The sequence below is a fragment of the Mercenaria mercenaria genome, chromosome 3 (assembly GCF_021730395.1).
Source record: "Mercenaria mercenaria strain notata chromosome 3, MADL_Memer_1, whole genome shotgun sequence".
Classification (NCBI taxonomy): domain Eukaryota; kingdom Metazoa; phylum Mollusca; class Bivalvia; order Venerida; family Veneridae; genus Mercenaria; species Mercenaria mercenaria.
The window spans coordinates 55,986,486-56,037,776 of NC_069363.1; the positions used below are offsets into that span (position 1 = coordinate 55,986,486).

At 35.6% G+C, this 51,291-nt stretch overlaps 1 long non-coding RNA gene across 1 annotated transcript; it reads left to right on the forward strand.

Annotated features, from left to right (window-relative positions):
- Window positions 1-371: 371 nt before the first annotated feature.
- On the forward strand, window positions 372-26,379 carry LOC128555642 (uncharacterized). Its single transcript, XR_008370235.1, has 6 exons — window positions 372-457; window positions 7,387-7,498; window positions 16,193-16,275; window positions 19,157-19,317; window positions 20,164-20,280; window positions 26,334-26,379. It is a non-coding gene; the product is annotated as an uncharacterized LOC128555642 (long non-coding RNA).
- Window positions 26,380-51,291: the final 24,912 nt, after the last annotated feature.

Sequence of the window (51,291 nt, forward strand, 5' to 3'; positions counted from 1 at the left end):
GGTGCATATGTACAGTGTAATATGTCATCTTAAAATGTTACTCAATTTCTGAAAGATCATCAAATTGAATATAAAAAAATCTGGATATTACCAGTTTAACCCTAAACTTACTAAATGATAAAATATAAAGTGGAGACATACGACCCCTTTGAAATAATATATGCTTTGTCAAATTAGATAAACAGGCATATTGAGATTTGATCCCTGATATGATACTCGTTTAATTCCATTTAAATTAATGCCAGTGTCATTCCAAAAGCGTCCACAGACATTACAAGCAGGATAAGTTATTTAGTTACAATGTACTCGGGTATTCCGATTTTACAGCGAAAAAACTTTCCGGATGAGATTTACACGATTACGTCCCTTAGATTACTTACCGCCATTTACATTAGAACGCTGAAAAGAAACGGGAAGGGTGTGTGCCATTTACTCGTTGTTGTAAAACGCTTAGCAGGTAATTCATCGCTAACAATGTATATATGTTATCAGTGAAAGTGTCTAAGTATATTTCACAAGTTAGTGATAACAAAATAATTTCAAAATCACCGATTTTTTGTCATATTTTCCCTCAGGTGCCTATCAGTGATTCTAGACTCTAGTTACCTCCCCTGACGGTCCGTCCACATAGTCACAAGCAACAGCTATTTAAAATTGGCTTAATTGAGGTAATTCAGTCTTTCAAGTATGATTGCTGGCAAAATGATGATTTAATAGCAAAAAGAAAAATAGCAAATTTATTCTTGTGCTTGTTTTACCTGTAGGATACCTGTAGGATGATTTTGGGCTCTGAAGTAAAGACTAGGTCCTTTTTAAGCCCCTCTTCTTTCGAACTTTATTTATTGTTACTGCAAGTTCTCAAAACAAATTTGGTAGTTGTGTTGGTAACAGATAAAGAGCACTTAGTTACAGAAGTTGTCCTATGACAACATCTATTCTGTTCTCAAAACTGGTACAGCATGTCTCCCTGCCAGTGATGGTCAAGTCTGATCTTGAAACTATGGACATCCTTGGCATCAACTACTTCTTGAGGCAACCAATTCCACATGTCAATCACTCTACGTGAAAACTGATTTTGACAAAAGGTTGTTCAACAACAGGGCTTTTCAAGTTTTAAGTTGTGTCCTCTTGTAGATGATGTGTAACAGAATTTTTTTCAAAGGAACAGTCATCTATACCTTTAACAATTTTGAAAGTCTGGATAGCATCACCACGAATTCTACGATGAGCAAGTGTTGGTAAATTCAATTTCCTAAGACGTTCTTCATATGTAAGGTTTGTAACAGAAGGCACTAACTTGGTAGCTCTTTTCTGAAGTCTTTCTAAACTATCTATGTCTTTTCTAAGATATGGATACCAAACAACATTAGCGAATTCCACATGTGGTCGAACCAAGGCTGTATACAGTTTCAAGAATGCATACTTGTCAAGATATTCAGAAGATTTACTTATAAGTGCCAAAATACTATTTGCTTTATTAATCTTAGTAGTAGAAATGTGTTTACTAAATTTCAAATCGCGTTCAAATAATACTCAAAGGTCTGTTTCTTCTATATCAGATTTTAGTTTGTTTGTGTTCATAAAAAAATCTTTCTCTGGGTTTCGATACCCATAATGAATTACTTTACATTTGTTCACATTAAAAGTTAGTACCCATTTTTCTGCCCAATTGCAAATTGAGTTCAAATCAGTCTGAAGATGGTCAGATTCTGTAGTTGGTGCATATAACTTTGTGTCGTCAGCAAAGATTTTAATGTTGGTGTTAATTCCATCTACGACATCATTTACATATAAAATAAAAAGTACCGGTCCCAGCACACTACCTTGTGGGACACCACTATCAACATTTCTCCAACCAGAGGTTTTACCTTTAATGGACACACATTGTCTGCGATCTGTCAAGAAGTCCTCAATCCAAGCCAAAATATTTCCCTTTATTCCATATGATGACACCTTTTTCAGCAACCTCCTGTGAGGGACCTTATCAAATGCCTTGGCTAGATCCAAGTACACACTATCCCAACTATTATGCTCTTCAAAATACTCAGTCCAGTCTTCCATAACATTCAAGAGTTGTAAAGCACATGATGGACATCAGTTGTTTGCAAGATGCTTGAAAAAATTATTAGAAAACATATTATGAATCATTTAGATGAAAACAAGTTATTATCAAATGAACAGTATGAGTTAAGAACCAGTCGATCATGTGCTTTACAACTCTTGAATGTTATGGAAGCCAGGACTGAGTATTTTGAAGAGCATAATAGTTTTTGTGGAATACGCTATACTGTATGTGTCATGATCATGTCATTAGCCTTACTCATTAGGCTTATCATGATGACTTATTTTATGAGCTGATATTTTAGAGTTGTCATTCCTCTAAGCCTTACTTATATCTTCATTTTACTGTTAGGAAGACGAAGACATTAAAAAATCCAAAAAAGTCATAATATACTGGTCAGACTTAGATCTACTTGCTTAAATAAATTAAACATTGATATTCATGTAGAAACTTCAAATGGGTTGATTTTAATTCATGTTTTTAAATAAGAGACTTAAATCTTCCAAAACATGATGTGACAGGTGCGAGGAGATATCTACCCTGACACTGGTTTCAATAACAGCAGACTGCCTATAACACTAAATTGCAGAAACAAAACACAATATATAGGCCTACATTCAAAAAATGTCAGTGTGGCAAGTTTATGCTTTAATGTCAACATAAAATCATTATCAGAGATGTAATCATTATAAATACTTCGTACATGTTCCAGAAAACATTCCCAACGGATTTCATTGGGGATTTCCTAACAGAAATATGCAGAATAAGTTTGGACGTAACGAAGACAACGACAGTCAAAAGTTATCACGCTGTCCCGAAACGTCCTTATTATTATTTGGACTATCATGTTGTGAGCTCAGAAGAAAGTCACCCACTGACCCACAGGGGTCTGGCACATGAGTGGTTTGAGTTTAATGACTTATTTTTGAGTCCTAGTGCCATAATTATGAAAAAACCCATACTGATATATCTGCTGAGTAGATATATTAGTATGGGTTTTTTCATGAGTAGATATAGTATGGGTTTTTAGCTCACCTGAGCCAAAGGCTCAAGGTGAGCTTTTGTGACCACTCAATTTCCGTTGTCCATTGTGCATCATGCATCGTGTGTCAACAATTTGTAAAAAAATCTTCTTCAGAACCACTGGTCAGATGTACACCAAACTTCACAGGAATGATCTTTGGGTGGCCCCCTTTCAAAATTGCCCAAAAAATTAGGGCCAGTGGAAACCCTGTATATGGAGGATAGCCCTTACAGAAGAAAAAGGCCTGCTGCATACTCTTGCTGTATACATACAGCATATATGATGCGTACATGATGTGTACTGAAATCAAGGGCTTTAAATAGTACGCAGGATATACACCGCACATACACCGATAGTACGTTTGTAGTACACTTTTGACATGCAAATGAGCTCTGCCGCGTACTACTTGCTGCGTACATGCTGTGGACTACATAGTACACAGGATGTACGCTGGAGGAGTTAAGTATGCGGGAAATAGTACGCAGCATGTACGCGGCACATACACTTTTCACATGCAAATGAGCCTGCGGTGTACTACCCCTGCGGCGTACATGCTGTGTACTCCTGCGGCGTACATGCTGTGTACTCCTGCGGCGTACATTCTGTGTACTCCTGGCCCGAGTCCTGCGGCATACATGCTGTGTACTCCTGCTGCATACATGCTGTGTACTTTTGTGGCGAAACTGCTGTGATAATGTAAATTCCTTACCCCACCAACTTTCTTATGCAAATGCTGATCATTTGGACAGAAAAAAACAGAAAAAAGATAAGTTACATGCATCAATAAGTATTTACCCTTACCAAAATAATGTAGATTGATGTTATCAAATAAATTAGTATGCTTTTCTTCATCCACTTTTCAATGAAATAAATCAGTTTTTGTAGCATGTAATTTGGTAAACATCTGAAGAAAATGGCGTAACTGCATCAAGGGGAAACAACTTTAATGCAACTAAATATAAGTGTTATAAATTTCGAAGTATCTGCGGTGTACATGCAGTGTACTATTTTCTTGTACAAGTCCCTCCTGCGTACATGCAGTGTACTCCTTAAATTTTCAGAGTCTGTGCTGCGTACTTGAAGTGTACTAGTGACCTCCTGCGTACATGCTGTGTACTCGTCGAAATAGTATGCGGCATGTACGCGGCATGCGGTGTATGTAAAATTTACTCCTCTGGCGTACTACTGTGTTCGCGGCATATACACAGCAAATACGCAGCATGTACGCCACAGAGGCTTGCTTCTGTAAGGGAGCATGTAAAATGGGACAAAAACACTGTTTTCTATTGATAATAATGCTGTTTATGTACAATATATGTCTATTTCGAATGTTTTTGTTTGCTCTTTAGTCTTTAGAAATATTTACCATACGTACGTCTAACACTGGTAATCAAAGAGCTATAAAAATAAATAGATCGGCAAGTTGAAATGCATATAGAGCGAATCTCGCCAACATCCCATGGGAACTGAATGAGATCTCGTTTTACCGGTGTATGAAGCAGAAAGCAGAAGGATAAAAATTTGTGTTGTGAAAAAAACTTCCTACCAGATTGTTTTTTTCATAATTTTGCTGGTGGTTTTTTGCTCGACTATATGAAGTATGTAGAGCTATCCTGCTCGACTCGGCGTCCTCCCGTGTCCGCACTTTTGTTAAAGTTTTGATGCACTTTCTCTTTATCTTTGTTATTACTTGATGGATTTGCTTCAAACTTAAAATAGTTGTTCCTCATCATTACCCACATCAGATGGCACAAGGGTCATAACTTTGGCACCAATATTTCATGAATTATCCCCCCTTTTTACTTAGAATTTCAGGTTAAAGTTTTGGTGCACTTTCACTTTATCTCAGTTATTACTGAATGGATTTGATTCAAACTTAAAATATTGTTCCACATCATCACCCACATCATATGACACAAGGTCCATAACTCTGGCAGCAATTTTTCATGAATTGTGCCCCCTTATTACTTAGAATTTTATGTTAATTTTGATGCATTTTCACTATATCTGTTATTTCAGAAGGGATTTGATTCAGACTTAAAATAATTGTTCATCATCACCACCTACATCATTTGACCCAAGGGCTATAACTGTGACACCTGTATTTTATGAGTTATCACCCTTTTGTACTTAAAATTTCAGGTTAAAGTTTTGATGCACTTTCACTTTATCTCTGTTACTACCAAATGGATTTGATTCAGACTTAGAATAGTTGTACTACATCATCATCCACATCATATGATACAAGGGCTGTAACTCTTCAACCAATATTTCATGAATTATGCCCCCTTTTTACTTAGAATTTCAGGTTAATTATGGTGCACTTTCACTATATCTTTGTCATTATTTAATGAATTTGATTAAAACTTAAATTAGTTTCTCCAGATCATCATCCTATCATACGGTTCAAGGTCAGTCACTCTGGCACAAATGTTTTATGAGTTATATCCCCTTTTTACTTACTAGTTTAATTTTGATGCTTTTATATCTCTGCTGTTACTATATGGATTTAATCAAACTTAAAATAGTTGTTCCACATCATCACTCACATCATACAATTCAAGTTGCGATGCACTTCTGCTGTATCTCCAGTATTACTAAATAGATTTGATTAAAACTTAAAATGGTTGTTCCGAATTATTAGCCGCATGATATGACACATGGTGCATTACTTTTGCAGAAGTTTTCCATGAATTATGTTCCTTTTATACCGATTTAATTTTTTGAGACTTAAGCTATTGTCAGATATCTTCATCTACATCTGAGTCATTAAACACTCCAGTGACAGCTCCAGCTTCCTCAGATGTACCTAATTTCACTATCCAGCATCAAAATAGTCGAGCGCGCTGTCTCCTGTGACAGCTCTTGTTAATGTTGTTAGTATTTCCTCGCAGTTCTTTAAAATGATATGTAATATCAATGGTATAAAGAAATCAAGGCAAAACTTTGTAACAGTAGTTTTTATTCTCTGAAAGCGGGGCGTATTATATGAACACCTGTGGTGGCAGGTGGTTGGTGTCCAAAGCATGTCCGCTCTCTAAATTGAATAGTTTTCATCCGATCTTCACCAAACTTGCTGACAATGTTTGTGGTCATAATATCTTGGCCAAGTTTGTTAACCAGCCAAACTGTCCAAGGCAGTCTTGGATTATGGCCCTTGAATTACTCGAAAAACTGCAAATTTAGCCTTGTCCGCTCTCTAAGTCGAACAGTTTTCATCCGATCTTCACCAAACTTGCTGACAATGTTTGTGGGCATAATATCTCAGCCAAGTTTGATAACCAGCCAAATCGCCCCAGGCACTCCTGGATTATGGCCCTTCAGTTACTCGAAAAACTGCAAATTTAGCCTTGTCCGCTCTCTAAGTCGAAAAGTTTTCATTCAATCTTCACCAAACTTGCTGACAATGTTTGTGGGCATAATATTTCGGCCAAGTATGATAACCAGCCAAATCGCCCCAGGCACTCTTGGATTATGGCCCTTGAATTAGGCCAAGTTCAATGACGGGCATATTTTGTGACAGTCTGGCATAGGTGATTAAGCAAACATTTCATATTGCTGGTACTTTCAGAGAAGTATCACTGAAGGATAGTAACTTTAAAAAGAAACAAATACAGGGAATCTCCCACAGAACGGGTTTACGGTGCATTTTTATTGTACAAAATTATTTCACTATTGTCCTTTTACTGAAATTATGAAGCTGAAACTGTTTACGTATTCTGGTTAAAAGCACCTCAATTTTAAAAGAAATTATTGAGAGAAAAAATGTATTTCTACTTTAATCACAGTCACAAAGAATTTGATTCATGCTCTCCAAAATCAACGTCTTTATGCAAGCTGCTTAAATATCAAGGTTGGTCGCAGTATATAGTTTCTCTCTGCAGTTAACAGGCAGAGACCATTTTCCTGTTCTAAGTAACAGCAACATCAACCCAAGAGGCCAAAACGCACAGCACGATCTTAGAAAAAGCGTCAAGTGTACCAAATTTGATCACAATATCTCATTCCTAACTGATGTGTGCAATTTCTAGTGATTTACAAAGCAATACCATATATAGCAAACACCACATAAATTCTAAGGCCATATGTTTTGCTTTTCAGTGTGAAAAAAGGCTGTCCGCAGATGTAAAATCTCATTATAAAAGGGAAAATCCCATTCATTTTGTCAAAATCTCATTGATTCAAGGCAAATGGGATTTAATCTCATAAAGGTATTTGCCAAAAGTGATCCCCAAGAGTATTTTAAGAGTCAAAAGTTATCCACTGTAATAAGTGTGTTTTTTTTGTGGTTTTTTTTCAGATTGTGCCATAAAATGCCCTGCCCATAGAACGCACCTGTAACAATCTAGAATTTGAAATTTTCAGAAGGGGCACGAGAGATCCCACAAGAATAACAGAGCATCTTGCATGAGGTAAAACATGCTAACACATTTTAGCTCACCTGAGCGCGAAGTGCTCAAGGTGAGCTTTTGTGACTGCCCTGTGTCTGTCGTACGTCGTCGTCCGCCGTCAGTCGTCCGTCCGTCGTCGTCGGCATCGTCAACATTTTAACTGTTAACACTCTTAGAGGTCACAATTTTGGCCCAATCTTAATGAAACTTTGTCAGAATGTTACTCTCAATAAAATCTTGGATGAGTTCGATATCGGGTCATCTGAGTTCAAAAACTAGGTCACCAGGTCAAATCAAAGGAAAAGCTTGTTAACACTCTAGAGGTCACAGTTTTGGCCCAGTCTTAGTGAAACTTGGTCAGAATGTTACCCTCAATAAAATCTTGGACGAATTCGATATTAGGTCATCTGGGGTCAAAATCTAGGTCACCAGGTCAAATCAAAGGAAAAGCTAGTTAACACTCTAGAGGTCACATTTATGACCATATCTTAATGAAACTTGGTCAGAGTGTTAATCTTGATGATCTTTAGGTCAAGTTCAAATTTGGGTCAGGTGGGGTCTAAAACTAGGTCGCCAGGTCAAATCAAGGGGAAAAGCTTGTTAACATTCTAGAGGCCAAATTTGTGACTTTATTTTCATGAAACTTGGTCAGAATGTTAATTTTGATGATCTTCAGGTCAAGTTCGAATCTGGGTCATGTGGGGTCAAAAACTAGTTCACCGGGTCAAATCAAAGGAAAAGTTAGTTTACACTCTAGAGGCCACATTTATGACCGTTATCTTAATGAAACTTCTTCAGAATGTTAATCTTGATGATCTTTAGGTCAGTAGGTCAGGTGAGTGATATAGGGCCTTCATGGCCCTCTTGTCTATATTTAAGAATGGTGTGTATTTATATCATAATATTGGGTTTTCTGCAATATGGCAGCCAAAAGAATGCCATGTTTATCTGTGGACAAAAAAGCAGTTATATATATATATAATCCCATTCAGTCAGTATCTTTTTGGTAAGCACCCCTTTAAACAGTTAATGGAACTGTCCAGATTGGAAGATGGACAAGTTTATTATAGAAATTTAGCAAGGTAAGGGTTAATGTAACATTACTGTTACAACTCTTGCAGTGGAGGAACTGTTCAAGTACACTAAAACAATTAAAATGCTATTAGATCTACTTTTCTGGATATTATTGACAATTAATATCAAAATGAGAGAACCGCCTCGGTAGCCTAGTGGTAGAACGTCCGCTTCGAGTGCAGGAGGTCGTGGGTTCGATCCCCAGCCGCGTCATACCAAAGACGTAAAAAATGGTACTAGTAGCTTCCTCGCTTTGGGCTCAGCATTAAGAGGGTAGTGCTAGGACTGGTCAGCCCGGTGTCAGTATAATGTGACTGGGTGTGGTATCATGTCACATGTCTATGGCGTGATATTCCAGTGGGGCAGCACTATAAAGCTGGGCATTGTGCTCACTGCTACAAGTAGACACCATCGTTTATATGACTGAAAAATTGTTGAAAAAGACCTTAAATGGAACACACACACACACACTCAAAATGAGAGGTATACACTTGTATTGGAAAAAGTAAGATAACTTAGGAGGTAATTGTGTTGTATTTTTTAATTGTGTTACCTCCCTTGGACCATTGTATTGGCTTCCTTCATTCATTATTTAATTTTTAGTGAAATTTTATGGTTTTTGGCTGAAATGGCTATTTTATGGGTATTTATATTATATTAGAGTAAATTGATCGATTTTAAATTATTTTTGAACAAAAAATGAATGGGAATTTTATTTATTTCATTAAGAGCTTAGGTTCCATCCACAAAACCCATGAAAATTATTCCATTTCAAAAACTAATGATTTTATAGTATATGAAATACATATAGAAAATATACATTGTATTACACAGCATAATAGTGATAATATATTTTTGAAAGCAGAAAGAATATTTCTATGAAATTGTTAAAAGCAACACAATTGGTCACAAAAACATAAAACAAAAATTTGCAAATAATATTTAAACTTCAGAGATGTAGAGGTTGGTGTTCTGCTTTTGTACCAGCCAGTATGTGAATAGTGTTATCAAAACTTACTTTCTATTTTTTTTCCCACATATTGTGTGGCATCACTTATATTTCCATAGATAAAGTTCTAACTTTTGTAGTCTGCAAAAATGTTTCATGTTATCTTTGGTTTGGGTCCAAGCGCGTTCTCTGCAATCCCTTACATTGGAGCAGGTACTGGCTGGAAGTCCAGGAAGCAAGCTTTGAGCATAGCTAACATATTTCAGAAGTTATAAGAGCTTTTTTATATGATACGCTATATAGACTTTTTTCAATATATAATAATAGAGTCATGCTGTGAAATTAGTTAGTTCACATGGTAAAATTTTATAATACATTTATTAATATATGTATAGTAATTAGCGATATATGGCCAGCTTTAGAGACAGTAAATACAGTTTACACTTATTAACGGCAGGCCTGAAGTACGACTAATCCTATATTTGCAGAGGGTTGATTACCAAAAAGATACTGACTGAATGGCAAGCAGTGCAGATCATGATCAGACTGCACAGATGTGCAGGCTGATCATGATCTACACTGGTCGTAAAGGTATGATAAGGTATGACTGGTCCAGCATGATAAGGGTTATTATATATCTAAACACAATAACAATAACTGGATTTGTTTGAATCAGTCAGTCATATAGAATATTTGATGTTAACTCTTAGCCTTACATTTTGTGAAAAACTATAAAAGTAGGAAAAGTGGAACAAACAATCAACACAGGATGGTTTTAACGTTGTTTACTGAAAATAACCGATGTTTCGACTCTCACGAGTCTTCTTCAGGGTACATTTTTGTGGAAAAATAAATCAAACAACTCCAAATTATAGAAAGGGTTGTTTCACATGAAAATTGAAAGCATTATGTGACATATTACTTTACAAAACAGTTGTCAGTATACTGATAGATACATTGAATTCCGGAAAAGGACTACATAGACTGGCTGCACTTTGAAACAGTTCAACGCCTTTAAAAACTCACTATTCAAAGAACTGTTACATATCTTAGTTTTGATGCATTTGCAATAAATTTGTCACAGTGCTGAAATTTCACATAAATAGATTTAACTTTGTTTTCAGCAATTGTTTATTTTTTATCCCCCCGCCAAAGGCAAAGGGGATATTAGAAATGCTCTCTGTGCGTGCGTGCGTGCGTCCGTCCGCAACAATCTTTGTCCGGAGCATAACTCCAAAAGTACTGGAGGGATTTTCTTCAAACTTCATACACTGATAGAACACATTGGGAGGAAGTGCAGTGTGCAAGAACAATAACTCTACCTTGCCTATTTTTTGAGTTATTCCCCTTTATCTTATTTTCTTAAAAAAGTTTGTCCGGAGCATAACTCCAAAAGTACTAGAGGGATTTTCTTCAGACTTCATACACTGATAGAACACATTGGGAGGAAGTGCAGTGTGCAAGAACAATAACTCTACCTTGCCTATTTTTTGAGTTATTCCCCTTTATCTTCTTTTCTTAAAAAAGTTTGTCCGGAGCATAACTCCAAAAGTACTGGAGGGATTTTCTTCAAACTTCATACACTGATAGAACACATTGGGAGGAAGTGCAGTGTGCAAGAACAATAACTCTACCTTGCCTATTTTTTGAGTTATTCCCCTTTATAATATTTTCTTAAAAAAAAATTGTCCGGAGCATTTCTTCTTCATGCATAGAGGGATTTTGATATAACTTGGCACAAATGTTCACCACTACGAGACCGAATGTCATGCGCAAGATCCAGGTCCCTAGGTCTAAGGTCAAGGTCACACTGAGAGGCCAAAGGTCAGATACAAGAATGACATTGTCCGAAGCATTTCTTCTTCATGCATGGAGGGATTTTGATGTAACTTGGCACAATTATACACCATCATGAGACGAAGTGTCATGCGCAGTTCCCTTCTTTAGAATTACCTCCCTTTGTTGTTACTTTAAATAGCTTTTATTGTAACTTTTTCATTACTAGTCGTAGGGAAAAATCGAGACAACTTTTCTGTAGTACAACATGCATGCTACATCCAATTTTGAGGTGTATTTTGACCAATCTCTACCTGGTAAAGATTTTTTTGTGGACTTGCAATTTTTTTTTTTTTTTTTTTTTTTAAGATTACCTCCCCTTAGTTGTTACTATAAATAACTTATATTGTAACTTTTTTATAATTGACCGTAGGGAAAAGACAAGACCACTTTTCTGTGGTACAACATGGATGTTACTTTCCAATTTTACGTGTATTTTAAGATATCTACCTGGTAAGGAGTTTTTTGTGGACTTAGAAAAACAAAAGACTTACAATGATTACTAAACAACCACAAAATTAAAATTCCATTTGCAAATACAGCTGCTAGAGTAAAGAAATTTGCTGTGACGGGCATATATTGTGACATTCTGGCACTCATGTTCCCTGTTAGCTTTCCATTCCTTCTTTTTACAGTAGCCATGTAGAAAAACATCATAGCTATACTGTTCATGAAAATTAATAAAATTTAGCAGTAAACCACCTCACCACTGACTTATTCTTTCTTTCACATCTTTAAAACCCCTGATGCGGACCACAACTAAATGGTTCTTCAAAGCTTTCCCCAAAATTAATACTTTCAGACACTAAGTTGCCAGGAACTTTAGCCTTCAATTATAATATGCCCGGCGGGGGGATTGGCCATGTCTAACATGGCTCTTGTTAAAAAATAATGGCATTCAATTTTAAAGGGTGACAATTTTTTCAGATTATTTTAAGTATTCATTGTATTAGACAGTACAACAGAATATGTAATGGCCAGGTAGATTGTTGGTAAAGATGTTTGTTTATCAAGTATTTTTGTGTTTTGCTGATATACTCCTAAACCTTAACCCATATCCTTAGGACGGCCAGCACATATTTATGCAATCTAGCCAGGCACATGTATATTTTTGACAACACAGAAAATGATGTCACTCGACCTTCAGCTATTTCCGGAAGTAAATAAAATGAAAGTAGAAATGCTAAACTTGAAAAGGAAAGCCGCATTTTGATTCGTAGATAGTCAGGGGTCATGCGCAGGGGTCACCCCGTCTAAATGTATGCGCGTGGACTTCATTTTTTTTTTTTTTTTTTTTGCTATCGGGGAGCCAATTTTCAGCACTTTATTACGAATTGAAATTACCTGGGCTTTAGTACAGCATGTCAGCTTTTAATCTATGAGAAAATAGTTGAGCTCTGGATAAACAGAAATCCCACAGGGGTCCGTAATGGACCAAGGGTACATCGATAATTTTGGAACTTCATCAAATCGTTCAAAATGTCATTTTTGATGTTGTCTGAGAGTGTCAGTATATGACTCAGATGTAAGATATAACCGTATTTGAGAGCTGCAGACCTAGACATTTCGGAAATATTTTCTAAATAAGTTTCGTGTAATAAATGTTGTTTCTACGGAAGCGTGAAAGGGCCATCAGACGCTAATACGTTTTAGTACGTTAAGGCTGCGGAAAGGATATGCAGATTTCCTAAAATGCATTTTAGTTTAGCCATTTTTGTCTCAAACGTCAGTTTTTGTACAGACGTGTTAAAAAATGTCGAAAAGGCACTGATTTTTAGATAAAAAATGATTTCTCTAATAACCTTAGGACGGCCAGCACATATTTACGCAATCTTGCCAGGCACATGATTGTATATTTTTGACAACACAGAAAATGATGTCACTCGACCTTCAGCTATTTCCGGAAGTAAATAAAATGAAAGTAGAAATGCTAAACTTGAAAAGGAAAGCCGCATTTTGATTCGTAGATAGTCAGGGGTCACGCACAGGGGTCACCCCGTCTAAATATATGCGCGTGGACTTCTTTTTTTTTTTTTTTTTTGCTATCGGGGAGCCAATTTTCAGCACTTTATTACGAATTGAAATTACCTGGGCTTTAGGACAGCATGTCAGCTTTTAATCTATGAAAAAATAGTTGAGCTCTGGATAAACAGAAATCCCACAGGGGTCCGTAACAGACCAAGGGTACATCGATAATTTTGGAACTTCATCAAATCGTTCAAAATGTCATTTTTGATGTTGTCTGAGAGTGTCAGTATATGACTCAGATGTAAGATATAACCGTATTTGAGAGCTGCAGACCTAGACATTTCGGAAATATTTTCAAAATAAGTTTCGTGTAATAAATGTTGTTTCTACGGAAGCGTGAAAGGGCCATCAGACGCTAATACGTTTTAGTACGTTAAGGCTGCGGAAAGGATATACAGATTTCCTAAAATGCATTTTAGTTTAGCCATTTTTGTCTCAAACGTCAGTTTTTGTACAGACGTGTTAAAAAATGTCGAAAAGGCACTGATTTTTAGATAAAAAATGATTTCTCTAATAACCTTAGGACGGCCAGCACATATTTACGCAATCTCGCCAGGCACATGATTGTATATTTTTGACAACACAGAAAATGATGTCACTCGACCTTCAGCTATTTCCGGAAGCAAATAAAATAAATAAAATGAAAGTAGAAATGCTAAACTTGAAAAGGAAAGCCGCATTTTGATTCGTAGATAGTCAGGGGTCACGCGCAGGGGTCACCCCGTCTAAATATATGCGCGTGGACTTCTTTTTTTTTTTTTTTTTTTTTTTTTTTTGCTATCGGGGAGCCAATTTTCAGCACTTTATTACGAATTGAAATTACCTGGGCTTTAGGACAGCATGTCAGCTTTTAATCTATGAAAAAATAGTTGAGCTCTGGATAAACAGAAATCCCACAGGGGTCCGTAACAGACCAAGGGTACATCGATAATTTTGGAACTTCATCAAATCGTTCAAAATGTCATTTTTGATGTTGTCTGAGAGTGTCAGTATATGACTCAGATGTAAGATATAACCGTATTTGAGAGCTGCAGACCTAGACATTTCGGAAATATTTTCAAAATAAGTTTCGTGTAATAAATGTTGTTTCTACGGAAGCGTGAAAGGGCCATCAGACGCTAATACGTTTTAGTACGTTAAGGCTGCGGAAAGGATATACAGATTTCCTAAAATGCATTTTAGTTTAGCCATTTTTGTCTCAAACGTCAGTTTTTGTACAGACGTGTTAAAAAATGTCGAAAAGGCACTGATTTTTAGATAAAAAATGATTTCTCTAATAACCTTAGGACGGCCAGCACATATTTATGCAATCTCGCCAGGCACATGTATATTTTTGACAACACAGAAAATGATGTCACTCGAATTTCAGCTATTTCCGGAAGTAAATAAAATGAAAGTAGAAATGCTAAACTTGAAAAGGAAAGCCGCATTTTGATTCGTAGATAGTCAGGGGTCAGGCGCAGGGGTCACCCCGTCTAAATGTATGCACATGGACTTCTTTTTTTTTTTTTTGCTATCGGGGAGCCAATTTTCAGCACTTTATTACGAATTGAAATTACCTGGGCTTTAGTACAGCATGTCAGCTTTTAATCTATGAAAAATTAGTTGAGCTCTGGATAAACAGAAATCCCACAGGGGTCCGTAACGGACCAAGGGTACATCGATAAATTTGGAACTTCATCAAATCGTTCAAAATGTCATTTTTGATGTTGTCTGAGAGTGTCAGTATATGACTCAGATGTAAGATATAACCGTATTTGAGAGCTGCAGACCTAGACATTTCGGAAATATTTTCAAAATAAGTTTCGTGTAATAAATGTTGTTTCTACGGAAGCGTGAAAGGGCCATCAGACGCTAATACGTTTTAGTATGTTAAGGCTGCGGAAAGGATATCAAGCTGGACACAGTTGGTTTTGCCTTTGCGACCAGTGCAGATCATGATCAGCCTGCACATCCATGCAGTCAGACCATGATATCCACTGTTTGCCATTCAGTCAGTTTCTTTTTGTTATGCACCCCTTTTAACAGTTAATGGTACAGTCCAAATTGAAAGATGGATAAGTTCATTAAAGAAATTTAACAGGGTAAGAGTTAATGAATTTTCTCGGAGTAAAATGAAACCATGCATCCTTGAGAGTCTAATAACAGGTTGTTGTGCCCTCGTCCGGTTACATTGACCGTTTCTGGTTTTTGGCCTGGGTTACAGGATGTTGTCCTATTCAGTTCTGTACTGTTTATAATGCAATTTATAAATGTAACAGTACATTTGCAAGTGTATATCATGAACATTAATCATTACCGGTAGCTAATATAGCAATATTACCATAAATCCTTATCATGCTGGACACAATTGATTCTGCCTTTGCAACCAGTGTAGATCATGATCAGCCTGCACATCCATGCAGTCTGATCATGGTCTGCACTGTTCGCTATTCAGTCAGTATCTTTTTGGTATGAATCCCTTTTAACAATTTTTGGTACTGTCCAAATTGAAAGATGGACAAGTTCATTAAAGAAATTTAGCAGGGTAAGGGTTAAGAAAATGTCTTATTTTACTGAATAAAAAGTACCATTTAAGTTGATAGTCCTTTGGTTTAGAATAAATCCTAACTTTTTTAAATAACAATTATTACCTATGAAAGGGCTTGAAATTCTCCCAAAAGTTTCTCTTATAGGCATACAGCTGCATAGCAATAATTATCTTAATGCAAAATTGAAAACCTATGGATAATCATATTGCCAGATTTACAAATCATATTTTGTCTGTTTCGAATATTGTTGGCAACTTACATTCATTTAATATTAAGTTTGAAAATTTTATTTTCCAGACAAAGGAAGTTGAGTGTTTACATCAAAAATTCAGCCATGATGTGTTTTGACAGATACCATTTCTGTGGGAAAATCACTCCAGGTTCGATCTGCAATACTTTTTCATTTACATTTTATACTAAACATTTAGAAAAAATGATAATACAACAAAATATTGATAAAGACCAGATTTTAAGCCTGTCTCGGTAGTAAAGAACGATACTGTTTTAATAGTGTTTGGTTCAAATAAATCTCAATCAATATCGGCTACATTTCATACATGTCAGCGTCCCTAAATGGACGAAATGTTAGCTTTTCCCATGATGAATTATTAATCAAGCCAAATTATCTTGGTTTCTTGTGGCTCCGGCATGTTGTCAAAGAGTGTCAACTTGCCACACTTAAAGAATCAAAATCATTCTTTCCCATCTCATGCCAGATGCTGGGTATGGTTTAATGTTTTTAAAGAGATTGTCAGCTAATCAATAATATTGATTGAGAGTTACTTTTAAATCTTTACAATAGTCAACTGTCTGTTTCATGCATTTTAAGTGATTGTAACATATTTTGTAATGATGGTAAAATTTGCATTTGTAAATGAAGTGCATCAACTTTTCTGGGACACAGTATTTATTATACCCCTAGGTACGGTACAACGTATATGAGGACTGTACTGGAGTCTGGCATGTTAGTTGGTCCGTCCGTTTGTCCATTGTATCTGATCCATTATCTTCTTAACCAGTGGGAAAATTTTCATAAAATACTAGCATCAAGTCTCATCAAGATAACATGCAAAGTGTATAACACAGGTCACTAGGTCTAAGGTCAAGGTCTAACTTGAAGGCAAGGTCAAGGTCTAACCTGAAGGTCAAATCTTAAACAACTTAACTTTGTGTCCCCGAAGTATTGTCTACAATGAAAAAAATTTCATATTACTAACATTATTTACCTCACTATGTCAACATGCAGAGCACACAAACCAGGTAACAGGGTCCAAGGTCAAGATCACATTTGGAGGTCAAGGATCACTTGTGTTTGTTCCAATTGAACTTCTCAGAAGACTTTCATAAAACTAGAATGAATTTTTTTACGTTATTTAAAGTACATGCAGAGTGCATAATCTAGGTCACTAAGTCCAATGTTAAGAACTTACTCAGAAGTGTTTGTATTTCATCTTTTGGACAATCATTTATGTGTTTATCAAAACTAATAATTTTTCAGGATTTTTTTCTTTGATCTACACACGTGGGTAGTTGAAAACTTCCTAACTTAAAATTTTAAGAAGTGGAGAATGTTTAGTTTGAGAGAACATGAATTGTGGTGCCTCCATATTGGGCTGGGTACAGGCAGATAAATTCTTAATCTGTGAAACAAAACAGCAGTGTGTTTTTTATGCAAAATTCATAAGCTGTAAAGGGCTGTCTCTTACTCTTACTAATATTGTTCAATTCACAGTTCTGTATTGATCTGTCTTAGAACAAAAATCTTTTAACCAAGTTTCATTTATTAACTGACATTTTGGCTGGTAAATGAAGAACAATTTCTCACTTAAGCCTTCCAAAATAGAGAATTGTTCCAATTTCTCAGACATTTTCAAAATTATGACAGTTTTTTTTATTTGGAAAGGAAAGTCAGACACCATTTCGGCCATACAGAAATTCATCAATATATGTATACTTCCAAAAAAGTTCTTAAGTTTTAGGAACTGTTAATCTGAACAGCCTTCGTTATGAGCATTTGGTCAAAAAGCACAGATTCTAGGGCATTTTAAGAAAATGGTGAAATGACTTGACATAATATGCACAAAGAACCTAATGTGAATCATTTAGTGTAATTGTGTTACAATCATGTCCAAAGTAAAACAAATGAAGTACTTTTTTAAAGCCTTTGACAGCATTAGAATTGTTTGTTTTATTTTATTTATTTGGTGGCGGATGGTTCAAGAAAAGTATTGAGATGGTATCTTCATCCCTTCTCTACCTTGTTAGGATAATAGCAGCCTTTATTCCTCTTAATCACTTGTTTATATGGCTGAAAACTTATCACTGGGTAGTAAAAAGCAAAATTATTAACCACACGTAGTTTTATGGTATCGATTAGTTTGCTTTCATTTTCTGTAAATGTCATTTTCTCCTTTTACGTTCAGTCACTTTAAATATTCTATTACAAGCTAATAGAATCATTTAATTTCCATTCCGTATTGCGACCCAGGTGTAACACGTGTGGCACGTGCTAAAGTGATGACTGTTATTACAGGAACATTTGTTTCCGTCAATTATGACACAAATTATAAGAATATATTGGTAACGGATGACTGACTTTGAATGAGAGGGATTATTCAAAATATTGATTTTGAGCTATGCATCGGTTTTGATGTTGAATGCAACGACTTTGGTCGGAAATGATCGTATTAAATGAAAATGGGAGATCAGTACGTAGGAAATGTTTGATTTGCTTTACATATTGAAATACGACCAGTGTTGCAGTCTCCTACAAAATGAAAGAGGTTGAGATGTTAGATATGATACAAAGTGTGCTCTGGTTACTTCTGAATGTAAAAGCTTTTTGTGTCCAATTATGTTCGCTCTCCGAAATGTAATGATCTCGTAATGTCCTAAAAAGTCTTTAACCCTTACCCTGCTAAATTTCTATAATGAACTTGCCCATCTTTCAGTTTGGACAGTACCATTAACTGTTAAAAGGGTTGCATACCAAAAAGATACTGACTGAATGGCAAACAGTGCAGATCATGATCAGACTGCATGGATGTGCAGGCTGATCATGATCTACACTGGTCCCATAGGCAGAATCAGTCGTGTCCAGCATAAGGGTTAAAGCTTTTTGTGTTCAGTTATGTTTGCTCTCTGAAATGTAATGATCTTCTAATGCCCTAAAAAGTCTTTTAATATCTGTGTGGTGTTGTTGCAGTGGCATGTTACTGACTGACAATATTTTAGATTTACTGTCTTTCTTTTTTTTTCCAGGAAATTGTTGTGAGGAGTCCAGACATTTAAGAGTAAAAAGTTCATAAAGTATTTAGAACATCTGTATAAAAAGGTATAAATAATTATCACAGAACAAAAGGAAGTTAAGTGGCATGAAACAGTGAAGCTAAGATGCTAGCCTGTCTGTCTAGCGGTTGCAGGTACAAACCTATTTGATTTATGTCTCCTTTTGTCATGCGCAAACCCCAGGTTCCTATCTCAAAGGTCAAGGTCACAGTTTGAGGTCAAATGTCATGTCAGATCTTGTCCGGCCCATAACTTTGACATGCATTGAGGAATCTTGTTTTTATATTTGGCATGAATGTTTAACTCAGTGAGACGGACTCTATCTCAAAGGTCAAGGTCACAGTTAGGGGTCAGTTGGCAGGCTCGACATGTTGCCCTTGGGCATCTAGTTTACAAACATCTAACATAATATGCTTCCACTTAACATAATTATATTCATTTTATTCCAAATTGGGTTGAAATGAACATGTTGAAAACCCTTGGCCAAAAATTGCTAGAGTTTTAATGAAACTATTTAATATTAACAACCTTTATAACAGAAATGAAATGAGAAACTTGTAAATGAGGAAACACTAGTCTGATTTGAGAATTGTTTGATCTAGAGGGAAATGTTACTGCATTGATTTAAGATGGAATGAATTTTGAGTGACCTCTTGCCAGGTCACAGCAAAATTAAAAATTTATAATGAAAATAATTTTGTAACAGAGAAAACCACATTTTAGCAACAATTATCACCCATACTATCTCAGAAATCAATAGACAGGTGGTTTTTCATTAGTAATTTGTCTAACTAGATTTAACAAATTTCTGCCAATTTGCATGATTAAACATCACTTATTTGTCATCCCTGCTTATTATTTTCATCAGAAGCTGCGATTTAATTTTGTTATTTCATGCACGATCAATACAATAAATTACTGGGATATTGATTCATTCTGAATATGATGAGGATGAACATAAATGCTGCTTTTGTTACCAGGGTGGTGGAAGTAGAGGATCTAACTATTCTGGTGGTCATGTGTTTGAAAGTCAGTGAGAACAGAATTTGTACCAGTCTCCTCTACTCTCAGATGTCTCCACAGTTCCACACACAGGTGTGAGTACCTTGCCTCTGTTCCAAGTATCGTTACTAAGAAGAAGTAGACTTATTTCAAGACAATGCCAACCATATCAGTATTTTTTCCACAATTCCACACTTGGTAGTCTCTGCAGTTCCATACTTGGGCAGAAGTACATTGCCTGTATTCTAGGTAGCACAGTTAACAAGAAGTCTTATTTTAAGAGAAAGGCAGTTAAAGTCAGTGATGGAATTTTTAAAATCAGTCAAAAACTGAGAAGGTTGTCAATATTTTAAACATTTGTCAAAAGTGGTAGCCATTTTGTTTCTATGGTTTCAATAAAATGCAAATTAACACTAAACTATCAAGGGAAATTTCACTAAATTTAGGAGTAAGGAAAAATAAACATATATATTATAATTGAGCTCTTTGCATATATTTAAATGATTTCAAAAATGACAAGTAACATGGCTGCAATTCCAAAAGTCATCTGCTTTGAAAATTTATGTCAAATTCTCTATTAGAGAATAGGTTAGCACTGAAACACTATGATTAATTGACCACTGTACAAAACTAAAATACTTTTGAAAACTAGCCAGATCTGTGAATAATGGTCAGTCAAGCTATGTAGTCCAAAGTTCCATATAATGACTAGTTAAAACTGAAATGTGTGGACCAGATAACAAAGGAAGCTGAGAGAAAACTGTCCGAATTTTTATATTACATTGGTATAACATTAGTAAAACAACTTTTGTTGGAAGATTTGAATAGCGTCCACCTGTTCTCTTGACAATGCCAGTTTTAGATATTGTTGACACTGTGGTTAACGGTTTGTAATACACAAATTTTATGGCATACGCCAAGGCAGACTATTTTGCCGACATCATGTTGTGTCTTTTTTTAACCAAATTTTCAAGCTGTTATGTTTATAAAAACCATCCCATAATGCCTCAGCAGATGGCGGAATTCACAGTTTGTGCGGAAATCACTTCAAAGCTTGTTAACAATAAGGTCTTATGATTCGAGCTTTAAAACATACAAATAAATTCGCCGTCATTGTTTGAATTGCTAACATTCGGTATAAAACATTTCTGACTTGCACAATTGTCTGTTAGTTTGAAGAAAAATAATTTTCTTTGATATTATTTGTTTATCACAGTAAGGCCACATGGTAGCTAAATAGTATTTGTATACATTAGCTAACAGTTGATGTGACAAATGTTTGGGCCGCTGGATAAGTAAACAGAGATACAGACCCAATGACACCTTCAATAAGAAATGATTGTAAGTCAGTTGTTAAGGATAAATTAAAGGTATGAAAATGTTGCCATTAAAGCAATTTTTGGCATTTTTTGTTTTGACAGTTCATTGAAGAACATTTTAAAAATTCAAAATGTGCCACATGTTTTAATAATAGTAAAGGTAAATTTCATTTGTTGTTGTTTATTAACCTATTGACATAAGCTCTGTACAGCTTCTGTTTTAAAGAACTAACTAAAACCAGTTAAACCTTCCCCAGCAATAATTAATGTTTGGGTCAGCTTTGGCAGTTGTGATAAAGTGTCTTGCCCAAGAACACATCACAGTAGTGAAACCAATATTCAAACCCAGGGCAATCACTCGGTAGGAAAGTGTCTTGGCGCTGCTGACCAATGTGTCCACAAATAAACATATGACTGTTATAATGTATTGTTAAAACAACATGCTTATAAAGAAAATTCATTCTTTTTGATTGTAACAAACCAGTTTACTTCCAAGTGAGTTGACAACTTCTCTACCAAAACAGAGGTAGAGGACAGACAGTAAAATGGTCTCAGTTCATTTACCTACACAACGACATCTGTTATATCACGTATTTAACTAGATTTTTATAACCTAACGAATTAGACCTGAGCGACCTAAAAGTCTTGATTTACGCAGTATTTAAATGGTTATTAAAGTTTATCACTTTTTGAAGCAAGCCTGTGAGAGACATTAAATGTATTTATTTTTAAGGAGGTAACAGTTTGTAAAATAATCTGATTGTTCTACCCTAGCCAGAGGGTATGCTATATAATTAGCTTTGAATATTGAATCGCGATGATTTGCGGATGACTCGGCAAAAATGAAATACATATTATGTAGATAATTTGTAGTCCTGTGATGATGAATAATTTAGTTGTTTAAAATAATATTACCATTTGCTGTGTGAAATGGTCAAGTCTGTGCTAGGGGCCAACATCAAGGGGCCAATGCCAGGGGCCCAATACAGAAAAGATAGTTACATTATAAATTAAGTTCAATCATACAAATTTTTACAAGTTTTATGTCCAGTCTGACACTTTACTTGCCTTTCAGACAGACAGTTTAATCACCAGTCATAAGCACTTTACTTGCCAGACAATTTTTTAGAGATGAAATATAGCCAAGAAATATACTTGTAAAAGGAAACATTACATACCTTTTTTTGCAAGAACATGTTAGCTAACTTGAATTTACCTTGTAATTAGTCTTTCAGAATGTTTTATTCATCTTAGAATAAATACTTGTTCCTTGAAATTGTGAAGTTCTAAGGAGGAAATAAATGTTAGTGGATAAACCACGAGTTTACATAATGGTTTAATCATTTATATCCATCTTTAAAAGTACTAGTTAAGCTATTTAAAAGAGTTAAATCAACTTTAGCTGTGCTTTTGGATTTCTGACAATACAAACTCCTATGCTGCAAAAGAATTCTGGGCATTGTTGTTAAATAGGGTGTATCAGATCTGTTGTTTCACATAGGGCTGTGGCACAGTTGGGATTGGAAACCCGCAACATTTTAGTTGTGAAGAAACTACATATAATACATATATCTTCAGTGAAATATTTAACTATAGGTGTAATTTATCCATAATTGGATGAAGTGATGTGGAAATAACCATCATCAAGACTTTGATATTAAATCTTGATATAAAAAGCCCTGATCTTTATCGTACTTAATGACCATTGCATGCCTACCAAACAGTGTGCCGCAATCGCAATTACAACCATCTGCCGTATTTTTTATCTGTCAGTAACTTTTCCGACAATTCATCTTGGGCATTGGGGCATAGTTAATATTCATATTACATACACGCGACAACTGTACAATCAGAACCAATGGGTAGCCTCGGGGCTCACTGCTTTGATAAAACGTGCATAATTAATTCGGTAACAATTTTAATGTCAAAGGAGCAGCGCTTTTTTGATAATTTATCAGTTTTATCTAGAAGGATATTGATGAATAAAAAAAACAATTAAAAGTTATCGTTCTGCTTTGCTTGATATATGTGTGTTACAGTGAAAGTTTATGATATATGTTCAACATGTTCCCCTCAATTAAATTTTTCCTTGGCTGTGTTTTTACTGTGTGAAGGTCAGACAACTACCTTAAGGAAAATTGGAGTATTCTCCCTTTGTCTATAATATGCAGTCCTGACAAAAACTGCTCGGGCTGCCAGTCCCAGTTTGTTGGATTGATACTGTTAAGACACTTTTTTCCCCCACCTGCTTTCTTTGACTTAATTGAGTAGGTCGGGGCTCATTATGTCCTGATATATATGTATTTACTGTGGAACCAGATTCTGTCAAACTGCCGTAGAAATTCAAACCGTGATTAGGCAATTTATATTGGTAACACAACAGCAGATAATTATGTTGAAGGTATTGAGACAATTCAGGTGCCGTGAAAGCTCATTTAGGGAACCAGAAGGTTAAATTCATCCCCTGCCATAGTCTGTGTTCAGACCATATGTTTTGTTCATAGGAGATAACTCCTGAGGCTATTCAAATTTTGTATAATTATGTCCCTTTTCTTCTAAAAACATAGATAATCAGAGCCAAAACCGATGAAGTCGGAATATATAAAAGAATAATTTTTTTTCTATAAAAAAAAAAAAGAAGATTATCTAGTCGGTAGCCAGACTACCCCAGCCAGTGAACATAAGGCCTGTGTATACCATTAACAAGGTCAAACTATAATCGCTAAAAGCATCTCCAGCACAAAGACCTTCCTATTTTTTCTTATAATGATGCGAGAAACCAAATTGAAAATAAGTATACATACAACATCCTCTCTTTTCATTAAATTGGTAATCCTGTTAACTACCCCAGCATCCTGTCACAGATCTTGCGCCAATTTAAATAGTGTCACCAAAAGTGAAAGTGTTTTTATTGTTGATTGTGGTATAGCTATATTATTATCTACCTGTTAAATAGAGATCGTAATCTTTTTTATGATAAACTTTTACTTCCTGTCATAACCTAGACTTCTTTGATATTATAGGGAGATTAAACCATCCTTTTACCTAAAGACGACATTTTATTCCATTGCTGGTCGTTTTTATTTATTTTGTGCATACATATAAGTAATATTTGTTTGATAATTTCCTGCCTGTCTGTGTCAACGTGTCTACAGTTTACTTATCGGACAAAGGACTGGCATTGAATTAGGTCTCATTGACCAATTTTACTGGTTAGGATTGACCAGTATGACGTTAGTTTATATAATTTTTTTTTTTACTTTGATACAATTTCGAAATGCATTGCTGTAGACAGTATGGTTATACCTCTAGTATTAAACAAATACAAGAGTTTCGATTTTACTTCATCATCAGTGATACTTTGAGTAGCCAAAGTAGAAATATTTCATGTGAGAATTAAAGCCATCCAGCTGGCATGCTGACGGCAGGTGCTAGCCTATGATTGAATTTATTAATGTCCTTATACAGGAGTATAGTAGCATTTTTGGTCTTCTCTCACCATTGAAGCTGGCATATACATGGGAGTATTTGAGGTCTTCTCTCACCATTGAAGCTGGCATATACATGGGAGTATTTGAGGTCTTCTCTCACCATTGAAGCTGGCATATACATGGGAGTATTTGAGGTCTTCTCTCACCATTGAAGCTGGCATATACATGGGAGTATTAGAGGTCTTCTGTCACCATTGGGAGTGAAAGCGGCCCCCAAATAATCCTGTATAATTATATGCAACCATCAAATTAAAGTGAAAGGTGCCCCAAATACACTTACGTATATGGAACCATTAAAGCTGGCATATATGTAGGAGTATTTGTGGTCTTCTTTCTTTATACATTATAAGACTCTTTATGCGCATTTAAGGCCATCGGCCCATACACAATAGTATAAAACATGCATAGATCAAAAAATATGTTTATGTTGTCATGACAGCATGTTCAGGTAGAAGTCTACCATAATTACAAATCTATATGATTAAAGAACACAAGAGTAATGACAATGTTATTATATCGGAACATCATTGCATGGCATTATAAATATACACTGCTTACCTAATGATTATAAAGTTGCAATATTATTTCAGAACGTAATTCCATGGCATGATATATAAACAGTGCTAGGTTACGCAGTAACCAGCAATTATTACTAGACGTTAAAACATTAAATTTGTGTATAGTCAGATGGTGCCAAAACTTCTCCGGTATATATCTTACATGAATTATCTCATAAGGTGGACATTCCAGCAGGAAATGAAATTCGTTTTCAATAACGTGATCACAATGAATGCAAGAACGAGTGTCTTTTGATAAACCCAAATATCTACCTTTTTCAGTCATGACGTTCTAAAAGATACAATACTATGTCGAAATTTTACAATATCTATCTACGCAAGGTAATCTTCAAAAACAGATCTTTGCTTAAACCCTTTATATAATACCAGTTTCCTATTGTGAACCACTTCAATGTTCCATTAAAGTAAAAGTAGCCCAAAATACACCATATATATATATATATATATGAAACCATTGAAGCTGGCATGTACATACGAGTATGTTGGGTCTTCAGTCGCCATCAAAGTTGGCATATACATAGGAGTATTTGAGGTATCTCTCATTAAAGCTGGAAAGCCCATATATGACCATCACTGTCAGCCATACAACACACTATGTAATACACTTTTTCTCACTTAGTCTGTTTCGTCTGAATTTATTTTTAGTTCATAAGGTGAAGAAGTTGTAAAATCTAGGGCTATATTTCAAACTAATACCAGGATTCTTTTAATCTGTTAAATTGGTGATTTTTGACTTAAAATGCAACCTCTTTTTTTTCAGATTGTCTACATGGAGTGCATGCAGCTGATAGATCTTTGGTTCTGTTCAGAGGTAGTATATTTATATAAATATCAATTTATGTATGTGTACAAAGTGTTGTTTATACATACCAGAGGAAATAAGTGCAAGTTTTATTATTCTTCAAAACTAAACTTCAAAGGGACTAAAGAATATGTAAAGTTCTCTTTGATAGCAGGTTTATGGTATGTAAGTAAGGGTAACTTAGTTACTTCCCTTGGACCAAAGATCAACCATCAGTCTTAACACTAGAAATAAGGTAAAGACAGCCATGCCTAAAAGTAATATATATATGATTTTTCTCCTTTTTTGTTGTGCTGAAACCGATAATTTAGCAGATATTACTGGTACTAGGGCTTGACCCTTTCCATATAGAAAATGAAAGCCTACATGTGTGCAAAATGACTATGAATTAATTTAGAAGGCTGCAGAGAATCTGCAAATATGTGGATCGATTCGCACTTGAAATTGGGTTTAGTCCATATTAGATTCACCTTTTTATACTCTTCTGGAGTCATAAACCTGATCCTAAATAATGCTCTTATGATTGTGTTTTACTTCAAGCCAGGGGGTTCTAAGGTTTAGATTGTTCAATTGCTGGGTATATGACATATAAGATTTCTAATGTAAAAATTAATAACAAAAAGGAGAATAATTTTAATAGACTTAATATACAGATGAGCTCATTCATAAGACACTTGTAAAATCTTATTTCATCTTTCACACCCATGTACTTTTTATGCATAATGTAAGACAATTTTGGATTTGCTTGTTCCTGTTTACATGCAGATACGCATTTTTATGTTATTTGAGTGTATAAGGAATTAATTCCTGGAGATTTAACAAAAACGTAATTAAACTAATGAGATTGGACATGCATTGAGAGAGAGCACAACAAAAGTACAAATTATTTGCCCATATTTGTTCATTACGATATGTAATTGGACATATACTAATTTACTTAAAATCTAATAAGATCGGCTGACAATCGGAAATTTCAATTACATTAAAAAGTCTGTGAGGGTCGTATTTTAGTTTTTCCCATGAAACCTAAAAAATTTCTCGGTAACATTTACGTTACGTTTTTTCTCCGCAATTGAATTACCTTTCAGATCTTTTAATGTTTTCATCATCAGCTGTCTAGTTATGGAGAAGATGGTTGCATATCAGACCTGTTAAAGGATTTGTTCACAGCGTCAAACCCTGTTGTTGTAATTGTTGGCTAATTGGCTTACAAGTTAATAAGCTGTGGAGTTCCATGGTACTCTTAACACCTAGCCGTGGTGGGAACTTTCCAGTGTGGGAAACTTAGAGATATTTAGTTAATGAAGTTATACATGACATGAAATGCTAATTAGTAAATGGTAGCTTCCTAATGTGTTTCTCATTATTGGATCCTCTGCAATTTGTCAGCTTGTTAACAACTTTAATCTTAAATGGTCCTATATATTCCATTTGTGATATGTGAGATAATACCAATTTTATGCCACCCCAGCCCCGCTCCGAAGGTAAAATGGTTGGAGAAGTGCACATAGATTTGCCTTTGTGAGTTTGTCTGTCTGTCTTTATGTTACAGAATTCTTGAATATCTGCCTTTTCATTCCATACAAGGCAAAATGGGACCACAAGTTATTTCTCATGCTATATGCAGAATAGAAAAGTAAGGGGCTATAACTTAGTGATCTTTTAATGGATAGATACTGCTGTAATGTCATACTGTCCCATTTACAATCTTTACAACAGATTCCTCCAAAAACTGATGCAAGAACTGAATATATGAGCCGTGCCATGGGAAAACCAACATAGTGGCTTTGCGACCAGCATGGATCCAGACCAGCCTACGCATCCGCGCAGTCTGGTCAGGATCCATGCTGTTCGCTAACAGTTTCTCCAATTCCAATAGGCTTTTAAAGCGAACAGCATGGAGCCTGACCAGACTGCGTAGATGCGCAGGCTGGTCTGGATCCATGCTGGTCGCATACCCACTATGTTGGTTTTCTCATGGCACGGCTCATATATATTTTTTCATTCTGACATACAAGTTCTTCACCCCTCAATCCCCCACCATAGATCCTTTCACACAGCTGTATCACAGAAGTTCATTCAGCTAATGAAGCTATAGCTTGAACTACCCAGTTAATGGAAATAGGAGAAGATCTGATCTATTATAGCTGTACAATATTGATAGTTTTTTTTGTTTTGTTTAGACCGATTGCTATCTGCCGCTCAGTTTTCAAAGACTGAAGTTTGACAAGTACAAATTATAGTATGTATTGTACAGGGAATATGCTGCAGATCAACAGTATAGATGTTTTGAATATCGAATCTACTTGAACAGAAAACAAATATTTTGTAAAGTCATAGCGGCCAGGTCAGGAAGTTTGAAAAACAGAAATGTTTATATACCAGTAGTTCAAATCAGTAAAAGTAAGGGTAAATTTAAATAGGATTATTTGCTGTATTTGTCAAACACCTTTTCATGGTTGTTCACATGTTAGTAACATCTTCCTGTTGGTCACAAGTGAGTGACCTAATTCTGGAACAGCGACAAGTTTCTGTCGCCGCCCCCGCTTGTTTGATGATATAAGTAAATAAGTATTATTATCAGTGTTTGTGTGTTAAAACGAGTGGGATAATGAGCGGGTTTGCACTGAATGAAATTTACAATTAATCGTAAACATAATTGTCCGTAATTGTGCCAGCCACAAGTTTCGATGCCAAAATAAACATAAAAGCGACTATAACGTTAACAATAACTATTATCGAAAAATACCAAAAAGCACAAAATCATTGCCTATTCTTTGCTAACAGGTGTATTTACAAGCTGTAAAATAATTATTGCTCTTTTGCAGTGATTAAGTCAGGATTTGGTCAAAGTAAAATCCCCGTTTCTGAAAAGTTTTAATCATATGGTTTATCGAGCCCAAATGTGGGTGAAATGTTGGCAAAATTAATGTTTGTTTATGCGAATTTCTAATTTGGTCTTAAAGTGGTCCGTATAAGAGTAGAATGACTAAATTTTGTTAGAGGGGGCCACGTTATGATTAAAGTAATCTTGGAGATAGCTCGAATTTTATTACAGACTAAATGGGATGTTAAAAACATGAATGAAACTGTCACAAAGTAGATTTAAAGCCCGGGGGATGAACATAAAACAGAATTAAGCTATTTTGTCATTTTGAATGTCCTGTCAATTAGAGTTATTTTGTGTCCTATCTCTGTGGCCAGTGTGGTCAGTGTGGGGTTCAGCAAGCAGTGGGTAGGACGTGGTCAGGATGACTTGTGTCGCCGAGGTCATGGCCCTCAGAATGAAGTAACTGTATGAGATAATCTTATTGGTGATAAACTGAAAAACCAAATAGCTAATAAGCAGTTTTTCACAAGGTTTAATAAAATCAACACAGACATAATCTATGAAAACTTGATGGTATATTAAACTCTTTATGTTTTCCAATATGATATTATCAGTTCATTTACTTGTACCAATGATAGAAAACGAAAAGGTAACATTACTAAAACTGAAATTTGGAAAATTCTGTTTTTAATATCGAGGGCTTAGTGCAAAACTTTTGTATCTTGTTCTTCTTAATTTATATACAGTTACAATAGTTTTGCACTAAGCCCATGATATGTTTGTATAAATACATACATGGAATGGGTGTAATTTGTAAAAAAATGCATTGACTCATCAGTTTGTAGGAAAGATTATGAAATAAGTTTTTTTGGTTTTTTTTGTTTGAGTTTTCCTTTACTATATTGTTTCAGTGAGAAAATGATGGTGAGTTTGAAAAAGGTCATTGTGGCCTCTAGTGTCCTGTACTGATCCTGTTTCTTGGGACTTCCAGATTTCTGACTGGGAGCAAAGTGTTTTATAATACAGGTACCTCACAGATGGTTAGAATAATGATTATCAGTTATGTGGAGATGATTTTTATAACAACACTGGCATGTAAGGTTTAAAAAATGCCACCATATGTCAGACCCCTGTTTGGCCTGGTCAGAACCCTTTGGCCAGGTCATGGATAACAAACCTAAACACTGGTGAAGGGATGATGACCCCAGGAGGTCAGGTCTAAATTCTTCACATCAAATCCCCATCATCTCTTGGCAGTAATTACTGGTCACTCACTGGTCAGTCTGGACAGGTCATCCTGTAAGAGGGTCACTACATTCATTGATAAATGTCTAGGGCTGGGCTGATTCACAGATAGGGAGTTGAATATAAGGCCAGAGGTATTTAATCATGCTTTGTATATGACCACTCCCATAATCAAACTTGGTAGAATGCTCCTGATCTTAAAAGATATACTGCGAAAATATTTTGTTGAAAAGATTTTTTTTCTTCAACTTTAAATAGAAAACAACATTTATTGCTTCTCTTGTGACCTTGGAAATAAGAATAGAATCATTGTTGCGGTGTTTTCACGAATAAATAAATGTACAGAAATTATATAATCTTATATTGTTTTTCTGCAGGAGAGGAGAATAAGTTTGACTGAATGAAATAGCATTTTTTTTTGTTTGTATGCATGTTATAATTCTAATTATATTCTGATACCTTCACTGTTTCAAACAGTGATATTATCAGTTATAATAACCATGCATGTGGTATTTTAAGTGATACAGCCCTTCCTTAAGACTGCAGATTCTACTAATGTGAAGAACCTACTTGTTTCTTTTATAGTAGTATTGCTATTAAAATGGTTCTAATCAAATGTAGAAGGTTGAAAATCTTAAATCTGCAATTTCAAATTCTACTTAATTGTGACTAAGTCATTTGGTATAATTGTTATGTAGGATGAATGGAAGCAGCTGATGTGGCGAGAACATTGTACTGTTTGCCCAGAACTTGAATGCAACTTTGATGAGAATCTATATAATTAAAGTCTATATTCAGGTTTATTTACTGTGCCAAAAGTGCAAACTTTTGCACTTTTTGCTATAGGTGTAGTCTTAAACTTGTATAGTTTATTTAGTATAGAAAGTTCCTTTGGTAAATTATGTTAGGTATTTCAAGCAAAGGCCGAAAGCTTAGCTCAGTAGGGAGAGTGCAGATCTACTGATTGCGGGGTCGTGAGTTTGATCCCCTGGCAAGGCGTATGTTCTCCGTGACGATTTGATAGAAGACATTGTGTCTGATATCAGTCGTTCTCCACCTCTAGTTCATGCGGGGAAGTTAGCAGTTACTTGCGGAAAACAGTTTTGTACTGGTACAGAATCCAGGAACACTGGTTAGGTTAACTGCCCGCCATTACATAACTGAAAAACTGTTGAAAAAACGGCATAAACACACACACCCATCCCCCCCCCCCCCCACAAAAAGAAAGAAAAAAAAAGCTGAAAGTAAATATGAAACAAATGTAATTGTAGTCCTATAGGGTTTGCCTTAAAGTCAGCCTGTCATTTTTTATCAGTTTGCTGGTAATTGGGGCTATTTTCTGAATGGAGAAAGTGTATCTCTGGGGTCAGGGAAATCTTTAGGAAGAAATTTGAGAAATTGCAGTGAAAACAAACTTCAATCTATCATTTATTGGCACACTGGGGTACCTGTCTAAACTTTCATGTAATTTAGTTGTAAATTTCAAAATGGGAGGACTGTTAACTCATTGGGTCAGTGGAAAAGATATAAATCATGTGACCTTTTCATAGCCAATAAGAATTGGTCACTAATTGACACCAGACCTGGTGACAGTAATGAAGGAACAGTAATAGTTTTAATTGGCAGGGACAACCTTTCTTAATTTATCACTTTCAGATTGATTAATTGGGAATTTTTTTCATGAAATCTAGATGTTCTGGAAGCTAATAGAAAATGCCTTATTATTCCATGATAAACCATTAAATAGGTCATTATTTAGTCCTTAATGCTTAAATAAGAGGTAGACTAAAAAGTTCAAGTTCATTTTTAAAATTGTATGTCACATAAAGGTGTAAACAAATTCCTGCAGAAATGTCCAAAAGTATACCTTTCATTATGTACATAGAGCCTTGGAGTTTTGATTTTGAGTTATTGTCTTTTCAGTCTCCAAAACAGCTGTACAGCTACTATTTTTCACAATCTAGTTGACTCATCAGCTGCTGTAAAAAATGTTGAGAAGTTACAGGTATATGACAGATTTGTTAAAACATAGGGGATGAAATTGAAAGTATTAATGAAACATGACTACAAGACTTTAGGTGTTTCTCAAACCAGGTCTGACTTAAGTTTCCAAAACTTAAACTTTGAAGAACTGTCTATTAAAGATTCTGTTACGATAAAGGCTGTTTATTTATTTATAGATTTTTATGACATCTACTTTCAGAAATGTTTATTTTAGGTCTAATTGACCAGTGGTTTGACATAACCTGACAGCTGAGCCTTGTAGACTTCATTAAATCATCTTGGATCAGTGGCTTCTCCCAGTGGGTTTTTATGATGGTGACTTAATAGTGGTCAGTACTTCCCATCTAGTGGTCACTCAAGTCCAGTTTGTTTATGGCAGGTATCAGTGAAAGTGACACTTTACTCCACAGGGATTTTCTGACACTGATTTGGCCACTGACAGTTACAACATTCTCAAAGAATGATTCAATCTTTACATTACTAAGCACTTTATGATATATAATATCTTCATAATGTTTTTCATTTATATTATGAAATCAGCGGGTCAGTTTAAGAACGTGCATTTGAAATGTTGAGCTATTAAGATCGCTAGAGCTTTTTGTGGATGGTGAAGAAAAAAGTGATAAATGTTTTCAGTCTGAAATGAGCTTTTTGTCCCAGTTTGATTTGTGAATTCTTACACTTTTCCTGTTCAAATTTTCAGAAACAGTATCAGTATATTTCTGTATTTCAAGCTAAAAATTTATCTCTAACCAGCAGGGTGGCCAACCCATGTGACTTTTCGGTATGGTACACACAGTAAAAATAACTTGATTCAGGTAACATTTTTGCAATATCTTTTTGATTACATGACAGATTTTAATAAGATAAAAAGTGCCGAAGACAGGAAAACGAGTGCTAAACGTCTGCCAGATATTCTCAATACTTTGTTCAAACACTGTCCAAATCCCATTGTGCATGTTATCTACACGTTTGGTCTGTGAAAAAACGTTGGCGAAGTGTTTGAGCAAATGACCGTGCCATGAGAAAACCAACATAGTGGTTGCGACCAGCATGATCCAACAGCCTGCGCTATCCGCAGTCTGGTCAGCTCCATGCTGTTCGCTTTTAAAGCCTATTGAATTGGAGAAACATGCGAACAGCATGGATCCTGACCAACCGCGGATGCGCAGGCTGGTCTGGATCCATGCGGTCGCATACCCACTATGTTGGTTTTCCATGGCAGGCTCAAATGTTTTCCTGTCTTCTAAGCTGTTTATATTAATAAAATTAGTCAAGGAATAAGGAAATTATAAGCAAAAATGTTTACTGAATCGAGCGATTTCCCCATGTGCATGATGTCGAAATGTCACGTAGGTTGGCCACCAGATTGAGACTGTTTATTTTTAAGGCCTTGAAAAACTAAACTGTAAAGTATTTTATTTTTATATAACATTCAACTGCAGACACTGTATATCAGCTAACATGGTTGCATTAAAGAATGAGCACTGTTTTCCCCAGGGGAAATGACCGTGATGTCAGATTACAGTAAATGACAGATCGTTAGTAAAAGAAGAGATGTCTTGATGAAAGACCAGATCACAAGGGAGGCCATTGATTTTTCACACAGGGATCTCATTTGCATAATTTTCAAATAGATTATCAGGGATTCATTTGAAAATATTGATATTTGTGGCTGTAAAGTGTGTTTTGTTTCAAGAAAACAGATTGGAGACTTTATCATATGGTGCACATTCGCTCACCTGTGCATAAAATGCTCAGGTTATACACTGAGTGGTTTAATATACCATTTTATGATAGCAAAGGCATTCCTTTCAATATGCCCATATATGTGCATAATAAAAATTTGGATTCAGCAGAGCTACCAGATTCCATTATTTAATGATACATCAACAGAATTCTGTACTTCATATATCGCAAGATTTTTCTCAAATGTTAATGTATTTATAGGTTATTAGCTTTGTATCGGGAAATATGCATGAGTTCTTCAGCGGAAATATTGCGCGACTTTAGGAGCGCAATATTATTCCGCTGAAGAACGAGTGCATATTTTCCGATGCAAAGATAATAACCTTTTTATTACATACGCATCTATACGTGTAAATATAATGTAAATATCATAAATATGTTCAATAGCCTGAGTAGGATTGGCAATACTGAAGAAAATAGAAAAAAATAGTGCAACAGCACACACTGAATTACGTCATGCACCCGATATGAAATTCAGACGTCAGTGTATGGAAAAATATTGACGTTTCCGGTACCAGTATAATTCAACGGGGAATAGAAACGAGAATGTAATAACTTATATTATATTACCCTCCCAGAAAGAATCTACTTAAATGTTTTAACCCTTACCCTGCTATATTTCTATAATGGACTGGTCCATCTTGCAATTTGGACAGTACCACTTACTATTCAAAGGGGTTTTCACTGAAAATTTATTGACTGAATAGCGAACAGTGCAGACCATGATCAGACTGCACGGATGTGCAGGCTGATCTTGGTCTGCACTGGTCGCAAAGGCATAATCATTTGCCGCCAGCAGGCTAAGAGTTAAGATCACAGGGCTATTTGTTGTGAGGTTGTGAGAATAAATGCAATGCTTATGGTTATTTATGTGGTCCTGGTTCTCTGCGACTAGTATGACATATTATTTCTAATTATTTGTTCTAGTTTATATGTTTCATATAAATTTATGTATTTTTGTGGGCACAGAATTTGGTGGTTTTGGCCAAAATGGCCAAAAATGGCCATTTCATAGAGATATGAAATGCAGGTAGCAGCTTTTGAATGTAAAATGAATTGAGATTTTACTTGTTCCTTGGGATTTGATTTAATGACTTCTCTTCCATGAAAATTAATTAATAAATTAAATATATTTTTTTTTGGAGTTCATGTGAAATGAACAACAGAATAGGATCGGCAAATTCATGAATCGCATGAACTCGGAAAAAAATTAATTCATTTCTTATATTTACATTATAATTATTTCCTTTCCATTTGCTAACAAGATTATTTTACAAATTGCACACATTTTGTAGCATTTAACATTAAAATCAGCTTCCTGGACATTCTGTTCATCAGACGGAACAACTGCAATGTCATCTAAGCAATGTTCTCCCCGACTTTTCGTGGACGTTGTCAAAACAGCAACCCGTTATTGCTAGGAGTCTTGTTGTAACATTGACATCTTTCCTTTTGCTGTTCATACAAAATGAATGTCGGAAAAGAATATGGGCGAATGTAAATCCCCCTTGAATATTAATGATTTTACAGTATTTATATGAATTCTTTTGACATACTATTGAAAATTATTTTATGCAAAACATGCTTACATGTTAATAGGTACAACAGATAAGGAAACGCCACTTGCTATTTTATGCTTCATAGTATTTTATATCCACAATGACTTGACAAATTGTCTTTGATGTTACCATGTTTTTCAAGTCATAAAAATTGCTCCAAAAAAGCTGTTATGTTGATTATGTTGTATGAAAATAGTCCCGTCACAGTAACAATACTGGTAATAAATCTCTAATCTTCTTTAATATTAAGAAAGAAGTATATGTTGTATATAAATTTTCCGCCATATTGCGGTAAAGCAAACAAGTTTAGATAGACTATAAGGCGTTTCATGACAATTACGGTAGTTTTGTCATTCCTTTATTGATTCAATTAGTGTTTAAGTTCTTTTTTATGATATATGGCAGCCATTTCAAATGTGTCTTTTTATTTTCAATTTGAGTAAAATTTGAAAGACTTTGGGTAAACACTTGAAACAAGTATTAAAGTCCCATAAGAAATTATAAAGGGTCTTTTATTATCCAGACATGTGTTAGATAAAAGGTATATTGCTCAATATATTTAAGTTGTTTGATGAAAAAGGGGAGCTATAATTTATTCATAGGTGTAGTTCCTTGTGCACTGCTAGTTTGGGGTATAAAATGAAAAAAGAAAATAAGATAAAGGGAGTTAATTGGCTCTACTACCTTCAAAATGGCTGTATTGACATTAGAAGAAAGTGAAAACACCAGAATAGCAAACTGTTAATTAGCATCTTAAATCTTGATTGTTTCATAAATTTTGATGTAATTTTCTAGTAGACAATCGTTAGACTAGTCTCTGGAGTGATAATAAAGAATTTGTAACAAAAATTTCTGATTTTTGTAATTTTTTTCTTTTATTCTATGTAGTAGTGACAAATGCCAGTCAATTTTAGAGATTTTCTCTAAAAAGTGATTGATATGAAATTGGACATAGGAAATAGACTGGCTATATTCACAAGTTTAAAAATAAAAATAAGATATATCATAGTCTAGTAGCTAGTCTAGACAATTGCTTGTTCGGGTCTATGCTTGCGGCTTCACCCCAGTCATTCTCACCCTGACTGTTTGATTTTTTTGAACTCTGCAGAATAAAAAAAAGTTTTTGTGAAAGTTTTCTTTGACATGCAGTTTGTAAAGAGTTCCAGATTGCACTTGGGATCTATGTCCTTCCTGACAGCTTCTAAGTTTGACAAAATTATATCTCTTTGTGACTTAATAGATATTTTATTGAAAATGAACTTTAGAAGAAAGTTATTGTTAATGACTCCTAATCCTAAAAACTAATAAAACTGATTAAAACCTGAAGTTAAAAAATATCTGAAGTATTTGCAATGGGTCCTGTAATTTTTTCCATTCTTAAGAATGACGTCCCCATACAAACAGCAATTTTCTTTGAGTTATAAAAATTTAATAACCTTTTAGAAGTCAAGTGCAGACCTTTGCATTCATTCTGTTTTTGAACAAGGTTCTCCAAATTCCGGTCTGGATTATCCAATATACAACAATGTGACAAAAAGAAAATGTGGATTCACCAGGAAACATAGTTCCCTTATTCCATTCATAACTTCAGTTTCATTATCATGGGAAATAAAGCTCCTCTTATGCAGAGTAGAGAGCCAATTGCTAATCCAGGAAGAGAAATATTTCACCTAGTGACAGATGCATTAAGATTCTGAATTGACAGACTTAAAACATAAGTGTACTTATTTTGGCAGTGACAAACCCTTTCTTTTTGTCTTTCAGTGATTGTCAGTATTCTGAAATTTCTGCAGAAAGCTGTTCGCCTTGCTGGAAGTCAGTTCAGGAAGGAGAAGCTATTCGCTGCACTATAAATCAAACAGTGCAGTCTAAATCCAGGGTGAACAAACTATATCAACAGCAGAAGCTCTAGGGAGCCAAGAGCAGTCAACAATGGCATATAAGCAGTACACGGCTACTAAACGCTAGCGCCACCACCAAATTGTGGTGATAAGGAAAAGAGCTATCGACATTTCCGTGGTGCAGCTATCGCCCGTTTCTACTTGTAAACACGTGAGTAAAATTTATATTTTATCTTATATTTTCATTAATAGAACTTGTTTCGAAATCGGAGAATGTAGTTCCGTGTAATAACACTTTTACTACAGGTTGGCTGTAATTTTATTAAAATGTTATGCAAATTGTGATGCCAGGAGCTTTTCTCCCGAATTTGACAGTGGCATATTTTCATGTCAGCCAGTATTCGAACACTATTTCGATGATCAGACACACTGTAAGAACATACCTGCGCATGCAAATGGTGTAGAAATGAATTAAACGTATTCCCATACATCAAAGAATTATGAAAAACATAGTAAAAAGTTAAAACACGACTATTTTTGAAAGTGGTGGCGCTATCACCCAAGTGGTGGCGCTATACAGTAGTGGTGGCGCTGTTGTATATGATAAGTGGCTGATATATTCAATTTTAATATATGAAAATGTCGGAAATTTCTACAATAGTCGATGTTATCAACCTATCCCACACTACACCCAAATTGCGTTACTCAACAAAATACATGCAGTGACCTCTGCATGACCGCAAAATAATCTACATGTATATGGATTGAGATTGTACATCTAAGCTTTATTGATTAATCATATTTAATCGTTTGGAATTGAAAATGTACTGTACTCGCTTTCCAGAAAGAATTGTGAAAGTAAGGTCTTTTGTTTACAATGAAATGCAAACGACGTATAAAAACAAAGGGAAGTAACTTTCAGAATCTTAATACAACAAATAAATTGTACACTATCTTCAAATTATTTCCTGGACACAAATCTTTGTTTGAAATAAAAGTACTGCTACTATTTTTCTTGACCTGAATTTAAAGTAAACTTACGTTTGTATTTAAGTAGAATATTTAAAGGTTAGAAATAATTCTACATTAACATTTTAAAGAAAGGAAAATATTTACTTTGACTACAAGAGTCCCAAGGTCCTGTATTTTGTTCTCTTTTTTTTTGTTTGATAAAGAATGTTTTTTTTCCTTTTTTAATAACATCATTCCTTGCAGGAAAATTATCAATTAGAGAATGTTGGTGTTTGTTTTGTTCCGATGCGTCAGCAGTTCGTATTATTGAATGCCGTAACAGCGCCACCACTACTGTATAGCGCCATCACTAGAGTTATAGCTCCACCACTTTTGAAAATCCTGGTATAATTTTTCTAACCCGAGGTTCTATTATTCATGGTGTGTGCGTATATAGTTATTTATCATTTCTACACCATTTGCATGCGCAGGTATGTTCTTACAGTGTGTCTATTCATCGGAATGGTGTTCGAAGACTGGCCGATATGAAAATGTGCCACTGTCAGATTCAGGAGAAAAGCTCCTGACACCACAATTTGCATATTATTTTAATGAAATCACAGCCAACCTATAGTAAAAGTGTTGTTACACGGAACTACATTCTCCGATTTTCGAAAAAAGTTCTATCAATGAAAATATAAAATAAAATATAAATTTTACTTACGTGTTTACATGTTGAAACGGGCGATAGCTGCACCACGGAAATGTCGATAGCTCTTTTCCTTATCATCACAATTTGGTGGTGGCGCTAGCGTTTAGTAGCCGTGCAGTAGGACTTGGGATGTTTTTGATGTGCAACTCGAATGGAAAAACCTAAATGACAGTGTTAAAAGCTAAAAAGTAACTATATAATGTATGTCTAAAAACAATTCTGTGGAGACATACTGTTTATGTTGTGGTTTTCCAGTGATTCATTTTGAAATCTGAAGATACGAGTCCATGGGACTCACATATTTTGAAACAATGAGTCCCAGCCAGTGAGTAATGAGTCAAAAAGGGACTCAATATAAAAATTACATATCATGAAACAGCAAGTCCCAAATTTGAATTGTTTGCTTTTTCACATCCTGAACATTGTATATTGGTTGACTGATTAACATATAATCTTCATTTTCGTCATAGTGTTACCACGAATAAAGAGTGAGCCATTTAGAAACATTTTTTTTTTTTTTTCTTATCTTGATTTTCCGACGTGCTCGCAGCCGCTGCTTCATTTTCTATTGAAATGCTCACTTCTTCAGTACCCGACGATTCACTCAAAGTTAGACCAAAAAAACGGGAAAGTTTTTGCTGTTTGGGATCTAACTTCTGCTGTTTTTTCAACGGCATCGTCAGATTGTTGAAATATTTTGGCCGAAATATCCGGGTACTTTGGAAACAATACTCCCAAACATAAAATAAATGACCGTCACCGATGGGTTAAAAAAATCACTACTGTCCAGTTAGAATATGCTTTACAAATCGAACGGTGATAAGGTAGTTTTGACGCATGAAAATTATCCACGACATCCGTTCTACTTTTTAAACCATTAGAGGAAACTTGTAAACGAAGGTACACATTATGTCAGTGAAATTGTTTGCGTCCCGCGGCTGCACACATTTCAAATTAACGCGTCCCCGGTGAAAAATATGCGTCTTTGACGCAGGACGCGCGGCAAAATGAATCACTGGTTTTCTGTTCATCTGACACAAAATCATGTTCATTCTGTACCTTTTCACCCTCAAAAAATCTTTGTATAACTTCTTCCAACATTGTCATGCAGATCACAAAATTCTGCCATGTCAGGTCAAGGTCATTGCTGCGTATTGAGATCAAGGTCAAGGTTATACAGTGATATCAAAGGTCATGTAACCTTTACATCTTTTGCAACAAAGTGGGTTCAAGGTCATATTCCAAGGTCAAAGCATTATTCCTTGTGTCTAGTATTGGAACTCTTGATTCCCAAGTCAGGGTCGGGGAAGCAGGGTGAATAAGAAATTTTCAGCATATAAAGGCATTAGTTTAGTTTGCAATGATTTATTTTAGGTTTCTGAGGGGGAAAAATAGTTATATTTGAGTCACACGTTATGCCACTTTCTAGAAAATGCGCCGTGGCTCAAACCAGTGACCTTATATTCATATTGCATGTTTCTAATCTTAATTCTCATCTTTTCCCATCATTTATCTATATGAGTATTATTCATAAACATCACCGCCCAGATTTAATTGACTGGAAAATCATATGCTTGGGGTAAAAATCAAAATCATTTATCAGTGTTAATACATAGTACTTTAATTATTTATAGTAAGTTTGCGTTTAACCACTTGTCATATTATGTTATATACTTTTATTGACAAGAGACTAACTTCTTGTATAGTAAGTGATTAAGTTTGTTTATAATAGGTTTAAAGTATGAAAGTACTTACTCTATTTTCGTGTTAATTTGCAATTAAAACCAGGAAAATATTTTAGAGGAGCAGTTATTGTAATATAGTATTTCAGTCGCACAAAACGGGGCTGATACACGATAATGGCCAAAGTATAATGATCTAATACTATCTCGGTGTCATTTATGAGTCAGGCCTACTTGATTATACGAATTTCATTGTATACATCAATGGGTATGAATATACAGCGCCGGCTCTTTTTTTTCTTCGATAAGTCATTTTGTCAAAATTCGAAGACTTAAATGTAAAATTTTGATCAGATAGAGTAAAAAAATCTGTTTTGAGATCATATATCTTATATCTAACAGATTTATTGATAGTGCGAAGTTTGCTCATAATCTGATGTCATCGTTTTAAAAGAAGAAGGATTGAAATATCGCTTACATAAGCATGACAATCTACTGAGAAATCATTAATTTTCCTGGGGGACTAATTTTCCTGGTTTGGACAGCATACAAAGTAAAATCCCCAATGAAAAAATGAAGTTATATTATAAAAAGTCAGAAATACACCAATCTATATTGTAACTGGGTAAAACCACAAAATTACATGATTTTATCATAGATAGAATGGGAGAATAGCAACAATGGTCAAACAGCCTATGTTTCATAGAAGAAAATATTCGTGATGAAATAAAATGAGTTAGACCAGCTATGCTTTTCATTTGGCTCATTAGTCATTACAGGGAGATAATGATGAGTATTAGTCTTCTGTTGGGAAGTTGAATGCACATTAACTTAAATGGGGTCAGTCTTCAACTTTCAGCTTTGCAGTGATATGTCATTTCTTTGCATTCAGTTATCTATGCAGTCAAGAATCATTTGACTTCCATATGCCAGTCTGTGTCAGTCTCAACAATAGATGAAATAGCAATCAAAGATTCGCATAAACTTTGGGAATTTGTGGTTCATACCATTAAAGGTAGATGTATACCAAAAAAAAATAATCCTGAACAAGCCACACTAGATTAGTAATTATTAATAAGGTTTTTTACTTACTGAAATGCATTAGAGCATTGTGTTTAAAAAGCCGGCATGGCATTTTTCTTGCCTTGCCACTTACAGAACTTGGGCATGCAGGTTGGGTAAATGACATTTGAGCCATGCCATGAGAAAACCAACATAGTGGGTTTGCGACCAGCATGGATCCAGACCAGCCTGCGCATCTGCGCAGTCTGGTCAGGTCAGGATCCATGCTGTTTGCTAACAGTTTTTCCAATTCCAATGGGCTGTAAAAGCGAACAGCATGGATCCTGACCAGACTGCGTGGATGCGCAGGCTGGTCTGGATCCATGCTGGTCGCAAACCCACTATGTTGTATTCCCATGGCACGGCTCATTTGGTTTTAATACAGCTGTATGGTAAGTAACATACAAACTCATAAAACTTAAGTTTCATCATCACACAAAATAGAGTATATACAGGTTACTTATCACTCAAATTACTGCTTCATATGATTGCTTAATATGAAACATTGCTGGGATATATTTATTTGTCTCTCAGCATTTAAGAAACTTAAGATATGTTACAAATTTCTTCGGCTGTAATTAAAATTTCAGACACATTCAATTTTTTTGGTTGAGTTCACCCATTTTACCAATACACACGCATTGCTCTGTAATTTTTGTTGATTTGACAAAAAATACACCTGCCGTCTTAGAGTTACTGAACCTTGCGATGTATTATACTCCACAGACCCATTTAGACCCTCATTTGAATGACAATCTATCTAAGGATTTAAAAAGGGAGCTTCTCGGGTCAAATACAGGCAACCCCAAATTTAGAAGAAACCCGCTTATTCAGCTGAAATTGTTAAAGACAGCTGCCCTGTCACCAGCGTAGAAAATTGATCGTCAGTTTGGGGAAATGTGATACTGGTCAATAGTTATTTATTTAAGATAATTTTGTAGTTCTTGCTTTGATAATATGTGGCTGGTGTAGCATATCAATGTATAGAGGAAAACTGATACATCTTCCAATATTAGTACCTTGATCTTTCTGTTATTTCATAATTCCTGTGAAAATTTGGCCTATTGTTGAGAGAAATTTGTAAAAAACGATACTATGTAAAAGAGAAATGTGGCACTGTTGTACACAAGTTAGACAATTCCATCAAGTTTTAAGATATTTGAAAAACTTTAGATGTTCTGTAACCATTGGGGATTACAAATCTGGATAGAAACAAAAATTCAGTTTTCTAGAATTAAACTTAGATTTTTGTTTACTTGGAGAAAGAAATTTTTTTTATTAAGTCCTTCAGTTAAAATTATGTACCCATTGCTCAAATTATATCATGAAATTTTAATAATAAGGTTGTGTTTTGTTAAAATGTTTAGTAAACACAATTTCAGTTTCGTTTATTTCAATTTCTTGGCTCTTATTACATCCGATAGAAGTACACTTCACATATGTCACCTGTTTATACAACATCTTGCAACATCATTTTAAGTTTATTGATGAGTAAAGTGGAAATTGCTGTTACTTGGTGTAGTGCATAAATGAAAAAATAAAAAAAATATTTTCTTTTAGATTTTTTTTATAGACGAAATTCAATAAGAAGGTATGAGTGACATATTGCCACGAGCCAGCTGTCTCGCACTGTATCACATATCCGAGCAATCATGGTGACGTACCAGGTTTTCTTACTTACCAGATTTTAACACTTTGATACCTGAAACACCTTGTTATACTTTATGCAAATTACAACATACTCTTTTCCTGTTTGACATTTTATACATTAAAAATCCATTTCAGCTGTTGTGGATCGTTTTTAGGGGGTTATCAGTTGACCTTTTGGGTATTAGTAATTCTAAAAACAAGACATTGTGTACATTTTTTTTTTAAACTGAAAAAAAATGCAATATTCTTTACAAATTACTCAGCATACATGGTCCTGCCTTCCTTATACACTAGCTAATGACCGCATTGAATTTGATTTAAAGTTTAGAATATATATGTTGTTAAGATCAAAATATTTCCTCTGAATTAATAAATTTGCAAGTTTTTTTCAACACTAGACCTTAAAGTACTTTAAAACCCATCATGTATTTGATCTCTGAAGGAAAAGACATCACACATTTAACATTTTAATCACTACCAACAAAAAACTTAGTCTTGGTTATAAAAAATTCTTCGAGCCAGTCGGTGATATATTTTAAATGATGATAAAAATGTATATAAATGCTATTAAAGAGATAAGTTTGTAATTTACTGTGTATTCAGCTTTAAGTGATAGTTAAATGATATGTTATATTTATATGTTAATTAGGTTACATTTGGTTTGTTAGAGTTTTATTTCGAAAACGGTATCTTGATATAGCAGGTATACCTTTTGTCATTCCGCTAACGAATAACGGCTGTTTCGAGAGGTCTCATCTATTCATGAAGCAAAGTTTTCAATTAAATTTGATATGCAGTCGGTTTTTGATGGTGTATTCGGCTCGTGCCATCTTGTATCTTGTGACGCATCAAATATATTAAAATCCATGGTGATAAAATCAGACTATTTAAATTGTAGGTAAATAAGATTTGTGGCGCACGTCAAAATATTTTGTTTGAATAGGTTCGAAATGACTAAGTAATTTGGTTTAATTTGTTGGAAAAATGTGATAATTTATTTGTCATCAAAATGCAAGGCTTAAAAGGAGAATATTTTAAGGAATAGTTATGACTGTATGAAAGAGAGCAAAAAAAACCTGCATTTGATTATATGCAAATGAAGGCAGCTGCAGAATGGAAAATATTTCTGATTTTTTTTACAGCAGTGTCATTTATTTTGTAAGGGTTTTGAATTAAGTATTGTTTGATTGTGTGTATTGGCCAAAATGGAAGATCATTTTAATTAATTGTTTGGTTTTCGTTTTCAGTTTGGTGCCCTTTAAAGATGCGCAGTGCCAGTCTATCACTCAAATATTTTATCTTTAGATGGTTACATCAAATGTAGAATATTCTCATCAAATGTATTTAGTTTTACTAACTACATATCTTAATTTTGTATGTAGAGCTGTACTTTGTAATTAAATGTAGAGCAGTAACAGTTGATCGATAAAATAACTTCCAGTTTTTGTTTTCAGTATTTGGATACATAGCATTAAGTAACCTCATGCATAGTACATACTTAAACTGGTTATTACTAGTATTCTCCGTTTTTAGGCCCTCTTTTGAAGAAGGAGGGATATAATGTTTTGCAGATGTTGGTCGGTCGGTCCGTAATCCATTTCCGGATGATAACTCGAGAACACTTGGGCCTAGGATCATGAAAGTTGATAGGGAGGTTGATCATGAGGAGCAGATGACCCCTATTGATTTTGAGGTCAAAGGTCAAGGTCACATTGACCGGGCACAGTTAAACAGTTTCCGAATAACTCAAGAACACTTGAGTCGATCATGAAAGTTGATAGGGAGGTTGGTCATGACCAGCAGATGACCCCAATAGATTTTGAGGTCTGTAGGTCAAAAGTCAAGGTCACAGTGACCCAGAACATGTAAACTGTTTCCAGATGATAACTCGAGAACACTTGGGCCTAGGATCATGAAAATTGATAGGGAAGTTGGTCATGACCAGCAGATGACCTGTATTGATATTGAGGTCAGTAGGTCAAAGGTTAAGGTCACAGTGCCACGGAACAGTTAAACCAATTCCGAACAATAAATTGAGAATGCTTGGGCCTAGGATCACCAAACTTAAAAGGGAGGATGATCATGCATGACAAGCAGATGACCCCTAAGATCACATTTGATACGAAGGTCACTTATGACCAATAATTATTATGCCCCTCTTTGAAGAAGGTGGTGTTTACTGATTTGCAGATATCAGTCTGTCGGTCCGTAGACCAATTGGTTTCCGGATGATAAAATTGAGAACTCTTGGGCCTAGAATCATGAATATTGATAGAGAGGTTGGTCATGACCAGCAAATGATCCCAATTGGTTTTGAGGTCAGTTGCTCAAAGGTCCAGGTCACAGTGACCCTAAACAGTTAAACGGTTTCCGGATGATAACTCAAGAGTGCTTGGGGTTAGGATCATGAAATTTGATATGGAGGCTGGTCATGACCAGCAGATGACCCATATTGATTTTGAGGTCAGTTGCTCAAAGGGCAAGGTCACAGTGACCCAGAACAGTTGAACGGTTTCCGGATTATAACTCAAGATTGCTTGGGCCTTGGCTCATGAAAGTTAATAAGGAGGTTGGCCATGACCAGCAGATGAACCCTATCGATTTTGAGGTCAGTAGGTCTTAGGTCAAGGTCACAGTGACCTGGAACAAATCAACCTTTTCCGGATGATAACTCAAGAATGCTTGGGTTGAGGATCATGAAAGTTAATTGGGAGGTTGGCTGTGACCAGCAGATGATCCCTATTCATTTTGAGGTCAGTAGGTCATAGGTCAAGGTCACTGTGACCCAAAACAGTTAAATGGTTTCCAGATGATAACTCAAGAATGCTTGGACCTAGGATCAGGAAAGTTAATAGGGAGGATGGTCATGACCAGCAGATGACCCCTATTAATTTTGAGGTCAGTAGGTCAAAGGTCAAGGTCACAGTGACCCAAAATAATTTCAACAGTTTCCGGACTATTAACTTGAGAATGCTTGTGCCTAGGATCACGAAACTGAATTGGGATGTTGATCATGCCAGCAGATGAACCCTATTGATTTTGAGATCAGTAGGTCAAAGGTCAAGGTCACAGTGACCTGGAAGAGTTAAACAGTTTCTGGATGATAACTCAAGAACATTTGGCCTAGGATCATGAAAGTTGATAGGGAGGGTGGTCATGACCAACAGATGAACCCTATTGATTTTGAGGTCAGTAGGTCAAAGGTCAAGATCACATTGACCCAGAACAGTAGAACTTTTTTTTGCCAAATAACTGGAGAATGCTTTGGTCTAAGATCACATTTGATACAGAGTTTACTTATGATTGGTAAATGACCCGTAATTATTGATTTGAGGTCAGTACGTCAAACATCCAGCGCACAGTGACCAAATAATTTCTGTTCCTTGTGCAATTACTGAATGCATCAAGGGGGGCATTTCGTGTTCTACGAGCTCTTGTTAGTACGTCAACTGTCCAGTGCCCAGTGACCAAATAATTTGTATTATTTGTGCAGTTACTGAATGCATCAAGGGGGGCATTTTGTGTTCTATGAGCTCTTGTTATACACAGGAAATGAGTACAAATCCCATCAATGTTTTGAGTAGTTTTTCAGAAAAACAAGTTTTAGCTTGTCTGATTTTTTTGAAAAAAATTCTACAAGGTATTGTCAACTCTTGATCGCCGGTATCGGTGTTTGTTAAAAAATTTTGTTTAGGTCCACCTTTTCTCAAAAACTGTAAGAGTTACTGCTTTGAAACTTTGCATATTTGTTTATCATCATTAGATGACTATGTAGACCAAGAACCATAACTCTGATATGCATTTTGTCAAAATTATTGTCCTTTTTGTACTTAGAAAATTTGAGTTTCTTAGTTAAATTTTTTGTTAGCTCACCAGAGCACAAAGTGCTCAAGATGAGCTGTTGTGACCGGTCATTGTTCTGCGTCCGTTGTGCGTCAACATTTGCCTTGTGAACACTTGAGAGGCCACATTTTTGGCCCAATCTTTATGAAACTTGGTCAGAATGTTAGTCTTGATGATCTCTAGGTCAAGTTCGAAACTGGGTCATGTGGTGTCAAAAACTAGGTCAGAAGGCCAGATCAAAGGAAAAGCTTGTGAACACTCTAGAGGCCACATTTTTGGCCCAATCTTTATGAAACTGGTCAGAATGTTTGTCTTGGTGATCTCTAGGTCAAGTTCGAAATTTGGTCATGTTGGGTAAAAAACGAGGTCAGTAGGCCAGATTAAAGGAAAAGCTTATGAACACTCTAGAGGCCACATTTGTGACCCAATCTTTATGAAACTTGGTCAGAATGTTTGTCTTGATGATCGCTAAGTCAGGTTTGAAACTTGGTCATGTGAGGTCAAAACTAGGTCAGTAGGCCAGATCAAAAGAAAGGCTTGAGAACACTCCAGAGGCCACATTTGTGACCAAATCTTTATGAAACTTGGTCAGAATGTTTGTCTTGATGATCTCTAGGGATGTTTGAAACTGAGTCATGTGGGGTCAAAAACTAGGTCAGTAGGCCAGATCAAAGGAAAACCCTGTGAACACTCTAGAGGCCACATTTGTGACCCAATCTTAATGAAACTTGGTCAGAATGTTTGTCTTGATGATCTCTAGGTCGGGTTCAAAATTGGGTCATGTGGGTTCAAAAACTACGTGAGTAGGCCAGATCAAAGGAAAAGCTTGTGAACACTCTAGAGGCCACATTTGTGACCCAATCTTTATGAAACTTGGTTAGAATGTTTGTCTTGGTGATCTCTAAATCAAGTTTGAATCTGGGTAATGTGGGTTAAAAACAAGGTCAATAGGCCAGATCAAAGGAAAAGCTTGTGAACACTAGAGGCCACATTTGTAACCAGATCTTTATGAAACTTGGTCAGAATGTTTGTCTTGATGATCTCTAGGTCAAGTTTGAAATTGGGTCATGTGGGGTCAAAAACTAGGTCAGTAGGCCAGATCAAAGGAAAAGCTTGAGAACACCCTAGATGCCACATTTATGACCCAATCTTTATGAAACTTGGTCAGTATGTTTGTCTTGATGATCTCTAGGCCAAGTTTGAAACTGGGACATGTGGGGTCAAAAACTAGGTCAGTAGGCCAGATCAAACAAAAACCTTATGAACACTCTAGAGGCCACATTTGTGACCCAATCTTAATGAAACTTGGTTTGTCTTGATGATCTCTAATTTAATTTTGAAACTGGCTCATGTAGGGTAAAAAACGAGGTCAGTAGGCCAGGTCAACTCTGGTGAGCAATGTATAGGGCCATCATGGCCCTCTTGTTTAGGTCCACCTTTTCTCAAAAACTATAAAAGTTACAGCTTTGAAACTTTGCACACATTTTTATGCCCCCACTTTCGTGGGGAGGGTGCCCCCACTTTTGTGGGGAGGGGGATATAGATTCGCCCTTGTCCGTCTGTCCTTACGAGAATGTTGTGTCGTGCGTAGCTCCAAAAGTATTTGAGGTAGAGTCACAAAACTTTACAGGAATGTTGGTCAGCATGTGTAGTTGTGCACCTGGGGTTTTGCGTCCGGATTCATTCAGTCATGCTGTAGTTATGGCCCCTGACTTTGTAAAAATTGGTCATTTTAATGTTGTATCGCGCCTAGCTCCAAAAGTATTTGACCTAGAGTCACAAAACTTTACAGGAATGTTGGTCAGCATGTGTAGTTGTGCACCTGGGGTTTTGCACCCGGATTCATTCAGTTATGTAGTAGTTATGGCCCCTGACTTTGTAAAAAATTTGTCATTTTAATGTTGTGTTGCACGTAGCTGCAAAAGTATTTGACCTAGAGTCACCAAAGTTTACAGGAATGTTGGTCAGCATGTGCAGTTGTGCACCTGGGGTTTCGCATCCGGATTCACTCAGTCATGTAGGAGTTATGGCCCCTGACTTAGTTAAAAATTGATCATTTTAATGTTGTATCGCGCGCGTAGCTCAAAAAGTATTTGACCTAGAGTCACCAAAGTTTACAGGAATGTTGGTAAGCATGTGCAGTTGTGCACCTGGGGTTTCGCATCCGGATTCACTCAGTCATGTAGGAGTTATGGCCCCTGACTTAGTTAAAAATTGATCATTTTAATGTTGTATCGCGCGTAGCTCAAAAAGTATTTGACCTAGAGTCACCAAAACTTTACAGGAATGTTGGTCAGCATGTGCAGTTGTGCACCTGGGGTTTCGCATCCGGATCCATTCAATCATGTAGGAGTTATGGCCCCTGACTTACTTAAAAATTGGTCATTTTAATGTTGTGTCTCGCGTAGCTCCAGACGGCGGAAATTTACAAATATTTTGCTTTTCTATGCCATTTCTACAAACAATACATTAATGTTATCAAATTAAGCCTGTTGTTCAATAAAAGGAAAGGCAGTTTACCAGAAAATGCGATACGAATGTGCTAAACATGTTCTTGTTGTGTTTCTTAATAGATTTTGCATGGCTCTTTGTAAGGTCCGGTACGAGCAATCATTTAGTGTGGCTCGTTTTAGGGTCCCATACAAACAATTAATTTGTCTACATCTGCACAGTAGTCCCTTGCTAAAAATCAGCTCAGAGATGTTTATATGCTGTTACGGATCTCTGAACTCAAACGAATCCCGAACATACTGAAACCTAACCAGGAATTGTGCCAGAAGTCTGTCACGCTATAATTTCATCAAATGCAGTGGACTAGCCTTTTACTTTAAAGTATTTCTAATCCATTTTCCTTTTGATCTGGCATGAATAATCCATGCAACATAATTTGACTACATAATTTGCACCCCTGTCTCCAATATTTTGTCCGTCATGGCAGTTGTCACCTGATCAGGGTACTCTTCATTTTAAAAAACCAACAGGCAGTATAGAATTGTTATTTATTTACATTTTCTGAGAACTTGTATGTTGTTTTATGGATTTATTGAAAATGGTTATGTTTATGATTAAATTAAATTCATAAATAGGTAAAATTTTGACACTGATTTTCAAAAATAACCACGTGCTCTGAACTGTTGCATGATATCATGAGTTTCTCACGAGAGACTGTGCGAGATGTTGCAGTTTGATACTGGTTATACAAATGGGGTTTCGTCATAACTTAATGAATGTGACCATCAGAAAAAAAAACAGCGTCAGTTAATTTAAGGTAGCCAGAACTACATTGTCCCCACAGTCAATGACTGACTGTGACTGGGAGGTGACTGTCTGGTCGACACTTTGATGATTAAGCCTTTATTGAAAACACAAATTAGTGTGCAATATTAAAGTCAGTATTATTATATTACAAGTTACAGGTTATAAGATGATAAAACTTATATTTCAGGTTTGAACATCAGTAATCTAGGCCACTCCTGAACTCATTAAGAGTAGCACTAGATTTAACATGATGTGGTAGGTTGTTCCAGAGTCAAATGGTTCTTGGGAAAAAATGAGTTCTTGTGATAATGGGTGCGAGAGGAGCAAATATAAAAGTGAAGGTCCTTTGAGTCTAGCCGGTACTGGTGATCTACAAAAAAAAAAACAATGGAATTATGGATTTTATATAAAAAGATTAGGAGTGTGAAATTTATCCTTGTTTCTAACGTTTGCCATTTAAGTACAATTAACATTTCTGTGATGCTTCCTCTACAGTCATAGTTGATTTGAACATATCTGGTGGCAGCCTT